Here is a 72,089-nt window from a genome sequence, read left to right as displayed (position 1 = left end):
GTTCAGTTAGATACTGTAGAAACTACTCGGTGTTACTGGTTCATCATTTCAATAAAGATATACAGGGTCTAAAGTTCAAACCAATCCCATTATTTTAATGTTCAGTTTGATACTGTAGAAACTACTCGGTGTTACTGGTTCATCATTTCAATGAAGATATACAGGGTCTAAAGTTCAAACCAATCCCATTATTTTAATGTTCAGTTAGATACTGTAGAAACTACTCGGTGTTACTGGTTCATGATTTCAATAAAGATATACAGGGTCTAAAGTTCAAACCAATCCCATTATTTTAATGTTCAGTTAGATACTGTAGAAACTACTCGGTGTTGCTGGTTCATCAATTCAATAAAGATATACAGGGTCTAAAGTTCAAACCAATTCCATTATTTTAATGTTCAGTTAGATACTGTAGAAACTACTCGGTGTTACTGGTTCATTATTTCAGTGAAGATATACAGGGTCTAAAGTTCAAACCAATCCAATTATTTTAATGTTCAGTTAGATACTGTAGAAACTACTCGGTGTTACTGGTTCATGATTTTAATAAAGATATACAATGTCTAAAGTTCAAACCAATCCCATTATTTTAATGTTCAGTTAGATACTGTAGAAACTACTCGGTGTTGCTGGTCCATGATTTCAATAAAGATATACAGGGTCTAAAGTTCAAACCAATCCCATTATTTTAATGTTCAGTTAGATACTGTAGAAACTACTCGGTGTTGCTGGTTCATCATTTCAATAAAGATATACAGGGTCTAAAGTTCAAACTAATCCCATTATTTTAATGTTCAGTTAGATAATGTAGAAACTACTCGGTGTTACTGGTTCATCATTTCAATAAAGATATACAGGGTCTAAAGTTCAAACCAATCCCATTATTTTAATGTTCAGTTAGATACTGTAGAAACTACTCGGTGTTACTGGTTCATGATTTCAATAAAGATATACAGGGTCTAAAGTTCAAACCAATCCCATTATTTTAATGTTCAGTTAGATACTGTAGAAACTACTCGGTGTTGCTGGTTCATCAATTCAATAAAGACATACAGGGTCTAAAGTTCAAACCAATTCCATTATTTTAATGTTCAGTTAGATACTGTAGAAACTACTCGGTGTTACTGGTTCATTATTTCAGTGAAGATATACAGGGTCTAAAGTTCAAACCAATCCAATTATTTTAATGTTCAGTTAGATACTGTAGAAACTACTCGGTGTTACTGGTTCATGATTTTAATAAAGATATACAATGTCTAAAGTTCAAACCAATCCCATTATTTTAATGTTCAGTTAGATACTGTAGAAACTACTCGGTGTTGCTGGTCCATGATTTCAATAAAGATATACAGGGTCTAAAGTTCAAACCAATCCCATTATTTTAATGTTCAGTTAGATACTGTAGAAACTACTCGGTGTTGCTGGTCCATGATTTCAATAAAGATATACAGGGTCTAAAGTTCAAACCAATCCCATTATTTTAATGTTCAGTTAGATACTGTAGAAACTACTCGGTGTTGCTGGTTCATCATTTCAATAAAGATATACAGGGTCTAAAGTTCAAACCAATCCCATTATTTTAATGTTCAGTTAGATACTGTAGAAACTACTCGGTGTTGCTGGTTCATCATTTCAATAAAGATATACAGGGTCTAAAGTTCAAACTAATCCCATTATTTTAATGTTCAGTTAGATACTGTAGAAACTACTCGGTGTTACTGGTTCATCATTTCAATAAAGATATACAGGGTCTAAAGTTCAAACCAATCCCATTATTTTAATGTTCAGTTAGATACTGTAGAAACTACTCGGTGTTACTGGTTCATCATTTCAATAAAGATATACAGGGTCTAAAGTTCAGACCAATCCCATTACTGTAATGTTCAGTTAGATACTGTAGAAACTACTCGGTGTTACTGGTTCATGATTTCAATAAAGATATACAGGGTCTAAAGTTGAAACCAATCCCATTATTTTAATGTTCAGTTAGATACTGTAGAAACTACTCGGTGTTACTGGTTCATCATTTCAATAAAGATATACAGGGTCTAAAGTTCAAACCAATCCCATTATTTTAATGTTCAGTTAGATACTGTAGAAACTACTCTGTGTTACTGGTTCATCATTTCAATAAAGATATACAGGGTCTAAAGTTCAAACCAATCCCATTACTGTAATGTTCAGTTAGATACTGTAGAAACTACTCGGTGTTACTGGTTCATCATTTCAATAAAGATATACAGGGTCTAAAGTTCAAACCAATCCCATTATTTTAATGTTCAGTTAGATACTGTAGAAACTACTCGATGTTGCTGGTTCATCATTTCAATAAAGATATACAGGGTCTAAAGTTCAAACCAATCCCATTATTTTAATGTTTAGTTAGATACTGTAGAAACTACTCGGTGTTGCTGGTTCATCATTTCAATAAAGATATACAGGGTCTAAAGTTCAAACCAATCCCATTATTTTAATGTTCAGTTAGATAGTGTAGAAACTACTCGGTGTTGCTGGTTCATTATTTCAATAAAGATATACAGGGTCTAAAGTTCAAACTAATCCTATTATTTTAATGTTCAGTTAGATACTGTAGAAACTACTCGGTGTTGCTGGTTCATCATTTCAATAAAGATAAACAGGGTCTAAAGTTCAAACCAATCCCATTACTGTAATGTTCAGTTAGATACTGTAGAAACTACTCGGTGTTGCTGGTTCATCATTTCAATAAAGATATACAGGGTCTAATATGTGAGTACGACATCTGTTTACATAAAGGTTTACACCCTTCATTACAATAATGTTATAAAGGTTTACACCCTTCATTACAATAATGTTATACTGTACATTTTCTCCAGATGTGTACACAACAAGAGCCTGGGACATTCTTCTTCTTCATGTGTCAAATCTGCGGCAGACATCGACGACCATGGGACATTAGGTGTGACAAATAAGAAATGGACGTTCGAAATGTTTGTTTAAATAAAAAGAAAATAAAAATTACTTCACCAAACACACTCATTAACATGAGCATACAGAAAATCGTTTTGTTTTACACTTTATTAAAACTCTGCTAGATTCTTTAAGGTTTTAGGTGTCCCAAACATTGACCAATCAATTGGATACATCTATATTTAGGGGTGGGGTGAGAATTACGAATGTCATAGCTAGTTGTCCCGATGGGGCAACGGTAAGACTTCCGATTTGCAACGCTAAAAACAGTGGTTTGATTTTCGTCGGTGGACACAACAGATAGTCCGATGTGGCTTTGTTATATGAAAACGCATGCGCGCGCGCTAGTATGGTGACAGCCAATGTTACTCTAATCCTGGTAACGTTTATTAACCTTTCAGAAATAAATTTGGACATTGTACGATTTAATTAAAATCGAGAGTTTTTGGATGGCTTAATGTCTTTCGAAACGCTATATAATATAAAAAAATATATTCAAAGTATACTAGAAACCACCGAGAAGAAAATTCTAACTGACGTTTCACACGAGAAGCTAGGAGTTGGTAATGGCATTTCTTCGTCTTAAAGGTTAGTTATTATTAAAAAATTTCTTAAATCTTCAAAGTAACAAGACGCCCAAAGACTACGAGACCAATTCAGAGAATATTTAATTATCTTAGTGCGATCAACAAAATGGACTGTCTGCACTCTGCCCACTAAGTTCCTAAGTTTACCACTGACCTACAGGGGGACTAGTATTCAATAAGTTTTTAATAGAACATGAGCTAAAACAGATACACATAAAAATTTAAATACGTTAAACAATTGTAAATGAATTATTTATTTGTTTGTAAATAAGCACAAAACTAAACAATGGGCTTTCAGTGTCCTGCCTACCAAGAGTATCGAAACTCGGTTTCCAGAGTTATCAGACCACACGCATATCGCTATGTCACTGGGGGCGATATAAATAGATAAAGTATATGTATGTTTGTATATGCATATATAAACTGCGAAAAATACTAAATGTAATAAAACTAAAACTAATACCATTATAATGTTTTGAGTCAACAACTGGGTGTCTTCACTAAAACTAATACCATTATAATGTTTTGAGTCAACAACTGGGTATCTTCACTAAAACTAATACCATTATAATGTTTTGAGTCAACAACTGGGTGTTTTCACTAAAACTAATACCATTATAATGTTTTGAGTCAACAACTGGGTGTTTTCACTAAAACTAATACCATTATAATGTTTTGAGTCAACAACTGGGTGTCTTCACTAAAACTTATACTATTATAATATTTTGATTCAACAATGGTTATCTTCACTAAACTTATACGATTATAATGCTTTGAGTCAACAATGGGTATCTTCACTATTTGTTTGGTTTTTGAATTTCGCGCAAAGCAACAGGAAAGATATCTGCGCTAGCCGTCACTAATTTAGCAGTGTAAGATTAGACGGAAGGCAGATAGTTATCATCACCCACCGCCACCTCTTGGGCTACTTCTTTACCATTCTTTACCAGAATGCTCTAGTTCGTGTTAGTAGTTTATTGAAATGCTACTAGTGACATCTGATATAGTTCCTAATTTAACCAGCAGTTTATTGAAATGCTACTAGTGACATCTGATATAGTTCCTAATTTAACCAGCAGTTTATTGAAATGCTACTAGTGACATCTGATATAGTTCCTAATTTAACCAGCAGTTTATTGAAATGCTACTAGTGACATCTGATATAGTTCCTAATTTAACCAGCAGTTTATTGAAATGCTACTAGTGACATCTGATATAGTTCCTAATTTAACCTACCGACCTTGTAACTTACCACCCACAAAAAAGGTGTTGATTATCACTCCTCTAACACATCCACAGATAAAAATGAGATAAATGTTTTACGGTATCGCAAGGATTAGAATCGGGCTCTCCATCTTCGAAATCCAGAGCTCTTCCATAGGGCCAGCTCCCACCCCTTCACCCTACTTACTATTACACTTCACTCTTTCCAGTGCTATATTTTCGTGCAGTCTACCAGTCGCTCGGCGTTAAGTTTGAAATATTATATCACTGAAAACCAAGTTTCGATACCTCTAGTAGGCCCTTCACTGACAGCCAACTGTTTAGCTTTATGCTTAACCAGAAATAAACATAAAAACAATTCTATGTCTAATTTATACACACACACCGTTTGAAGCGATTACTTTGTTTATTGTTACACAACGTAAGCTTTGAAAGTTGTTATATCATCAAGATAATTCCTGCTTGTCTCAAATAAAACAAAAAAAAGCAAAAGGGTCACATGATCTAACATGATTCAATTTATACTCAAAACTACGAAAATAATAACTATTTTTAAGGTAGAAACGTCTGCTTGTTTTAGAATTTTGTGCACTACACTGCATAAAGTTTAACGTTAACTAGCAATAATATTCATCGGCTAGGTAGACAGGTAGTCAACAACAACAACTGCCACCTATTGGCTGACTCCAATCAAAAAGATAATTTACCAGTTACTATTGTAATGCACCCACGAACTCAATGTTGGAGCGAGATTTCTGTATGTGGTAATGAGATGTAAACCATGGACCCTCAGATCTACAGGTCGGCGATTCTAGGAATTGGGGCACATGTCCCCACAATTGCACCTAACAGAATAATAATCAATCCCTTCCAACGTGGTTAAGGCGCTCGACTCGTAATCTGAGGGTCGCGGGTTCGAATCCCCGTCACATTAAACATGCTCACCCATTCAGCCATGGGAGCGTTATAATGATGACTAGCTGCCTTCCCTCTAGTCTTATACTGCAAAATTAGGGACTGCTAGCGCAGATAACCCTCGTGTAACTTTGCGTGAAATTCAGAAGAAAACAAACTATTATTAGAGTATCAAACCATGCATCATAAGATGAACAGAAAAATATCATATAACTAAATCAATGAATAAAAATGAAGTTCGAGACAGCTACTTTAAAATTAGAGTAAAATAATTAAATAATATAATTAAATTTAAAAATAAATAAATAATCGTCGTTATATTGGCAAGAGAACGTTAATAGATTTATAAATAAAGTAAATTTAAATAAAATCATTTTTCACTTCATATGAAAACATTCACACATAAGAGTAAATACTTAGTACATACTTTTGTTTTTCAGTATCCTAGTGTATTATACCTTTCCTTTTTCCTGTTTTCTCCAGTATTCTAGCAGGGTGATCAAGATGGAATTGAAATTTTGGATTTGTTTAAAGCCAACATACTATCGCTGTATCGGTATAAACAACATTTATATTAACTAACAGATTATAGCCCACTGTCTTATAGCCTAATAAAACGCTAAGAAAGTTCCCGTCTGCTCAAAAAAATGTGTCAAACATGGCTTTCCCGAATAGCACAGAAATAATTATTGTTAACAAACCTGTAAATTGGATTTATAAGTATACTGAAGTTTTGTTTTATTTTAAAAACACCACATGTTCCGACAGAATACTATTATGTGATAAGTAAATGAACAGCTAATTCGTTTAGGTTTTTTTTCATAAAATAGCCTCGAAGTAAAGACAAACGTTCTTTCGAAAGTTATAGTATGTTCCCCAAAATAAAAACCACTTCGTTAAGCCTCTGGTTTGTTAACTTATTATATTAACATGAAATGTTTCCCTAAAAAAGGTTCAGTGTAATGTTTTATAAAGCGTTTTCTCTTTAAAAATAATTCTACCAATCCGAATTATGATCATGATGTGAAAGTAACACCTTACTTTAGAATGTTTATCTTGTTCTGAAACTATTCTTTATATAGAATTATTAGACTTTTTATTCTACGTTCAATAACTTATTGTTATAAAGACTGTGGAATGGACATTCTTATACAATAAACAATGAGGTCTTCATTTCTCGTATAATAATAACGAGATAATAATAATATAATAAAGTGCACGGCTGTTGTTGTTTAATAAATCTTAGAAATGTCGTTTATCAGAATAGTACATATACTGCATATAATAAAGTGCTGTTGTTGTTTTTAGAGGGGGTAAGTTCATACATCATACGCCACCCTAATGCAAGGACGATAATATATAAGTGCACGTGCGCTTGTAACAGCAAACACATAACAATACGACGAGTGAATTTAGTGAGAAATGTTACTAATGAACCATAATCGAAAGCACACTAGTCACTTATCAAGACACACTAGTCACTTATCAAGACACACAAATCACTTATCAAGACACACTAGTCATTTATCAAGACACACTAATCACTTATTAAGAAACACTAGTCACTTACCAAGACACACTAGTCACTTATCAAGACACACAAGTCACTTATCAAGACACACTAGTCATTTATCAAGACACACAAATCACTTATCAAGACACACTAGTCATTTATCAAGACACACTAATCACTTATCAAGAAACACTAGTCACTTATCAAGACACACTAGTCACTTATCAAGACACACTAGTCATTTATCAAGAGAATTAAACTAATATTTTGTCCATAAACCCAGCACTTTTTAAGGTTGTTTTTTTTCATACGAATAATATATCATTTCCGATTTCCAAGATATTACTTTCATAAGGATCAAAGATAATCTCACTACCAAATAATAATCTTTTCTCTCATGGTCTCATCCGTGTAATTTACTTTTATTTTGAACTATTTTTATTTGAATAATTTTTATTCTAACGTTTGATTTTTGTAATTAAGCACAAAGTTACACAATGAGCTATCTGTGCTCTGCCCATCACGGGTATCAAAACCCGGTTTTTAGCGGTGTGAGACTGCAGACATACCTTTCTAGCGTGAATCTTCTCACTTTGTTTGTTCTATCACCTAACGCCTCTCCTCATCTGGACAGTAGAGTCCTCTTGACACTAAGAGTCACCCGCGTTTTAATAGTCTTTCTCAATTTACTATTAGCTGTAGGACAGACATGGACTAGCGGTTACCCATTCGAAGATTAATGGTTTGAGTCTTCTCTCTCCGCTAAATTCGCGATAGGTACTTTGGTGTTATGGGGAACGATAACCACTAAATCCTATAGATACTTTGGTGTTATGGGGAACGATAACCACCAAATCCTATAGGTACTTTGGTATTATGGGGAACGATAACCACCAAATCCTATAGGTACTTTGGTGTTATGAGGAACGATAACCACCAAATCCTATAGGTACTTTGGTGTTATGAGGAACGATAACCACCAAATCCTATAGGTACTTTGGTATTATGGGAAACGATAGCCACCAAATCCTACTATTTGATTTACAACATTGGTCCTTTCGTTCCCCTTTCAACCCTTCCAGCCATAACAAGTATTTGATCTCGTACACAACAGTACCATATGCTAACCGTCACTAAAATCACAACCGAGAATACTACTGTAACTCGTGATCAGTGATGTCGATAACAGTAACTGGACATGACAGGTTAGAAGTGTTGTCTAAAGAGATATAGAATCATCAGCTCTGATGGGCGTGATGATCTGACTGCATTAGAAACGGTGCTTTGAATGTTCTATGGTGTAGAGCCTAACTTCTGACAAGCTTCTGTTACTGGGTCCAGCTTCACTGTGGTGGGCGAAAATACCCTGTCTCACCGCTCATCTATCGTCACTGTTAGCGCCTATCTCTAAGAGGAAAAACAACAACAATAGACGATCAGCGTCTTCTCTGGACGTCAGAGCACATTACAGACAGATTCATAAGGAGTGGATTCACGTCCATTCCGTTCACCAAATAAACTGGACCAGCTGGGAAATGTTTTGTTCATAAGGTGTAGTGAAACATATATTCGATTTAAAAACTAGAAATTCTTATACATTGTGTTGTAACACTACAGAACTTTCTGGTCAATCGGGATGGACATGCTTCTGACGAGAATGGGAACAGCCTGGCGGTTAAAACGCTCGACTCGTAATCCGAGGGTCGAGGGTTCGAATCTCCCTCACACCAAACATACTCACCCTCTTAGCCGTGGAGACGTTTTAATGAGACGGTTAATCTCACTATTAATTGGTAAAATATTAGTTCAAGAAATAGCGATGAATGGTGGTAACTAGCTGCCTTCCCTTAACTAGAGACAGGCCAGTGCTGATAACCCTGAAGTAGATTAATTCAAAATAAATCAAACTAAGATTGACTCATAAAGAAAGATTTCTGAAAAATCATAAGTTGGTAAATGTAAATATTTTGTGTGTTTTTTCTCTGTAATTATACATATAATAGAAAGGAAGGTGTTGAGATGACAGACAAGCAAAAAAAAGACAATAAAATAAATCCCTTTGGTAGACTGCAGTAAACACATACAGTCATGTGGAAAGTTAGGACACATACAGTCATGTGAGAATGTTAGGACACATACAGTCATGTGAGAATGTTAGGACACATACAGTCATGTGAGAAAGTTAGGACACATACAGTCATGTGAAAAAGTTAGGACACATACAGTCATGTGAGAAAGTTTGTATACATACAGTCATGTGAGAAAGTTTGTATACATACGGTCATGTAAAAAAGTTAGGACACATACAATCGTGTGAGTAAGTTAGGACACATACAGTCATGTGAGAAAGTTAGGACACCCTATGAAAGTCTGTGTATTTTTGTAACATTTTTGGATATATAAATATTTAATCTCAATTTTAACAACACTGAGAGATTATAGGATTATGACTAAACAATTAAAACGGAAGAAAACACTTTTCAAGATCTTCTGTAAACGTAATTCTACAAAAATGCATATTCTAACTGAGGGAAAAGTTAGGACACCCCCACATTTATTCCCACTTAAAATGGCTCAACTCACAGACAGGTGTATCACACCAGGTGCACATGATTAGAAGATCGTTACTCAGCATTTTGAATGAGGCTTGCCTTAATTAAACCTCAGACATTTAGTTTGGTGTGCTCCTGATTGTTGAAGTGAGTTTGTTTGTTTTTTGAATTTCGCTCAAAGCTACTCGAGAGCTATCTGCGCTAGCCGTCCCTAATTTAGCAGTGTAAGACTAGAGGGAAGGCAGCTAGTCATCACCGCCCACCGCCAACTCTTGGGCTGCTCTTTTACCAACGAATAGTGGGATTGACGGTAACATTATAACGCCCCCACGGCTGAAAGGGGCGAGCATGTTTGGCGCAACGGGGATGCAAACCTGTGACCCTTAGATTACGATTCGAACGCCTTAACACGCTTGACCATGCCGTGCCGTTGAAGTGAGAGTGAGCACAATGGTGAGAGCAATAGAGCACTTATAAGTCTGGTAAGGGATTTAAAAAGATCCCAAAAGATTTTGAAATCAGCCATTTCACTGTCCGGAAAATAGTCAACAAGGGCTTTCAAAACAACTGCCAACATGCCCAGGTCTGGTCGTCCAAGCAAGTTCACCCGAGCAAGATGCTAAAAAAGGTCTCCAAACACCCTAACATGTCATCACGGGACCTACAGCAGGCTCTGGCTACTTTTGATGTAAAAGTGCATACCTCTACAATCAGAAAGAGACTGCACAAGTTTAACTTGCATGGGAGGTGTACAAGGAGGAAACCTTTGCTCTCTAAGTGAAACATCAAGGCCAGAGTGTAGTTTGCCAGAGAGAATGTACACAAAGACCAGAACTTCTGGAATAATGCTCTTTGGACAGATGAGTCCAAAATTGAATTATTTGGACATTAGAATAGAGGACATGTTTGGCGTAAACCATATACAGCAATACAGGAAAATAACCTCATACCAGCTGAGAAGCATGGAAGTGGAAGTGTCAGGGTTTGGGGCTGCTTTGCTGCAGAATGACCTGGACAGTTCACAATCATAGAATCCACCATGAATTCTACTATGTATCAGAGGGTGCTTGAGGATCATGTGAGAACATCTGTAAGAAAATTAAAGCTGAAGCGGAACTGGACCTTGCAACACGACAATGACCCAAAACATACCAGTAAATCCACTAAGGACTGGCTGAAAACTAAGAAATGGAGAGTCCTGGAATGGCCAAGTCAAAGCCCAGATATTAATACCATCGAGATGCTATGGGATGACTTGAAACGGGCTGTACATGCAAGAAACCCCTCAAACATCTCACAGCTGAAAGAATTCTGCATTAAGGAGTGGCGCAAACTTTCTACAGACCGATGTCAGAGACTGGTAGATAGCTACAAGAAGTATCTCACTGCAGTTATTTAAGCCAAAGGGGGTAACACTAGCTATTAGGGGGTAGGGTGTCCTAACTTTTCCCTCAGTTAGAATATGCATTTTTGTGGAATTACATTTACAGAAGATCTTGAAAAGTCTTTTCTTTAGGTTTAATTGTTTAGTTATATTCCTATAATCTCTCAGTATTGTTAAAAGTGAGATTAAATATCTATATATCCAAAAATGTTACAAAAATACACAGGCTTTCATAGGATGTCCTAACTTTTTCACATGACTGTATTAACACATAACACATATACCACTAAGCTGCATACTTCTAATAAATATTAACAAGTACAATGCATCTATAGAACAGTAAGTTAAAGAATACACAAACAGATAGCATTAAGGAAACATTCAACTCCAAAACAAAGTGTGGTGATAAACAATGAAAGAAATTCCACAAGCGCTGAAACAATGCTAACCGTAGCAGACTAAAATTTTGTTTTAGTTTGCTCTAAATTTCGCGCAAAGCTACACGAGGGCTATCTGCGCTAGCCATTCTTAATTTAGTAGTGTAAGACTAGAGGGAAGGCAACTAGTTATCACCACCTACCGCCAACTCTTGTGTTACTCTTTTACCAACGAATAGTGGAATTGAGCGTAACATTATAACGCCCCCACGACTGAAAGGGCGAGCATGTGATATGACGGGTATTCGAACCCACGATCGTCAAGTTACAAGACGAGTGCCTTGACCACCTGGCCATGCCAAGGCCGAGACCAATATAGTGTTTAGTCATCTGAGAACCAAATTAAAATACAACTAGTTAGGCTGGTATTTAGCAATTAACATCTATAACACAATGCCCTTCCACATACCAATCAAGATAAGATAATGCTGACGGTCACATAGATCCTGAGAATCCTGGCTATTATGTTACGGTGTAAAATGTGTTAAAGTGACCGTTTTACTCTTTCATATTAGTGCAGGGTTTGTCACTGCTGACATAGCATGAATAATGCAATTAATGTATTATTTGCTTAATCGGAATAAATGTGGCATTCAGATAATATCTTGACAATACGTTTGAAACAACGTTATAACAGATATAAACCCGTTTTACCAACAACTGCCTGTTTTTCGTTTTTTTCTGTTTTTTGTACTTTTTACAGTAATTGTATCAAACATAAAAAATAAATCCATCAGTAATATTGATTATATTATGTTATCTAAACGTCTTAAATGAGTCTCATCGGATTCTATCTGTTTTACAAGTATAGTACATTACGCTATAATCCATTATCATTTCCATATATTTCAATACTGGAAAGGTTCTTATAATTGTAAAAGTCTCCTGCTGGTACAGCGGTAAGTCTACGGATTTACAACGCTACAATCAGGGATTCGATTCCCTTCGGTGGACTCAGCAGATAGCCCAATGTTGTTTTGGTATGAGAAAAATACACATATGTAATTACAAATATATATATATATATATATATATATAATAAATGAGAGAGAGTTTTTACGGTTTCAAAGGTAGAGAGATGTTTAAAACTTGACTTATTTTTTTACTCATTTCTAAAAAAACTGTGTTAAAGGTACATCAGAAGGAAATTAGCTTTCATAATTGTTTGTTCACACACCACTTATGTTGTTAGAAAAGACAGTAAAATATTTTAACACTGAATAAAGCAAGAACTAAAGTAAGTAAGAAATATTACTGAATTAATTCTTCAAAAGTATTGGATAAACAGATGGCTCTGTCATTTAGCCTGGATGATGGTACTTAATGTAAAAGAAACCTGGAAAGAGCTTTCCAGAAATCAATTTTTCAGTGAATTGGAACGTAAATGTCCAGCACTATGATAAATGTTCCAATTACTGCTTTTCTGATATTCTATTTTATGCTGTTTTATCTTCGTTGTAAAACACTGATCTCGTCTGTCTATGGTAACTAGCATTAACAGGTTGTACCCTGCGAAGCTTGCATACGCTTTGTAGGAACACATCTAGCGAACACAAAACATTAGTTTTCGTCAACAGAACTGACCAAGACTTTTTTTTTCTGTTTATCTGAAAGATCTAATAAGTAACAAAGCACATAAAACAAAAAACGTCCGGGATGGCCAGGTGGTTAAGGCACTCGCCTCGTGACCCGAGAGTTGGGGATTCGAATCCCCGTCGCATCAAACATGCTCGTCCCTTCAGCCGTTTGGGGTTATAATGTTACAGTCTATCCAACTATTCGTTGGGGCCGGCATGGCCAGGTAGTAAAGACACTCGACTAGTAATATGACGGTCGCAAGTTCGAATCCCCGTCACACCAAACATGTTCGTCCTTTCAACCGTGGGGTGTTATAAAGTGACGGTTAATCCCATTATTCGTTGGTAAAAGGGTAGTCCAAGAGTTGGCGGTGGGTGGTGATGACTCACTGCCTTTCCTCTAGTCTTACACTACAAAATTAGGGACGGCTAGCGCAGGAGCCCTCCTGTAGCTTTTGCGCAAAATTCAAAGCAAAAATATTTTGTTTAAATTTTTAAATAACTGTCATAGAAGTAAAATCTTGTTTTATTGTTACTTAATAGTAGATTAGACTCTTTTGATGTGTTCTAGTTGCAACGCACGTAAATTAACGTATAAATCAAAATTTGTTTGTTTTGAATTTCGCACAAAGCTACTCGAGGGCTATCTGCGCTAGCCGTCCCTAATTTAGCAGTGTAAGACTAGAGGGAAGGCAGCTAGTCATCACCGCCCATCGCCAACTCTTGGGCTGCTCTTTTACCAACGAATAGTGGGATTGATCGTCACATTATAATGCCCACACGGCTGATTGGGCGAGCATGTTTGGTGCGACGGGGATGCAAACCCGCAATCCTCGGATTATGAGTCACACGCCTTAACCGACCTGGCCATGACGGACCAATATAAATCAAAATGTCCGAAAAAAAAATCTCGTCGCTAGGGCCCTCTAGTGGATCGGTATGTCTACGGACTTTCAACACTAGAAATCTAGTTTCAATATTTCTGGATAACTCAGCACAGATAGCCCCTGTGTACCTGTGTGCTTGGTTACGAATAAACTAATAAACTGGTACGTTTATCTATATTATTAACTGATTTCTTTACACCAGCTCTTGGATGTCTGAGAGATAACGTGAAGAACAACAACTCTCTTGTAAAAACTATTTTTAACTTCCTTTCAAGCTTAAAATATTTATTTATTCCATTGTTACGTTTAACTACATTAGATACAGAAAGGGAAAGTTAACCAATAACACTTACTAATAATACTGTCAGTACGTCCACCAACAGTCAAATTAATTCCACTTAGTGACGTCAGTTTGTTTGTTTCTTTTGAATTTCGCGCAAAGCTACACGAGGGCTATCTGCGCTAGCCGTCCCTAATTTTGCAGTGTAAGACTAGAGGAAAAGCAACTAGTCATCACCACCCACCGCCAACTCTTCGGCTACTTTTTTACCAACGAATAGTGGGATTGTCCGTCACTTATAACGCCTCCACGGCTGAAAGGGCGAGCGTGTTTGGTGCGACGGGGATTCGAATCCGCGACCCTCAGATTACGAGTCGAATTCCTTAACCCACCTGGTCATGCCAGGCAGTAACATCAGAATTTGAAAGTTCAACCTTAACACTGCGTAGCTTTATTTCGTGGAACTGGTTTCAAGTTTATAGCGAAGCCTATTCAAATAAATATTTCAGTGGTTCAAGTTGCCATGTTATCATCAAATCCTCTAGTGTAACAGGGGACTCCCATCGCTAGAAACCGGGTTTTGATACCCGTAGTGCGCAGAGCACAGATAGCCCTTTGTGTAGCTTTGTGCTCAGTTTCAATCAATCAAAACCAATGTATGGTATCGAACTCTCGAGCTGAAACATAACGAAGAAAAACAACTTCGAGCAACTACATTTACATAACATCGATTTGATGAACTATATTTCGAGCACACTACTTTGTGTGATAAATTAATGTTTTATAATGCGGTTAAATGGATTCTAATGACTGTATCTTTCAATATGCGTTTATTACTCGCAAGATGTACAGTTTATGAGAGGCGAAGATACCGAGGAAAATGTTAATTTGATAACGTTTTGTCTGCATCCATTTTTTGTCAGCAATTACTAGCCCGAAAATTTTGACATGATGAAAAGATTAACGGACTCCCAATCTTAGAATAGCTCTGATCCTCACAGTCACACAAAAATAGAATCCTTATGAAATCAAGTTAGGCAAAGTTAGGAATCAGAGTAGGTTAGGTGGCCTTAAGTACTTTTAAACTTTAAGACAGTAAAGTCACACAATGTCTGATACTAAAACTCTCTAATCGTTGTACTATGATGTAACATTAAAGTGGTGAAAATTTAAATATAAAAATTACAGTTAATTAGAAGGACAATGAAGATGAGGGAAAATGACGCATTTTTACAGAACAAAGGTTCTCGAAGTGCAAAGAGAAGGTATTCCTAGATAAACATGTATGTTTCCTGATATTTTCAGAACTAATAACTGAATCAGAAAGAGAAAATATTACGTAAATTTAATATTCTTTGCTACTGTTATGAATAAGAACCTCTATAGAATACGGCCACACTTATTTGGTCTAAAGGGAAGACGCCATGAATATGAACAGTATTTAATGGGTAATGTTGGTTTGTAATAGTTTCATTCGTTAAACGGCTGACTAGAAAACAAGTAAAATAAAAATTGTTACTAAAAGGATGTCACAAAATGGTAACTTTTATTTCAGTCTCAGTTGAACATATGTTATTTTGTCTTACATGTAATGATGGACAGATAAAAATGGACGTGAAATAAGACCAATAGTAAGTATATTTTACTGGTTTAATTATCCATATAATATGTATATAAGTTATAAATGTAAATACCTCCAACGCATCAACTCTCAATATTATTATTTTGGTTTCTGATTGTTCAGTTAGCAAGACTTTTTGCCTTGGTTATTGGTTAATTATTACACATTATTAATTATTAAACTTATAATTCCTTATTATACAATACACAAGGTTCTTCTCTCAGTTTCTGTTTTATTTAATACTCAAGGTTCTTCTCTTGGTTTCTGTTTTATTTAATACACAAGGTTCTTCTCTCGGTTTCTGTTTTATTTAATACACAAGGTTCTTCTCTCGGTTTCTGTTTTATTTAATACACAAGGTTCTTCTCTCGGTTTCTGGTGTATTTCATACACAAGGTTCTTCTCTCGGTTTCTGGTGTATTTAATACACAAGGTTCTTCTCTCGGTTTCTGGTGTATTTAATAGACAAGGTTCTTCTCTCGGTTTCTGGTGTATTCAATACACAAGGTTCTTCTCTCGGTTTCTGGTGTATTCAATACACAAGGTTCTTCTCTCGGTTTCTGGTGTATTTAATACACAAGGTTCTTCTCTCGGTTACTGGTTTATTTAATACACAAGGCTTTTCTCTCGGTTTCTGGTTTATTTAATACACAAGGTTCTTCTCTCGGTTTCTGGTGTATTTAATACACAAGGTTCTTCTCTCGGTTACTGGTTTATTTAATACACAAAGTTCTTCTCTCGGTTACTGGTTTATTTAATACACAAGGTTCTTCTCTCGGTTACTGGTTTATTTAATACACAAGGTTCTTCTCTCGGTTACTGGTTGAATACACAAGGTTCTTCTCTCGGTTTCTGTTTTATTTAATACACAAGGTTCTTCTCTCGGTTTCTGTTTTATTTAATACACAAGGTTCTTCTCTCGGTTTCTGTTTTATTTAATACACAAGGTTCTTCGCTTTGTTTCTGGTGTATTTAATACACAAGGTTCTTCTCTCTATTTCTGGTGTATTTCATACACAAGGTTTTTCTCTCGGTTTCTGGTGTATTTAATACACAAGGTTCTTCTCTCTATTTCTGGTGTATTTCATACACAAGGTTCTTCTCTCGGTTCTAGTGTATTTAATACACAAGGTTCTTCTCTCGGTTCTAGTGTATTTAATACACAAGGTTCTTCTCTCGGTTTCTGTTTTATTTAATACACAAGGTTCTTCGCTTTGTTTCTGTTTTATTTAATACACAAGGTTCTTCGCTTTGTTTCTGGTGTATTTCATACACAAGGTTCTTCTCTCGGTTTCTGGTGTATTTCATACACAAGGTTCTTCTCTCGGTTTCTGGTGTATTTCATACACAAGGTTCTTCTCTCGGTTTCTGGTGTATTTAATACACAAGGTTCTTCTCTCGGTTTCTGGTGTATTTAATACACAAGGTTCTTCTCTCGGTTTCTGGTGTATTTAATACACAAGGTTCTTCTCTCGGTTTCTGGTGTATTTAATACACAAGGTTCTTCTCTCGGTTTCTGGTGTATTTAATACACAAGGTTCTTCTCTCGGTTTCTGGTGTATTTAATACACAAGGTTCTTCTCTCGGTTTCTGGTGTATTTAATACACAAAGTTCTTCTCTCGGTTACTGGTTTATTTAATACACAAAGTTCTTCTCTCGGTTACTGGTTTATTTAATACACAAGGTTCTTCTCTCGGTTACTGGTTTATTTAATACACAAGGTTCTTCTCTCGGTTACTGGTTTATTTAATACACAAGGTTCTTCTCTCGTTTCTGGTGTATTTAATGCACAAGGTTCTTCTCTCGGTTTCTGTTTTATTTAATACACAAGGTTCTTCTCTCGGTTTCTGATTACTTAATTAAAAAGTTCTTCTTTTGACTTCTGATTACTTAATCAACAAGGTTTATCTCTTGGTTTCTAATTACTTAATCAACAAGGTTCATCTCTTGGTGTCTGATTATCCAGTAAACAAGGTTCTCCTCTTGGTTTCTGATTACTTAATCAACAAGGTTCATCTCTTGGTTCCTGATTATCCAGTAAACAAGGTTCTCCTCTTGGTTTCTGATTACTTAATCAACAAGGTTCATCTCTTGGTTCCTGATTATCCAATAAACAAGGTTCATTTCTTGGTTCCTGATTATCCAGTAAACAAGGTTCATCTCTTGGTTTCTGATTATCCAGTAAACAAGGTACTTCTCTTGATTTGTTACTAATTAATGGAATATTTTTTTTCCAAAGAAAATTATACAACTCACATTCTGATAATTTTTAATTAATATCTAAAAACAAAATATAGTATAGAATATTATAATGCACTGAGTTCTCTAACACACAGTATACTTAATTATGTAACATTATGTTTGTTACGAAATGACACTGGTAATTAAAGTCCTAACTGATGGCACTGGTGGACCTTACTTAATCTTTAAGAGGATTTTCAAAAAGTAATCCCACAAACCAAATAAGTGTTTTGTAAAAATGGAGAATTACATGATATAAGAACCTGCAAAACAAACAAATCTTGCTTACTCTGATGTAAGTTAATAGATTGTGTTTATTTATCAGTGTAAATAATAGCTGACTGATCATTTCTAACAGTGTTAAACACAAAGTAATCGAAGTTTCATATTTTTATCTACTGCATCTGTTCAAATGTAATCCTCCAAGATTTAATTTGTTTTTTAATTTTTATTAACTTCCACCTCTGTATAGTTCGTCATTGTTATAACTTAGAGATCTAAAAATGCGATGGAATTCTGCCTCGATTCAGCACTTCCGGGCTTTTCACGCACAAAAACAGCACTTAAGTTTAGTTGAACAGTTACAAAAACGTGTAGTTTATCTCTTTGTTTGTGTTAGAATGTTTAAGTTTGTATTCCTATTATATAAACCCTTCCAACAGATGTGTCTAAAACGTTGCAACTTATTATGTAAGCCTGTGCTTCAGGTAATCGAGAAGAAACCTAGACTTTTCTACATCTGAAAAACAAACAAAAAATATCACCACTGAAAAAAATGATGCACTCACATCAACCCTGACCCCGCTGAGTGGAAGAAACTGTCCAGGAGGCCAGTCATTTGGGACAAAACGGTAGAATTCTACATCGTCCTTGTACCATTTCACTGAATACAGAGTGTCTCCATTAAGGTCAAAGCTACATGTAAGCTCTACTTCTTGGCCGACAACAGTCGGTGATGGAACGTCCAACATTACCAGTCGTAGAGGGGTGGTCAACGAAACGGCTGAAAGCAAATATTCAAATATATCAAAAATGTGTCTAACAATATTATTATAACAACAAAGAAACACTAAAATAAATGTTGTTTTCAATCAGAATCAAACGGATACGAGTTTTAAAACAAAATCGAACTTAAAAACAGGAAATATTAACTCTGAAATGCATTCACGGACATTCAAGATATATTTTTGACAAGAGAGGACTTATACTGTAGGCCCGGCATGGTCAGGTGGGTTGAAGCGTTCGATTCGTAATCTAAGGGCCGCGGGTTTGAATCCCGGTCGCACCAAACATGCTCGCCCTTTGAGCCGTGGGGTGTTATAAAGTGACGGTCAATCCCGTTATTTGTTGGTAAAAGAGTAGCTCAAAAGTTGGCGGTGGGTGGTGATGACTAACTGCCTTCCCTCTAGTCTTACACTGCTAAATTAGGGACGGCTAGCGCAGATAGCCCTCGTGTAGCTTTGTGTGAAATTAAAAACAAAGCAAAACAAACTGATATTCTACATCTATATTTATTTAAAAAGTTGAACATTTTTAGTCTGAGAAACAAGAACGTGTTTTCAGGACCGGATTATAAATTATTATCTTATGCTTACCTCATCTATAACTAAATGTTATGGTTTTGGTTTATTTAACGAGATTAATAAAAACGTATATTCCTAATAACGAGAAACCCACTTGAAATAAAAATGTATCTCATAATGGCTGGTATGAGTATTAATACTTTTATTGATAAACAGAGAACAACGTTTCGACCTTCCTAGATCATCTTCAAGTTTACCTGAAACGAAGGTTGAAACGTTGTTCTCTGTTTATCAATAAAAGTGTTAATACCCATACCAGCAGTTATGAGATACAACTTGCATACATATATATCTTGTCAGACTCATCGGTTCCATGTTGGCTTGTGGCCAACACAGGTTTTGATCTTCAGAATGCTTACCTCACAACTTGTACATCAATCAAATAAATCATATATACATAAATCATATACAGATGTCATGTTATCCAGTTGTTATTGGTTGAAAGAGCATTCCATCATATACAGATGACATGTTATCCAGTTGTTATTGGTTGAAAAAGCATTCCGAGTCTTAGAACCTTTTAGACAAATTTATTCTGCTTTCAAATCAAATATTAATAATATTTTATAATATTAATAATCTAACAGCGTAAAATTATTTTTTTATAATACAAATATTGGAAATCAGGAAACATTCTCAATGAATTGTGATAACGAATAACAATTTAAACATGAATGTTGTACAATTCATGTTTTGTAACGAATAACTCGTTTTATACAAAGTTTTAGTATCACCAGACGTTAATCACATATATCAATTATACGTGTATGACGACATCATTTTGTCAATAATTTCACATCAACAGCCTATTTGTTTATTTATTCATATAAACGCGGCCAGCCCGGCATGTCCAGGTGGGTTAAGGCGTGCGACTCGTAATCCGAGGGTCGCGGGTTCGCATCCCCGTCGCAACAAACATGCTCGCCTTTTCAGTCGTGGGTGCGTTATAATATGACGGTCAATTCCACTATTCGTTGATAAAATAGTAGCCCAAGAGTTGGCGGTGGGTGGTGATGATTAGCTGCCTTCCCTCTAGTCTTACACTGCTAAATTACAGACTGCTGGCGCAAATAGCCTCGAGTATCTTTGCGCAAAATTTAAAAACAAAACAAATCAAAAACAAAAATAAATGAGGCCACCAATAGTCATGATGAACAGAGCACAGATAACCCATTATGCAGCTTAATTCCAAACAACCAAGCAATCATACTAAAGGTACGAGTCAGATAATAAGTTTGGATTACAAGACTGGAAATCCACAATTTGAGGAAGATGTTTAAAATACTTTCGAAAAAGTAATCCAAATAATTACCCACGATGCTTCAAATGAATAATACTGTATTCAGCTTTGCACACGGACTTTTAGTAAAACAAACACTAGAATGGTACATCATTGAAAATGAACAGAACGGGATATAAGTTTTAATGTTATTCAGTTGTTGCATATGACACTAGAATGGTACATTATTAAGAATCAAAACAACGTGATAAGTTTTAATGTTATTCAGTTGTTACATCTGACACCAGAATGGTACATTATTAAGAATCAAAACAACGCGATATAAGTTTTAATGTTATTCAGTTGTTACATCTGACACCAGAATGGTACATTATTAAGAATCAAAACAACGGGATATAAGTTTTAATGTTATTCAGTTGTTACATCTGACACAAGAATGGTACATTGTTAAGAATCAAAACAACGCGATATAAGTTTTAATGTTGTTCAGTTGTTACATCTGACACTAGAATGGTACATTATTAAGAATCAAAACAACGTGATAAGTTTTAATGTTATTCAGTTGTTACATCTGACACCAGAATGGTACATTATTAAGAATCAAAACAACGCGATATAAGTTTTAATGTTATTCAGTTGTTACATCTGACACCAGAATGGTACATTATTAAGAATCAAAACAACGGGATATAAGTTTTAATGTTATTCAGTTGTTACATCTGACACTAGAATGGTACATTATTAAGAATCAAAACAACGGGATATAAGTTTTAATGTTATTCAGTTGTTACATCTGACACTAGAATGGTACATTATTAAGAATCAAAACAACGTGATGTAAGTTTTAATCCATCTTCTCCTTACCTTCATCAACCCCTGTTTATTTCATACATGTATTACTAACATGTCACAACCTATAATAAACTCCATGTGTCATTAGATAGCTAGGTAAAAGCTTTAACAAACCAGCTCTTCGTTCCTAGAACCAAATCTTTTATCGGCACAAAAGCGCTAATAGCTTAGCCCGTGTAATGGAATATTAGATAAAAACTCTTATTTCGCTATAAACTTTTGTCTGAATAGTCTAGAAGTATGAAATTGATTTCCCATTTATAGACAAAAAAAACACCAAAGTCCCTCTTGTACATATACGTAAACTGTTTAAGAACAACAAACATATGGGGAAGAGATTACAACCAATTTGAAAGGGCACCGGTGAATGAAGTCTATGTGCACGTGGACGTTCTAGAAAATCAATCTCATGCCGGTCTTTTTGTTTAATCTTTTTTCCTTCACAGTTTTGGCTTGATTCACGTGGGAAGGTAATTCATCATGGACTTTTTTTAACAAAATAATATCCAAGCTTCAATCAAGTAAATTGAGGGACGTACAGACGGACATAACTTCACAACTAAAGATGTGTTTTTACCGTCAAACATTTTACTTTCACACGTTTATTACCAGTTTCTGTTGTATTTGATCAAAAATTTCTTAGACTTAAAGTGAATTTATTTTAAGATCCAGCTTGTGAGACTTAAGGTAAAAAGTGTAATTTGAAGGGTTTAAATTAGCATACGTTTTATTCAAAAGGCATGTGAACTAAGCTTCACTTTTAATAAGCTGGATTATTTCATTCTTTAGTCTTAAACTTAGTTTCTTAATAAAAGTGAAGGACGGTAACATGAAGCTACACGAATAGAATGTTTAAAACGCGTGAAAATGTTTATATATATTTATTGGTTGTTGTTGCTTTTAGCGCTGGGTCGCGTGCTTTGTATTCACCGCAGAGATTCGAACTATAGGTTACAGTTTGTTTAGTTGGTTTGAATTTCACGCAAAGCTACACGAGGGCTATTTGCGCTAGCCGTCCCTAATTTAGCAGTGTCAGACTAGAGAAAAGACAGCTAGTCATCACCACCCACCGCCAACTCTTGGGCTACTCTTTTACTAACGAATAGTGGGATTGACCGTCACATTATAACGCCCTCACGTCTTAAAAAGCGAGCACGTTTGGTGTGACAGGGATTCGAACCCGCGACCCTTGGAAAACAAGTTGAATGCCTTAACCACCCAGCCATTCCGGGCCTCGATTTGTTTTGAATTTCGCACAAAGCTACATGAGGGCTATCTGCGCTCTGCCCACTAAGGGTATCGAAACTATGTTTCTAGCGTTGTAAATGTGCAAACATGCCGCTGTGCCACTAGGGAGCATCTTAGTTATCAATCGTATTAAACATATTCATTTTGTGTGAGACAAGAATGCCTAGCAAGAAAAAAATTGCAAATTTCGATATTTTTTTATACTTACGGTTTTTCCCCAATGTTTATTTCAAAGTTCGAACTTACCATCAGTAGAGAACATAAATATACCCGAATTTCGAAATGCTTGGCCAAACTGTTCTTCACTAAAGTGTACACCGAATTACAATAACAGACGCTGCCAGCCACGAACCCATCGGCGAATGCTGTGTTAATCGTAAAATTAAAGGTCCATAAAACTTGAACACAGAAGAAATGATAGAGAAACAAGTAAAGACGTAATATAAAAATCAATGTAAGTAATTTGAAAAACACTGGATGACTATTGAAGAAAATACAGATGCTATTAGCGGCAAAAAATATTGAAACACCAATTCCGTATTATAAGGTCGTTAGTAGATTTTTAATCGTTTGTTTTACTACTGGAAAATAATGTACTTTGCCTAAAACAGTAATGTTACTTCAATAAAACTACGCTTTGTTTTAACACGGTAAATTAACTGGTTAAAATATATTTTGTTTAATGCTCTAAAGTTATCTAAATGTTTGTTTGTTTTTTGAATTTCGCGCAAAGCTACTCGAAGGCTATCTGCGCTAGCCGTCCCTAATTTAGCAGTGTAAGACTAGATGGAAGGCAGCTAGTCATCACTAGCTTCGCCAACTCTTGGGCTACTCTTTTACCAACGAATAGTGGGATTGACCGTCACGTAATAAAGCCCCCACGGCTGACAGAACGAGTATGTTTGGTGTGACGGGGATTCTAACCCGTGACCCTCAGATTAGGAATCGAATGCCTCAACCCACCTGGCCATGCCGGGCCAGTTATCTAAATAAAACACGATGTAACCTTCAAAAAATGATTTTTTCCCAGAAATTCTGTTTGTTTATTTGTTATTATAATGGATCCAAGCTGTAACTTTAATGCTATAACTGATTTTTAATAATAACTATTCATTATTATTAATGTGATTTTTAATAATAACTATTCATTATTATTAACGACGCATTCGGTAATTTTCAATTTCGTTTGCTTAAACCACAAAACATGACGCTGACTAAAGCAGCTGTAACCTGAGATTAAGCACGTACTAATGACTTACCACTGAGTCGTTGAAAGTGTCTCAGAACTTCGTCTCTTGAGCAGACCACAGGAAACCAAATCTCTACGTAATTCTAGACCCACTGTACAAGTGTGTGAGTTTAGGTTTTCGATAAAGTAGCCATATTGATAATAAATCTTCCAGTTCGTCAGTTCATTTTAACTTCGTATCAACGTATAGTTGGATTGATCGTAACATTATAACGCCCCCACAGTTGAAAGGATGAGCATGTTTGGTGTGACCGGAATTCGAACCCGCCACCCTCAAATTCGAGTCGAGCACCTTGTTATTTAGCTGTATGTGTATGTGTATGTTATTTCTTATAGCAAAGCCTCATCGGGCTATGTGCTGACTTCACCAAGGGGAAATCGAACTCCCTGATTTTAACGTTGTAAATCCGAAGACTTACCACTGTCCCACCTGACGGACTATTTTAGTTACTTTGTACAAAATAAACAATATATCCATGTCTTAAATAATATAAACTACTGTGTTTGTGCCTTTATTTATTTATTTCTCAATTGAAATAACCACCCACGAAAATTGGTATATCTTTCCTTATTACTTGAAGGAAGAGACTGTCCAGCAAATGTCTTTGTTGCTACTATTTAAACAGTTGCTCCCAGAAAGCAGTAGCCACTGTCTTGCGCATCACGTGTTTTTCATAGCCCCATATATCAGACAGAGTAATTTTTTTTATAATAAAATTAATGTCGCACGTCCATAACTACGTTTTGACGCGTGATATTTCATTTAATGCGTAATGCGGTTTTCCTTGTCGCTTTTCCTTGAATTTTTTATTCGACAACTAGACTTGTCCATTACTAACCGTGCCATTCGAATGACCATTACAACAGACACATTGCAGCCAACCAAAGAACTACAAACCAGAACAACTCTCGTAAAACTTTGTATTAAAATACCGTTTACTGTTCATTTACGAAACTCGATTGGAATGCACGGCTCGTAATCATTTAAACATCCAACAATTTGTTTACTGTCTCATGTACGAAGGGAAATTACCTCTTTTAAGTAAGTCTAACTCTTGGCATATCAGGATAGATGTGAGATAAACTGCGTTCTCTATAATGGATAATTCAAGGTAAAATCATTCTAATCTTTCATAACATACGTCCATTTTCTTTCTCAAGCATCACAGAAACGACCCTATACTTCAATGTCATGGTCTCTGAATATATTTCTTGAGCAAAATACTAGATTGCGTGATTAAAATTCGTTAGCAATATATTTGGTTTTTCCCAGGTAATATGTTATTTTACGTAAACAAAAAACACATAAATTAAAGCAGCAAGTAATACCTCAAAATGAAAAAAAACAAACTCAAATATATATCGTGAAGATTTGACTTTTGAATTTGTTTACCAATAATTTTCCCAATGAAACTGCTCTGAAATTAAAATGTCAAAGCCGATAGAGAGATAAACAAGAGCAGCTGATGGCCAGGTACTTTTTAGCTTTAAAATTAAATTAAAAAAACAATATTTTAAGAATATATGGAGTAAACGTTTTGAAACAACTGAAAAACACTTTCGGTTAAATGGTCCTGCGTGGTCAGGTGGTTGGCGCGCTCGACTCGTAATCCAAGGGTCACTGATTCGAATCCTAATCACACCAAACATGCTCAACCTTTCAGCCGTAGGAGCGTTATAACATGCCAGTCAATCTCACTATTCGTTGGTAAAAGAATAAATAGCCCAAGTGTTAGCGGTGGGTGGTGATGACTAGCTGTATGAACCTACTTGTTACTAGAATGGGCGTGGCGCGCTCGACTCGTAATCCGGGGGTCGCGGGTCCGAATCCTAATCACACCAAACATGCTCAACCTTTCAGCCGTAGGAGCGTTATAACATGCCAGTCAATCTCACTATTCGTTGGTAAAAGAATAAATAGCCCAAGTGTTAGCGGTGGGTGGTGATGACTAGCTGTATCAACCTACTTGTTACTAGAATGGGCATGGCGCGCTCGACTCGTAATCCGGGGGTCGCGGGTCCGAATCCTAGTCACACCAAACATGCTCGCCCTTTCATTCGTGAAGGCGTTATAATGTGACGGTTATTTGCGCTATTCGTTGGTAAAAGATTAGCCCAAGGGTTGGGGTGGGCGGTGATGACTAGCTGCCTTCCCTCTAGTCTTAGACTGCTAAATTAGGGAGGGCTAACGCAGATAGCTTTCGTGTACCTTTTCGTCATCAAAGGGTTGTTCAATTTTGTTTATATATTTCATAAGTAAGAGTGCATTGTGATAGAACGAGCTTAACAGCTTGAAAACTAATTTTCAGGCTAAAACTGGCCTTGTATATCAAAACGTGTTTACACTTATACGACGTTAAAAATACATTTTAACCGTTTCGGTCAAAAGCTGAACGCTATCTTTGTTTAACTATACACTAGATATCTTCTTAAGTACTACCTCATGTTATTAGGGCCCTGTATCCATCAATGCTATGAACTCACATGCAATATTGATATAAAGAGTTTAGAAAAATAAATCTAAGTCGGTAATTTTACGATTAAAGCTCTAATATTGAAAACATCTTTAAAGCTTATTGATGGAAAGAGTACTTTTACCTAAGTGTATTCACTGACCTGATCAGAAAACATGGTATAGACAGTAATGTGCAAAAGTGTTACGTCAAAGTAAAAAAAAGTTAGATTTTAGGCTACTTTCAAAAACAGTGGAAGATAAATAACAGGCGCAACATCAAACGTTTATTAATCTCGTATTTAGTGTATTTGCTGGAGTTCAGCAAACAGTTAATATTTTATGTGTCCCCCTTTCGCTTTAATAACTGTAAACAGTCTTTCAACTTTTGTTGCAACATATTTAATCAAAGTTTCCTTTAGAATTTTACTTCAAATGTCTTTACTATACTCCATAAACTTCCTTGAAAGTAACTTTTAATTTGTCAAGTTTTGGTCTAGCAAATCCCAGATCTGTTCAACCGGGCTGAGATCGGGACTCTGACATTGAATGACTTCAGCAGCTTCTTTCTTTGCTAAGTAATTTATTCACCAGTTTTAGGAGTATTTGATGTGATTATCTTTATGGTAGTAGAATACTTCACCACTTATGCGTAAATCATTGGATATATCATGACGGATCAGTATCTGATGGTACTGGTCCATTATTTCATCCATTTATTTTGCAAATATCTCATGTCACCCTAGCACAAAATACCCCTAAACATCACACTGATCAACCATGATTCATGGTAAGTGCTATGCGTTGAGGTATTTTTCACCTTTTTTCCACCGTACAACCTGTGCTTGAACCAAATATTTCAAACTAGAAGTCAGCCATCCATAACACTCTTTTCAGTCATTAGCAGTCCAGTTTTTGTACGTTTTAGCAAATTTCAGTCTATCGAAAATATTTTCAGATCGAAGTAAAGTTTCTTTAACTGCTACACGACCAAATATTCCATTTTAATTGAATATATTTGATACTGTAGATATGGACACTTTTCTGTCATTTGGTACATGGTTGTTTATCTCATGCTTGAGATCATTGGCGGTCTTCCTTCTATCTCAAAGACTGCATAGACTAAAATACTTAAAATCAGTATCATTGAGATTAGATGTTCTACCCTTCCTTTCCTATTTTCAGATTTACTTGTCTCGGTCTCACGATATAGGGTGTACTTCACAATGTTTGGGGAGTATTTCAAGTGTGCAGTAATTTGTCGGATAGTCCAACCAGCATTGCGTAAAACCTCAAGCAAACTCTCTGCTCTACTGACAAATCTCTAATAAAAACAATGTTTAACACTATGTATTAAGTTTTGTTATCATGCTACGCCCCAAAAGCTTAAAGTTTATTTGTGAAGTGATATTAAATTGATTTCTTCGAGCATATACCGGTGTCATATGCTAGCTTATTTCTAAACAGTTAAGACATTTCATGAGGTACCATGACATTTATTTCAAACCTAAATTTCATCAGTATGTTCATACAAACGGAACCCTTGTGACATGTCCTTGGTACGAGTATATGGAAATTCTAAAGAATTATAAGTATTCTTAACCCGGATCATTCAGTTCTCAACTGAGATCAGTGAACCATTACTTCAGTGTTGAAATTTGCATTCTCTACATGGAAATTCTAAAGAATTATAAGTATTCTTACCCCGGATCATTCAGTTCTCAACAGAGGTCAGTGAACCATTACTTCAGTGTTAACATTTGCATTCTCTAATGGCATGGAAAAAATAGTTCCATAAAATGGAAGGAATTACAACATATTGTCCTAACACTTTTACCCAGCACCGTAAGTTACATCAATCCTTTTCTAATAATTGAATCAAACATTATATCTCTGTTACTATAACAGATAAATATTAACAATGTATGGTGCAGTTTTCTTTCTTCTCTATTATGTAATGAGGACTTTTAAAGTTCACGATAATATTTCATTTTTTCATGCATACAAATGTATGAAGGTTTAAAAGTAGGACACTGGTCAAAAAGTGGCTAAGTTCTTTTCACTCCAATTATCAATAGTTCTGAATTATTCCCCTATAGTATTACATATGCCTTCTTATTAGAACAGTTGCTTTTAATAGAACACACTGTATATGTAGCGAAATTTACAACTGGGAAGTCAGCTAATACTTTGAGATTATAATAACCCTTATATTTTGAGTGGAAGTATCAACAGTAATGTACCCTGAGAAAACTAGTCTCATAGAACTAGTCTCTAGCAAAACTAGTCTCATAGAACTAGTCTCTACCAAAACTAATCTCATAGAACTAGTATCTACCAAAACTAGTCTCATATGAACTAGTCTCTACCAAACCTAGTCTCATATGAACTAGTCTCTACCAAACCTAGTCTCATATGAACTAGTCTCTACCAAACCTAGTCTCATATGAACTAGTCTCATATCTCATAGAACTAGTTTCTACCAAACCTAGTCTCATATGAACTAGTCTCATATCTCATAGAACTAGTTTCTACCAAAACTAGTCTCATATGAACTAGTCTCTACCAAAACTAGTCTCATATGAACTAGTCTCTACCAAAACTAGTTTCATATGAACTAGTCTCATATCTCATAGAACTAGTCTCTACCAAACCTAGTCTCACATGAACTAGTCTCATATCTCATAGAACTAGTCTCTACCAAAACTAGTCTCATATGAACTTCGTACATTTTTTTTCTAAATCCGGAAAGAAATCTTTACCTTGATAATAGCATAAGTACCCTGGAACATTATATTGTGTTGAATAGGAAAATATTTCCTGTACACTTATCCAGTGGATTCCAACCTGATTAGTCAAATGAAAAATCAGTAAACCTGAACACTTTTAGATACCTTTTTCCTTTTACACTATTTTGATTTCTATTGTGTTTACTTTCTATCTCTACTCTTACCTCATTCTAGATCAATAATATTCAGTTCAACATTGAAAACATTTTCTGTCAAACCTCCTGTTATTTTGCCTGACTGTTCCAGTGAAACAGTGATATAAGAACCACCCTGTAACACCATAACATGGATAATGAGAACGTTTTGATTGTATAATTATCCAGTGAATCATAATCGAAGCACTTAATCTGCGAATGCTATTCTAAGATTATCATCTGGTTAACGGGAATACTGACTATACAATAATTTATTTGATTTCTATGTTTAATACAGGTTCGTAGCATCCAGACTTTAGATCATAACAAATGCGATTGTTTTTATTCTTAAATCTCGTAATATTACTATTGTTGTTTTTTTTACAACAATCTAAGGTGAATATATTTCTCACCGGTAGGTATAAGATTTATTATTTATAGAAATAATGATTTTAATTTTTGTAAGTTCTTACACTTTTATGATATTGATAACCTGGCAAAATAATTAGCATAAGAAGCCATGATTATTGCTACATGTGTATTTAAAAGTGTACATACGTTTCTGCACGAACCTAAACTGTCGAGACAAATTGCGAGCCACTAATAGCTCCCAGGTTGTGCTCCACGGTGGTGTGAACCGAGTCGTATGTTGGGAAGTAGCAATATATGTGAGAGACAAAGATATTTAATAATACGTTGTGTGAGACAAGACGACAGTTCTTGTGCGAGACAACATTTAGGTTATATACAACCGTAGCAAAAACTTTATTCGTTTAAACCTAACAGGAACAGTGGAATCTATAGTTTGTTTTGTTTTTCATTGTTTTAGTAAATTACTAGGTACCTTCGACTCTCTTACTTCCGGTTATTCTACTGAACTGGTTACTTGAGCAACATTTTCTGTCTCTTTGTTTCTTTTTTAACAATACACGTTTTCCCACGTGTAGTCGTTCCTGTTGTTTTACGTCATCAGAATATAGTAATTAATTAATTTATTAATCAAACATCGTTATTAGTATAATTCAAGCCTTATTGTCTTTTCGATAGTTTGTTTTTTAATATCGCTCAAAGCTACACGAGGGCTATTTGCGCTAGCCGTCCATAATTTAGTAGTGAGAGACTAGAGGGAAGGCAGCTAGTTATCACCACCCACCGCAAACTATTGTTCTACTATTTTACCAACGAATAGTGGGATTTATCTTCAGATTATAACGCCCCCACGGCTGAAAGGGAGAGCATGTTTGTTGTGAGGGGGATTCGAAACCATTACTCTCGGATTACGAGTCGAGTGCCTTCACCACCTGGCCATGCTGGGCCCTTTTTTATAGTTGCAAGGTTTTTTATAGTAACTTAGGTTTGTTTCTACTTCATAGTGCTTTTTGAAATTATTAGCTGTTTTTAAAACACCCCATATTTAATCTTGAAGTTCGCAAAACGCTACACGAGGGATATCTACGTTAGCCGTCTCTGATTTAGTAGTGTAAGACTAGAGCAAAGGTAGCTAGTCAGTACCATCAACCGCCAACTCTTTGGCTACTCTTTTACCAACGAATAGTGGGCTTGACCGTTACATTATAACCCCCACACACGACTGAAAAGGCGAGCATGTTATGGGAGATTCGAAACCGCGACCGAGTAAGAGTCATGCCGAACCTTAATAGTTAGAGATTACTATAATATAACCAAACTTAAATTAGGATTCTTCTAATATTTCACTCTCAGTGTTCAACTGTCAAACATTAATAAAGGGGGATTCTCCGCTTTATAGGTAAATAATAATAGTTATACTACATACATATGTGTATATTTATATATGTGACTGTGTGTGTGTGTGTGTGTGTGTGTGTAATATGAGTAATGACGTAAAAATAATATGACGAAATAAATTAATCGTAATTTTTTGTCGCTATGACCAACTGTTTCATAAGTTTGTATTAAGAAGGTTCTGAAATTTACCCAACTGTTTGTTTTGAATTTTTCGCAAAGCTACAGGGGAATTATCTGCATTAGCCGTCCATAATGTAGCACTGTAAAAAGAGGGGGAAGACAGCTAGTCATCACCGTCCACCGCCAACTTTTGGGCTACCCTTTTACCAAAGAATAGTGATTGAGCGTGACTTATAACTTCCACATGACTGAAAGGGCGAGTATTCTGGTGGAGCGGAGACTCGAACCCGCGACCCTCAGATTACGAATCGAGCGCCCTGACCACCTGGTCATGCCAGGCCTTTCCTCAGTGAAATGAAATTCCACTAAAACATTCTGCCTGAAGTTTGAATTCTGGCTCGATGTAACTTGAGATAGTTTTAGATAGACTCTGAGATATAATTCAAACTACAGGGGTAGTTGTTAAAATTTCTGTTTCAATAATTAGATTCCTACAATGCCCGTATTAAAGTGTTAATTTTTAAAGTTACAACATCTAGGTTTTATTTTAAAATATATCATAAGTATCAAACCGAGATGTCTCATTTGGGTAGACAATGATTTCACCATCCGAGGATAGCATGGAACGTATACAATTATAGAATCTTCGGGAAAAGATGCCTTAGTATTAATTGCATTTATACATCGGAATACCAAACTTACATTATTGATTTTAGTGTCAAGAAATAGACGAGACATGCAAGGTTTTGACTGTTACCCCTTAGAAGAAATTATAGCTGATGTGACCAGCGTCATTCAATAAACATCAATTGAATTTACAAAAACCAGCAAAACAAAACGTCTACAAACGTCTGCAAATGGTTTTCGATTGTGATAATTCAGATAGTACAAATATTTTTCCATTACTTAAATGTTTCTATTCACGTATGTTCTCTTGCACAAAAAATCAATACCGTCACTAAGGTATTTCAGCAGAATGAATGAAATTAACACAAGACTTTCTATATTATCTTTAAATCTGGCGACTTAAGGCAGATCCAACGCGTAGCTTTTACTCTTTACTGGTCAGAAGTTCAAAAAAATGATAAGTTTATATGGGACTTCATGGTAGAAAGGTTTCTCAGTGCTGTGTGTATACTCGGATATCTAAACGACATTGGCTTGACTGGTATATCTGGTCGATAGTGAATCCTGCGGTTTCAGACTCTGTCTTAAGTTGACGCACATGATTAATGTCGTTTCTCCTGAATCTGCGTGACCTTGTTGGGCTTCCCTAGCTCTGGCTACCAACTAGAAAAACTAGGTTTCGCAGACTAAGCACGTACCATCAGCTACTAGGCCCTGTTGTCTTGATGGATCGCCTAGCGACAGTCCATTTGTCTCGGCGTAACTTAGTAATTCGGGGCAAGTTCCGAGTTGGCTACAGTTAGAAAACTGAGAAGGCGAATTTCTTATGATTGACAGAAAGTCCAGAAACTCGAAAATAAAAAAAAAAAATATTTTGACTTTGATCTTTAGCTGAAAGGATACGTGGCGCGAGACCTAGACGTGGGGATTATTGGTGAATAATGATAACCACTTTTGTTTTGTAAAAAAGAAATATGTTTATAAGTCTGATATTTGTTTTTGTTTTTGATCAGTATTTATTTAAATTTCAAACTAGAAGGTTAATCGGAATCAAACCAAAGTTAGCGTACCGGAACGCTGTTCCGGAACAGAAATATACGTAACTTTACAGTTTGTTGCAGTATATAGACTGGTGTAATCGAAGGTTTAGTTACGGAGTCAGTTCTTTCCGAAATAAATGGCCCGTCATGACCAGGTGGTTAAAGCACTCAACTCGTAATCTGAGGGTCGCGGGTTCGAATCCCAGTCACACCAAACATGCTCATCCTTTCAGCCGTGGAGGCGTTATAGTGTAACAGTCAATCCCACTATTCGTTGATTATGAAGTTTGTGGTGGGTGTTATTCACTAGTTGCCTTCCCTTTAGTCATATACTGCTAAATTAGGAACGGCTAGCGCAAATAGCACTCATGTAGCTTTGCGCGAAAATTCAAAAGAAACCGAAATAAATATCCCCAAGGGACAATGAAATTTGTAATATTGCATTATATTGGTAGGCTTCACTTAATCTTCATTGGCTATAAACAACTTACGCCTCGTTTTTCAAATTTACCCACGTGTAAATACAACAATAGAAATATAGCTGTTCTTTTACCTGCCTTCTTTTGTCATATTTTGACCGTACAGAGAGTATTTGACAAAGAAAATATTCACGTAATTATCAGTAGAGCTCTACTGATATTACTTCTGCAGACCTGAATATATACTGAATTTTACAGTTCTTTATCTACTTGTAAACGAACACATGTTCTATGTGAAAAGTGTTTAGAAAAGAAAATTTACCGCCTCCTGTTATCCCGAAATCCAGAACAGCTACAGTAGGTTAAAAATTACATGATTTGCTGCGCATGCGAACTCTGGACATTAATATTTCAAAATGTTCTACCTTTTCTCAACGGCTACTACTTCCGTTATACATTTTATGCCCCAGTTGTTACGTCATTAATGTCTTCCGTATTGTGTAGGTAGTAAACGCTCTCTTGTACACGTTTATTTATATGTTGTATAAACCACCTATATATAATAATTCAGCGGTATGTGGCCGCAATTGGAAGACAAAGTTCGTCTAATGATGTGTTTAGACCCTATATTATCTAAATTGTAGATACTTACCTACCCATCGAGGTGTAGTGCTGCCATAGATAGATGTATAGGTGGAGGTATATAACAAAGTATTTCAGTCTGGAAGAAGAATATTCATACATGAACAATGTGAAGCCAAAAAGGATGAATAACAGAACAATATAACATTTTGAAGAAGGAAGTTTTCAGTCAAGCGTTTAGGACAATGAGGAAAACCACTCCAAAACTCAAATCGTGTAAATGGCCTCATACGCAAAGTCGAAGCAGTGGTTACGAGAGAGAACCTTCCAACCCAAAACTTCAGTAAAATGAGACAGTTAACATTTTCTCTGACGAGAAAATAAGGAATAATTTTATGATGATAAAAGGTTCATAAGTCAAGTATCTCCAAGGCTCCACTCACATCTCGAAATAAATTACTGTTTTCATGAGAAAGACGGTGGGAAAAAAACATTCAACCATATAATTAACAAGTCACCCGAGGAATCTTTTTTAAAGTCCTTGTTAAGCATCATCTTCGAAACTGAAGAGCACGTACAATAGGAAGATTAGTAATGCACGTGCGGTAAGACTGGCCATTCGCAAAGTCTTCTTAGAGCGAAAATAACTCCAAAACGACCAGAAATATTTAAATATTTTATTACAGTGGACGTTAAGAAAGTAGTTGTAACAGCAGCAGGAGAAACTGAGAAATTGTTTTTATCAACCAAGATAACATCTCGTTCAAGGTTTTCCTTACTGATATTCTATCAATTCAGCCGTGTTCGCGAGAACGGTAAGCAATACAAAGTATTATACGCTGAATGATAGCCTATACTCTGTTGTGTATTGTATCCACCAAGTACCAAAGCCATGCAATTCGAAACACCCGACTGAAACCTCATAATATGGAAAAATGGTTAAGGTAGGTCTGATTAAACCATTTCAAATTGAAATAAAGGAGACACCCATAAAAAAATGTAAAAAAAGCCAGGTTACTTTAAAATGTAAACCAACTAAAGTAAGTGTGTTAAACAAGAAACCAAAGCTACATTAAAATGTACACTCCCTAAAGCGAGTGTATTAAACAAGAAAAGAAACCCAAGCTACATTAAAATGTACACTCCCTAAAGCGAGTGTGTTAAACAAGAAAAGAAACCCAAGCTACATTAAAATGTACACTCCCTAAAGCGAGTGTGTTAAACAAGAAACAGTTGATTCCTTTGTTATTGTAACTGGCACAATCACTAATATTAATATAAAATTGCGACACAATTTTCCCATGTTTTCATATCTACTATACCTTTTTGTACATTACATCTTTATAAATATGCTCTTTGTCTGTAGTGCTCACCAGTGTAACAGTGATAGAGTATATCACGGGACTTGCAATGCTAGAAACCGGGTTTCGACACCCGTGGTGATTAGAGCATAGGTAGCTCATTGTGTAGCTTTGTGCTTAATTAGAGAGAGAAATATACACATTTTATTTAGTTACCCCAGCGGTACAGCCGCATTTCTGCGGAATTACAAAGCTTAAAACAGAGTTTCGATACCCGTGGTGGGCAGAGCTTTTCTTTTAACTCCAAACAAACCTTTTCTATATCGCATTCTAATGATTGATTTGTTTTTGTTTGTTTTTTCTAACTTGACTGTTTATGCACGTATAAACTGTTTCACTTATAATCAGTGCCTTTTTGTTTTGATTGACGTTTTAAAATAAATTATGAATCACATTCCATCCAAAGAAAAATATGAACTCGAGTATTCAAAGGGAATTAATAATTCGTAGTGTCATACTATTGGGATTTTCTCTCATTTTAGGCTTTGAACATAACCCTAGCCCCTTGAACTATCAGTTTTAACTCGGTGGGAGTGGACAATAATCTACCATTGACATTAATAGAAATATTAATATATACTCTCTCACGCTCAGTTTATTATATACTAGTAGACATTTATTTCGTAGGTGAGTTATCCTTTATTTACAATATGTTTCAACAATAATAAAAAACAACAATAAATTTTCCACACTATTATTGTTGTTTTCTTTTGATCCAACAAGGCTATGTTTATACAGTTCTTAACGTAAATATGTGTATATGTTTTGGGAACATTGTTGAAGTTACCACATTTATGTATTTAACTAACTGTATATGGTTTATAAACATTGTTTGAGTTACTACATTTGTGTGTTTAAATAGACGCGTGTGGTTTGAAAAGAATATTAAAAATTTTTTATAGTATCTTAATTAAATATTCATGTATCTTTATAAAGTATTTAATATATATAAGAGTTATTGGCATATTTATTAAAATAAATCACGAGTGATTTAACACGTAGAATTTCTTATCTTATTATTAAAATAACAGTTGTTTAACTTTATATTCAGGTAGGATGGACTTTATCAAAATCAACACAAACAATTTTCATCGTCTACAGATAAATGTATTTGAATTCAATCTTTGGAAATATGGTTAGTGTTCATTTAAATAACTCAAAGTTTGTAGCTGCTTCTAACGCTCGACGCCTATAGTAATCCTTACAGATAACACCATGTAACACAAATTTTGCACCTCTGTTATTTCTTATAGTATGTGTTATTTCTTAATTATTTATGTTGTAAAAGTACAGCAAATGGTCATTATTCACTTCAAACTTTGCTTTTGTGTACTGGATAATAAAATTTAGAAATTAACCCATTTTCTATGTAAAAACGGGCAAATTTGTACATTTTCATTTACATAAGGTTTAAATAAAACAACAAATGAATCAAGATTTACATGTATTTATACTAAAGTTACACAAAATTGTTTAGAAGTGAGTAGTTTTTCGAGATTTGCGACTGTAATGTAAATAACTTTCATCTATCAGCCCCAAATATAGTCTCCCATCATGTTTTCGTTATACTCTCCTAGGTCACAAAAGCAAAGTTTGAAGAGAAATATAGGTCTTTATCGTTTACTTTAGGCATAAGCAATTGGGAAATAACACTTTCTGTCCACAAACAAGAAACAGTAAAATTTTGTGTTACAAAGTGTAACATATGTTTTTAATTGAAGCAGGCAAATCTGGAAAAAAAAAATCTTAAAAATATATCGCATGATTATTTTTTAAAAAAATTATTGGGAAACAAAATATCACTCTGTGAATTAACACAAATATTGTAATACTAATCGTGTTCCCTCGAAACAGTCTTCTGTGAACAACAAAAATTGTGACTTCTAAGACACGCAAAATGGCGCGGCATGGCCAAGCGTGTTAAAGTGTGCGTCTCGTAATCTGAGGGTCACGGGTTCGCATCCCCGTCGCGCCAAACATGCTCGCCCTCCCAGCCGTGGGGGCGTTATAATGTGACGGTCAATCCCACTATTCGTTGATAAAAAGAGCAGCCCAAGAGTTGGCGGTGGGTGGTGATGACTAGCTGCCTTCCCTCTAGTCTTACACTGCTAAATTAGGGACGGCTAGCACAGATAGCCCTCGAGTAGCTTTGTGCGAAATTCCAAAACAAACAAATAAACAAAAGACACGCAAAATAACGTTCGTTTTTCAATTCCAATTTTTATTTATTTCATTAAACTGTTATGTCATGAAGTCATATTTTTATGACGAATTCAGTTTTGTAAAAATGGTTCTTCACCTCGCTTTGATTCAAAATAATTTTCGTTCAGTGTTTAACCTTTAATATATATTATTAAACTAGATGGAGCACCAGTCCCTTGGACGGAAGTTATGCAAATTCATGATTAATGAAATCTCAGGACATGAAAAGTTGTTTCCCTTATATGCGTTATACAAAACGCATATAAAAATATATATACATGTTTTTTATATATATATTTTATAAATATACAAAACGCCCATAGAAACTCCAAAACACAAAACGTGAAACTGCAAATTTGTCTGTATCTCTGCTAGAAGCCAATAAATAAGTAAAAAACGCCCATTCAAACCGCAAAACACAAAATTCAAAACCGAAAGTTTGTATGTACAGCCCACATGGACTTAATAATCCTTCATACCAATTTTTGGAGAAGATCCATCCACACCCTGCGAATTAGTTACATGGACATACAACAAACAGTACTATTATATTTATATAGACAAGTAGTTACATGGACATACAACAAACAGTACTATTATATTTATATAGACAAGTAGTTACATGGACATACAACAAACAGTACTATTATATTTATATAGACGAGTAGTTACATGGACATACAACAAACAGTACTATTATATTTATATAGACGAGTAGTTACATGGACATACAACAAACAGTACTATTATATTTATATAGACGAGTAGTTACATGGACATGCAACAAACAGTACTATTATATTTATATAGGCAAGTAGTTACATGGACATACAACAAACAGTACTATTATATTTATATAGGCAAGTAGTTACATGGACATACAACAAACAGTACTATTATATTTATATAGGCAAGTAGTTACATGGACATACAACAAACAGTACTGTTATATTTATATACATGCCTTAATATCGTTTACAATTCAACATAAAAATTGTACAACGTACATAAATCAAAACTTTGTTCTCTTTAGCCCACAATTATTGTGTTGTTTCTAATATAAGTTTATGCTCTAACATCATATTTGTGTTTTCATAATATAGTTTATGGAATATCTTTGAATCACACATTAACTATCCATCTGCTCCTTATTGGCTCTGCGTTAAATATGCAGGCTTACAACGCTATTAAAACAACAACAAAGTTCCCTGCCAATGGTGAGCACAACACAGATGGCCTACTGTGTAATTATAAGCTTAGTTACAAACAAACGAAACAACTAGCTATTCTTTTTAAAGAAACATGAATAATATTTTTGGCCAAGTTTGCATCAATGAACAATGAGTGGCATTGGATCATATTGAACAATGAGTGGTATTGAATCATATACCAGAACCTCTCTTATAAATCCTTTTTGCAAACTCTTCCCTCAAACTATAGGGTTAAGTAGAATTATTTCATTCCTATGAATTATAAAACGCACTAGATACCAGTCTCAAATTAGCTAACATTAGTAGCTTCAAAATACGCAGCAAACGTGACACTCAAATTATTTATAACGTTTGAACTGGCGTTTATCACCATAAAACATCTTTCCTTATAGCGCACCTAACGGCAAATCAGTATTTTTTACCTTTAATCTCAATTCGGAAACGTAACGATGGAGTATCTGCTGTGTTAACCGAGGGGACACAAACCACGGATCTTGACAACTTACCGTTGGCACGACAGGTTCTTCTTTACAGATATTCATTCAGTTTCCTAAATGGTGCTAATGCATTGTGTGTTTTCAATTGTTCTTTTCTTACAATATGTTATGTGAAGAAGTTTAAATGCACACAGAAACTACTCATAACTATTTCATTTGAGAATTTCTTACATTTAAAATCAAAATAAGACATGTTCGAGCAGGTTTCTACAGAAAACTTTGGAGAATGACACGTTATATTTTCTACATGTTGGAACCTAGAAAAAGTGAGAATTGTTGGAGTGCATTTGGAATTCAAACAAAGAAAACACAAACGACGTACCCCGCAGGTCAGGAAGGTCATTTGGCACTTTAATATCAAATCTGACATATGAAACAACGAAAAAACCAGCAAATAAGTCGTTCTCGGGTTTAATAGTTTTCTCAGCAGCATTCAAAAACTGTCAAATTTTGTTCCAGTAATATTCCTGTTACTGTTCTTAGTGTGTGTTTACTTACAGCAAAGCCACATCGGGTTATCTGCTGTGTCCACCGAATAGGAGTCGAACCCCTGATTTTAGCGTAGTAAATCCGTAGACATGCCGCTGCGGGGGTCTTTTCTTTTAACCATCAGTGTCTTTATAAAATTCACATTTACGAAACTATAATTTTATTTTAAAATTTGAAGTTTTGGGTTCTAACCACCGTGCGTTATAATCTTTCCAAATTCTAATAACCACTTTAAGTTCACTGGTGTTTTCTCCAATTCGACCTGTAACCAACTTGAAATAATTCACCATCTGTGTCTTTTTCTTTTCTTACTAAGCCTTCATCTCGCAAATCGTCCCCCAGCCCCAGAGGCACAGCGTATATATTTGCGGACTCACACTGCTAAAAATCGGGTTTCGATATGGTGGGCAAAGCACAAATAGCCCGTTGTGTAGCTTTGTATTTAATTCTAAATATTCAATCAATCGTCTCGCAAATCCCCAGAGGGACGGCGATATATCTGCGGACTTGTGCAGCTTGAAATCTGCTTTCCATACCCTTGATGAGTGGAGCTTTGTGGTTGACTACAAACAGACTAACTAACTCGTTTCGCAAACTAGCTCGAATATCATCACCAAATATGGTCACCATTTCAGGTATGGCGACTTATAATGCGACGGTCAGTCCAACTATTTCCTTAGAGCAGCCTAAAGTTCATGATTTCTGTCATCCTCTTAACCAGTTATCCTCTAATTCACTACTTCTAAATTATGGATCGCTTGCACAGGTGGTCCTGGTGGCGAAGCTTAGTCGAATTGTTTTGTTTCTTTTCTTTTCTTAAGCCTAAATATATTTTAAGAGTCTTACGAGTGTCTCGTGATATACAAAATCTAGACGTACATGTATATTTATAGACATTAACGTTTGTACTTTGCAGCAGCTGATGTCGAATTCATGTCTACTGGATACAATTTATAAAAAAAAAAAAAGATTTCTCCAGAATTAAATATAGGTTTCACAGACATTATAAATGTTCATGTATATAAAACTTTTCTTTCGGCTGAGATCGTTACAAAAAAAGAAACTACAATGATTTACCGAAACGTTTTCACTGAGGTGTATGATTACTCACGCATTTGAAAAGCTTATATTCCAAACCGTTCAACAGGTTCGAATCGTCACACAAGTATATCTCTTTTAACTGCTTAAAGTCACGATATCATCGTCTAACAGCTCTTTTAAGGTCGCAGGTCAAACGTTTCGTACGAACAACCTTTCATAAGGTGTTTTCCATTGGAACAAGAGTTCTAGTGAACCGTGCTGTAAGATGGGGCTTTATCGGATTATCAGAGTCAATCCGATTAATAGTTATTTTCTTCTTTTTTTCGCTATGAAATAGATTCATCCTGTCCACGTCTTATAGACTATCAGTTTTGGTTTAGGCAATACCAGCCTTTTAACCTAGTGAAAAGGAAACTCTAGAACTAACAAACAAACTACATTCCTAGACAATAATAAGAATGTTGGAAATTATCAGAACTCAGACTGCAAACAAAATCCTGGACGAACTGTAAGTGAAATCAGTGTCAAAATCCCTGTATATATCAAGAAGCCGCGTGTTACTACAACCATTTAGTTACACAATTATATTTTTATCGTTTCGCAACACAAACATCACTGTATGGCATCTTGTGGTACAAATATTATCACCATGGAGTAAAATCGACAGTTACAACAAAAGTCTCACTGTGTAGCAAGAACACACTTTCAGCACAAATATCACTGTAGAACAAGAAACACACCTTCATTACAAACATCACTGAAGAGCAAGAAACACACCTGCCAGTACAAACATCACTGTAGAACAAGGAAGCCATTTTTAATCCAAAGTGTCACTGAATAACTTGGTTTGGTTTATTTTGAATTTTGCGCAAAGCTACACGAAGGCTATCTGCGCTAGCTGTACCTAATTTAGCATTGTAAGACTAGAGGTAAGGCAGCTAGTCATTACCACCCACTGCAAACTCTTGGGCCACTCTTTTATCAACGAATAATGTAATAGACCGTCATTTTATAACGCCCCCACAGCTGAAATGGCGAGCACGTTTGGTGTGACGGGGATTCGAACCCGCGACCCTCGGATTACGAGTTGAGTGCCTCAACAATCTGTACATGGCAGGCCTAAAATGCGTGTTTGTGTGTGATTTTCTTATAGCAAAGCCACGTTGAGCTCTCTGCTGAGCCCACCGAGGGAATCGAACCCCTGATTTTAGCTTTGTAAATCCGCAGACTAACCCCTGTACTAGCGGGAGGCGTATAACTAGGATAAACACCTATCACCACAAACATCGTTGTGTAACAAGAAACACACCTTCAGCACAAACATCACTGTAGAACAAGAAACACACCTGTCAGTACAAACATCACTGAAGAGCAAGAAACACACCTGTCAGTAAAAACATCACTGAAGAGCAAGAAACACATCTGTCAGTAAAAACATCACTGAAGAACAAGAAACACACCTGTCAGTAAAAACATCACTGAAAAACAAGAAACACACCTTCAGTACAAACATCACTGAAGAGCAAGAAACACACCTTCAGTACAAACATCACTGAAGAGCAAGAAATACACCTGTCAGTACAAACATCACTGAAGAGCAAGAAATACACCTGTCAGTACAAACATCACTGAAGAGCAAGAAATACACCTGTCAGTACAAACATCACTGAAGAGCAAGAAATACACCTGTCAGTACAAACATCACTGAAGAGCAAGAAATACACCTGTCAGTACAAACATCACTGAAGAGCAAGAAATACACCTGTCAGTACAAACATCACTGAAGAGCAAGAAATACACCTGTCAGTACAAACATCACTGAAGAACAAGAAACACACCTGTAGAACAAGGAAGCCATTTTTAATCCAAAGTGTCACTGAATAACTTGGTTTGGTTTATTTTCAATTTTGCGCAAAGCTACACGAAGGCTATCTGCGCTAGCTGTACCTAATTTAGCATTGTAAAACTAGAGGTAAGGCAGCTAGTCATTACCACCCACTGCAAACTCTTGGGCCACTCTTTTATCAACGAATAATGTAATAGACCGTCATTTTATAACGCCCCCACAGCTGAAATGGCGAGCACGTTTGGTGTGACGGGGATTCGAACCCGCGACCCTCGGATTACGAGTCGAGTGCCTCAACAATCTGATCATGGCGGGCCTAAAATGCGTGTTTGTGTGTGCTTTTCTTATAGCAAAGCCACGTTGAGCTCTCTGCTGAGCCCACCGAGGGAATCGAACCCCTGATTTTAGCTTTGTAAATCCGTAGACTAACCCCTGTACTAGCGGAAGGCGTATAACTAGGATAAACACCTATCACCACAAACATCGTTGTGTAACAAGAAACACACTTTCAGCACAAACATCACTGTAGAACAAGAAACACCTGTCAGTACAAACATCACTGTAGAACAAGAAACACACCTGTCAGTACAAACATCACTGAAGAGCAAGAAACACACCTGTCAGTACAAACATCACTGAAGAGCAAGAAACACACTTTCAGCACAAATATCACTGTAGAACAAGAAACACACCTTCAGTACAAACATCATTGTAGAACAAGAAACACACCTTCAGTACAAACATCACTGAAGAGCAAGAAACACACCTTCAGTACAAACATCACTGAAGAGCAAGAAATACACCTTCAGTACAAACATCACTGAAGAGCAAGAAATACACCTTCAGTACAAACATCACTGTAGAACAAGAAACACACCTTCAGTACAAACATCACTGTAGAACAAGAAACACACCTTCAGTACAAACATCACTGAAGAGCAAGAAACACACCTTCAGTACAAACATCACTGAAGAGCAAGAAACACACCTTCAGTACAAACATCACTGAAGAGCAAGAAACACACCTGTCAGTACAAACATCACTGAAGAGCAAGAAACACACCTTCAGTACAAACATCACTGAAGAACAAGAAACACACCTTCAGTACAAACATCACTGAAGAGCAAGAAACACACCTTCAGTACAAACATCACTGAAGAGCAAGAAACACACCTTCAGTACAAACATCACTGAAGAGCAAGAAACACACCTTCAGTACAAACATCACTGTAGAACAAGAAACACACCTTCAGTACAAACATCACTGTAGAACAAGAAACACACCTTCAGTACAAACATCACTGAAGAGCAAGAAATACACCTGTCAGTACAAACATCACTGAAGAGCAAGAAATACACCTGTCAGTACAAACATCACTGAAGAGCAAGAAATACACCTGTCAGTACAAACATCACTGAAGAGCAAGAAATACACCTGTCAGTACAAACATCACTGAAGAGCAAGAAATACACCTGTCAGTACAAACATCACTGAAGAGCAAGAAATACACCTGTCAGTACAAACATCACTGAAGAGCAAGAAATACACCTGTCAGTACAAACATCACTGAAGAGCAAGAAATACACCTGTCAGTACAAACATCACTGAAGAGCAAGAAATACACCTGTCAGTACAAACATCACTGAAGAGCAAGAAATACACCTGCCAGTACAAACATCACTGAAGAGCAAGAAACACACCTGCCAGTACAAACATCACTGAAGAGCAAGAAACACACCTGCTAGTACAAACATCACTGTAGAACAAGGAAGCCATTTTTAATCCAAAGTGTCACTGAATAACTTGGTTTGGATTATTTTGAATTTTGCGCAAAGCTACACGAAGGCTATCTGCGCTAGCTGTACCTAATTTAGCATTGTAAGACTAGAGGTAAGGCAGCTAGTCATTACCACCCACTGCAAACTCTTGGGCCACTCTTTTATCAACGAATAATGTAATAGACCGTCATTTTATAACGCCCCCACAGCTGAAATGGCGAGCACGTTTGGTGTGACGGGGATTCGAACCCGCGACCCTCGGATTACGAGTCGAGTGCCTCAACAATCTGGACATGGCGGGCCTAAAATGCGTGTTTGTGTGTGCTTTTCTTATAGCAAAATTACTTCGAGCTCTCTGCTGAGCCCACCGAGGGAATCGAACCCCTGATTTTAGCTTTGTAAATCCGTAGACTAACCCCTGTACTAGCGGGAGGCGTATAACTAGGATAAACACCTATCACCACAAACATCATTGTGTAACAAGAAACACACCTGTCAGTACAGTCATCACCATATAGCAAGAAATACACTTATCAACACAAACATCACTGTATAACAAAAAATGCACCTGTCAGTACAAACATCACTGTTTATCAAGAAACACTATGTAACATAATTTTTACTTGTTCTTGTTCCTGGACAGAAAGTGTTATTTCCCAATTGCTTATGCCTAAAGTAAATGGAAAAGACCTATTTTTCTCTTCAAATATTTGCTTTTGTGATCTAGGAGAGTATAACGAAAACATGATGGGAGAATATATCTGGGGCTGATAGATGAAAGTTATTTACATTACAGTCGCAAATTTCGAAATTACTCACTTCTAAACATTTTTGTATAACTTTAGTATAAATACATGTAAATCTTGATTCATATGTTGTTTTATTCAGACCTTATGCAAATGTAGGAACAAAATGTGTGCTACACTGTGTAATTAACACTAATATTTTATCATATCTTTATCAACAGTAAAAATACAGAAAAAAATTCAGCTTAAGAATAAACGGTACTGTTTCCACTTTAAAGTTAACTTTAATTTGATAATTATTCAACTTTTTCCAATGCATAATTGCGTTTCTTCTTCAATTAATTAACATTCATAAATTCATTTAATAACTGATAGTAACTGTTACGCTGCACGAGCTCTTCGCTAGTAATAGATTCGTTATTTCTTACGAATAACTGAAGATGGTTTTAAAATCAATTGAACTCAGCAGAAACTCGTTTCGTCTCTTCTGTAAACATTTCAGAAAAGCATCTATCATCTTTCTAGTCACTGTTAACTTGGAAATATTTCATAATATAAAACAAGGAGTTACTGTATTCATCCATTACTAACGTTCGTGTTTAAAGGCGCTTCTCATTCAGTTTTTACTTTTCTATCATATGCATTTTTGAAAATGTATTTTATGATATCAATCGCCTTATGATGTAGATACGTCTTTATTTTATCCTAACAGCTGGATCTTTAGCCTCATGATGTGGATACGTCTTTATTTTATTCTAACAGCTGGATCTTTAGCCTTATGATGTAGATACGTCTTTATTTTATCCTAACAGCTGGATCTTTAGCCTTATGATGTGGATACGTCTTTATTTTATCCTAACAGCTGGATCTTTAGCCTTATGATGTAGATACGTCTTTATTTTATCCTAACAGATCTTTAGAAGATGCTACTTGCTTAATAACAGCCACTTTAATTCATCATTGGACGTAACCACGTTGAAAACAGTAATGATACGTAATATATACCACATAAGACCAGACAAGCCTTTAATAATTTGTTTTTTATCGATAAAAAAATGAGTTTTTTGTTCTAAGCTCTATGTTTAGAATTCTTTTGCTTAGGAACAAGATAAGTAAAGCAAAGTTATATCAAAAAATCTAATATCGAGTGATGACAGTTTGATCTCTATGGTAAAGTCACACACTGTTTTTCTCGAGTGATGACAGTTTGATCTCTATGGTAAAGTCACACACTGTTTTTCTCGAGTGATGCCAGTTTGATCTCAGTGGTAAAGTCACACACTGTTTTTCTCGAGTGATGCCAGTTTGATCTCTATGGTAAAGTCACACACTGTTTTTCTCGAGTGATGCCAGTTTGATCTCTATGGTAAAGTCACACACTGTTTTTCTCGAGTGATGACAGTTTGATCTCTATGGTAAAGTCACACACTGTTTTTCTCGAGTGATGACAGTTTGATCTCTATGGTAAAGTCACACACTGTTTTTCTCGAGTGATGCCAGTTTGATCTCTATGGTAAAGTAACACACTGTTTTTCTCGAGTGATGCCAGTTTGATCTCTATGGTAAAGTCACACACTTTTTTTCTCGAGTGATGACAGTTTGATCTCTATGGTAAAGTCACACACTTTTTTTCTCGAGTGATAACAGTTTGATCTCTGTGGTAAAGTCATATATCAAATAAGAGTTCTTTATGGTGATAGATGGCACTCGATTATTACAATCAACTCCAAAAAGACGTCCAATATCAAATAAGAGTTCTTTATGGTGATAGATGGCACTCGATTGATACAATCAACTCCAAATGTTTTCCTTGTTTGGTAGCACTATGGCATTTCAGTAATACGAATATAATTATATTTTTATTAATATCTAATTTGTTAACTGTAGGCTTTATAGTTAATTTTTCTTTAATGTCAGATTAATATTGACGTCTGGAACAGAGATACGTCTATTTGAGTTAATTATTAATGTTGTTAACAAAAGAGCAGTTACGTAGATCAAACTTGATTATTCTTACAAGTGTCAGAACGTTTTTCGGAAACGTCTACAGGTTTCAGAAACGGAATCTTCAGATAAATATCAAGTGTTCTTACATGCGTTAGAAGCACTGTTCTTTTCCATATCTGTCTCCAGTGTTCATACAAGTGTCAGAAGCAGTTTTCCACATCATTCTAAATAGTTTTAGATTTCACGAGCAGGCTAAATTGTTTTTGCATGCGTGGGAAGAAACATTTTCAAGGTCCCTCTGAAGCATTCCTAAATGTACATGAAGCACAGTTTTCCAAATCTGTCCATGTTGTTCTTGTAAGCTCCAGAAACAAGCCACACTTTCCAAATAACTATAAAGTGTTCTAAAATGTTGAGAAACATTAGTAAAATACATAGTTTTCTGATATCAGTTCAAAGTGTTTTTACATTGGTCAGATACATAGTTTTCTGATATCAGTTCAAAGTGTTATTACATTAGTCAGACACATAATTTTTTATATCAGTTTAAAGTGTTTTACATTAGTCAAATACATAGTTTCTGATATCAGTTCAAAGTGTTATTACATTAGTCAGACACATAGTTTCTGATATCAGTTTAAAGTGTTTTTACATTAGTCAGACACATAGTTTTCTGATATCAGTTCAAAGTGTTTTTACATTAGTCAGATACATAGTTTTCTGATATCAGTTCAAAGTGTTTTTACATTAGTCAGATACATAGTTTTCTGATATCAGTTCAAAGTGTTTTTACATTAGTCAGATACATAGTTTTCTGATATCAGTTCAAAGTGTTTTACATTAGTCAGATACATAGTTTTCTGATATCAGTTCAAAGTGTTTTACATTAGTCAGATACATAGTTTTCTGATATCAGTTCAAAGTGTTTTACATTAGTCAGATACATAGTTTTCTGATATCAGTTCAAAGTGTTTTACATTAGTCAGATACATAGTTTTCTGATATCAGTTCAAAGTGTTTTTACATTAGTCAGATACATAGTTTTCTGATATCAGTTCAAAGTGTTTTTACATTAGTCAGATACATAGTTTTCTGATATCAGTTCAAAGTGTTTTTACATTAGTCAGATACATAGTTTTCTGATATCAGTTCAAAGTGTTTTTACATTAGTCAGATACATAGTTTTCTGATATCAGTTCAAAGTGTTTTTACATTAGTCAGACACATAGTTTCTGATATCAGTTCAAAGTGTTTTACATTAGTCAGACACATAGTTTCTGATATCAGTTCAAAGTGTTTTACATTAGTCAGACACATAGTTTCTGATATCAGTTCAAAGTGTTATTACATTAGTCAGACACATAGTTTCTGATATCAGTTTAAAGTGTTTTTACATTAGTCAGACACATAGTTTCTGATATCAGTTTAAAGTGTTTTTACATTAGTCAGATACATAGTTTCTGATATCAGTTCAAATTGTTTTTACATTAGTCAGATACATAGTTTCTGATATCAGTTCAAAGTGTTTTACATTAGTCAGATACATAGTTTCTGATATCAGTTCAAAGTGTTTTTACATTAGTCAGATACATAGTTTCTGATATCAGTTCAAAGTGTTTTTACATTAGTCAGATACATAGTTTTCTGATATCAGTTCAAAGTGTTTTTACATTAGTCAGATACATAGTTTTCTGATATCAGTTCAAAGTGTTTTTACATTAGTCAGATACATAGTTTTCTGATATCAGTTCAAAGTGTTTTTACATTAGTCAGATACATAGTTTTCTGATATCAGTTCAAAGTGTTTTTACATTAGCCAGATACATAGTTTTCTGATATCAGTTCAAAGTGTTTTTACATTAGTCAGATACATAGTTTTCTGATATCAGTTCAAAGTGTTTTTACATTAGTCAGATACATAGTTTCTGATATCAGTTCAAAGTGTTTTTACATTAGTCAGATACATAGTTTTCTGATATCAGTTCAAAGTGTTTTTACATTAGTCAGATACATAGTTTCTGATATCAGTTCAAAGTGTTTTACATTAGTCAGACACATAGTTTCTGATATCAGTTTAAAGTGTTTTACATTAGTCAAATACATAATTTTTTATATCAGTTCAAAGTGTTTTACATTAGTCAAATACATAGTTTCTGATATCAGTTCAAAGTGTTTTTACATTAGTCAGATACATAGTTTCTGATATCAGTTCAAATTGTTTTTACATTAGTCAGATACATAGTTTCTGATATCAGTTCAAAGTGTTTTACATTAGTCAGATACATAGTTTTCTGATATCAGTTCAAAGTGTTTTACATTAGTCAGATACATAGTTTTCTGATATCAGTTCAAAGTGTTTTACATTAGTCAGATACATAGTTTTCTGATATCAGTTCAAAGTGTTTTACATTAGTCAGATACATAGTTTTCTGATATCAGTTCAAAGTGTTTTTACATTAGTCAGATACATAGTTTTCTGATATCAGTTCAAAGTGTTTTTACATTAGTCAGATACATAGTTTTCTGATATCAGTTCAAAGTGTTTTTACATTAGTCAGATACATAGTTTTCTGATATCAGTTCAAAGTGTTTTTACATTAGTCAGATACATAGTTTTCTGATATCAGTTCAAAGTGTTTTTACATTAGTCAGACACATAGTTTCTGATATCAGTTTAAAGTGTTTTACATTAGTCAGACACATAGTTTCTGATATCAGTTTAAAGTGTTTTACATTAGTCAAATACATAGTTTCTGATATCAGTTCAAAGTGTTATTACATTAGTCAGACACATAATTTTTTATATCAGTTTAAAGTGTTTTACATTAGTCAAATACATAGTTTCTGATATCAGTTCAAAGTGTTATTACATTAGTCAGACACATAGTTTCTGATATCAGTTTAAAGTGTTTTTACATTAGTCAGACACATAGTTTCTGATATCAGTTTAAAGTGTTTTTACATTAGTCAGACACATAGTTTCTGATATCAGTTTAAAGTGTTTTTACATTAGTCAGATACATAGTTTCTGATATCAGTTCAAAGTGTTTTTACATTAGTCAGATACATAGTTTCTGATATCAGTTCAAAGCGTTTTTACATTAGTCAGATACATAGTTTCTGATATCAGTTCAAAGCGTTTTTACATTAGTTAGATACATAGTTTCTGATATCAGTTCAAAGCGTTTTTACATTAGTTAGATACATAGTTTCTGATATCAGTTTAAAGTGTTTTTACATTAGTTAGATACATAGTTTCTGATATCAGTTCAAAGTGTTTTTACATTAGTCAGACACATAGTTTCTGATATCAGTTCAAAGTGTTTTTACATTAGTCAGGGGCATTGTTTTCCAGATATCAGTCTCAGTCCCAAACGATTTATGAGCTCGAGCAATATATTTTTCAAAAAATAGTTTTATATATCGATCTAAAGTGTTCTTACATCTATTAGAAACTCGTTTTTCTCAGATATTACTATCAATTGTTCTTACATATGTTAGAAGTTCATTTTCGAGATATCGATTTAATATGTTCTTATGTGTTTTAAAAGCCCATTTTTTCTGATATTCTAAAGTGTTCTTACATGATTCAGAAGTATAGTTTTAAGTCAATGTAGAAACTGTTTTGCATTTATCAGAACTGCAGTTCTCCATGTCAATCAAAAGTACACCTACGTACATATTAGAAGCAAATGTTCTTAGCCAATCTATAATATTTTTAATGCACAGATATACAGACCACATAAAATATCTGTACGCAAATAAAAAATACATTATCTCTATCAAATCCGAATATAACAAACGTAGAATATCTACGATCCTCCATATCAAGTTAGATTATTCTTTCGTGTGTCAGAGACGCAGTTATTCGAATACTATTTATTCACATCAGATTAAGCTATTCTACTGTTTGTTTGATTTGAGTATTGGCACAAATCTAGTCAAGGGTTATCCATGTTGGTCGGCCTTAATCTTAGACTAACAGACTAGCAGGAAGACAGTTAACATATCCATCGCAAAGTCCTTAGCTATTCAAATGGAATAACACTCTCGTAACGAATCTACAACATCCAAAGGCAACATATTCCAGAGACAAACCATCCTGTCTTAGTTAAAGATGAGTTCTATCTTGCTAAGATTTATCTTTGTGTTCCCTAGTCCTACCATTCTCCACGTTAAGTAAGAAAGTGATGATGTATAAACACGCCTTACAATCTCAAACACCTCATACAGATGCTCTGTAGCTATTCATTTCATAAAGCACAAAATATAGTCTTTAAAAAAAGAAACGCAAAAGGCAAAATTTGAGACAAATTGTTAACAAGTTTATTCCGGGTAGTTCTGTGTGACATGTGTGAAACTTTGCACATTCACTGCTGAACATCCAAAGTCTGCAAAGGCGAAGTCCACGCTCACTAGGTGAAGTTTGTAACTACCCCTAGGTCGTTAGGCCAATCTCAACAAAACACTATTGGAATGATAGTTTAGAAAAAGCAGCATGTTAATGGGGTCTCATAACACCTTACGCCCCTTATTATTAATGTTGTATATTGAGAAGTTATTATCTTTGAAGTAAGTTTATATTAACTACACTCATAGATGGCGCTACGACCACAAAACAAATCAAATATACATTTAAGTTTTCTATGACACGACATACAGTACAGATGAAGGATACACAAATGCCTTATATGTCTCAGCAAGTACACTAGCACTCTCTATGAGAGAGTGCAATGAAACAGCAGACATAACTATTCCAATAATACATAAATTCAGCTTAAGTTTTTACTCCAATAGTTACCACAAGGTTGATATGAAAAGCCGTTTCATTAGTTATATTATCTTCCTACTTTGAACTGTGACTTTACAACTTCATCAAATAATACACTTCTGCGGCCGATGACCATCAACTAATTAATAAGATGAAACATTGTGGAAAAACATTAAGAGCTCTGTGTTGAAAAAGGGTAACTACTTTGACCACTACCTCTTCCTACAAAGTCACCTTGTCCATCACACATTACATCCCATGTTTTAAGTATATACAAAGTGATTCGTAATCAATATTTCTGTAAGTACAACCTAAAATTCAGTTCGTCTTAACAGCACAGTGCTTTGATGGCTTTATACTAAGTATTATCTCCAATCTGTGTATATTAATTTTATATTTGAGCAAAACGCATTACATATAAAAAAAATCTTGCAATTGCATTGCTTTCAATTAGGTACCTAAAAATATATCAAAATAACAATAATTAGCCCCCAGTGGCTCAGTGGTATGTCTGCGGACTTACAACGCTAAAAACCGGGTTTAGATACCCGTGGTGGGCAGAGCATAGATAGCCCATTGTGTAGCTTTGTGCTTAATTCAAAACAACAACAACAACGACAGTAGTTAATCTAAAGAGTTAAAGTAGGTTTTACAAAAAAACATTCAATGTATCCCCAAAATGATGAAAATGACACTTGAAACATACCACTGTACATAAAGCTTCATATTTCTTTTTTTGTAAGCGCATAATAATTATAAACTTAGAGACTATTATACATCTTTGTTCTTTCTGGTCATACTTTCTTTCTAAACAGTTACAGTAAACGTTTAGTTTTATTTTTAAATAAAACAAAAAACACTGCAATACCCATAATACTTTGAAAATAATTCTTCGATGGAGTCAAAAAGTCAAAAACTAAAATGTTTTCACTAACCTCTTATGAGCAAAATCAAAAGTAAATGAACATCCAGGGAGTGGGTAGGTTGTTTGTGAAAGTTGAACAGCCGCCAAAATTCCATGCCGCAAATTCCAAATCAGCCAGGCGAGTAGGCTTTTCGTTGCTATGTGACGAAATATCAGAACATCAGCTAATCAATATGGAGGAAAGAAATTTCGAGATATATTTTTTACCTGTTGGAAAACGACAAAAAATGATCGTATTAAAATTCTATCTAATTGATATTATAATTATTCTCATATTGTTCAATCAAAACAAGATGGTTATGAATATTATATTACTAATAAAATTATAAACGTTAATAACATATAATTGAAATGTTTCATTCGCATCAAGAAAAAAAGAAATACTGCGATATCTATCTCATTACGCTGAATTAGTAGTAACAGTATTTGTTAAAACCTACAGATGTGTAGTAATGATATTCATTAAAACCTAAGAAACTGCAGTAAAGGTAATAATTGAAACCTAAACAAAATGTAGTACTGCTGAAAACCTAACTTGGTGTAGTAATAGTACTGCTGAAAACCTAACTTGGTGTAGTAATAGTACTGCTGAAAACCTAAATTGGTGTAGTAATAGTACTCCTGAAATCCTAAATTAGTAAAGTAATAGTCCTGTTGAAAACAAATTCGTGTAGTAATAGTACTGCTGAAAACCTAACTTGGTGTAGTAATAGTGCTGATCAAAATCTAAATTCGTATAGTAATAGTACTCCTGAAAACCTAAATTAGTGTAATAGTAGTACTGTTGAAAACCTAAATTAGTGTAGTAGTATTACTGTTGAAAACCTAATTAGTGTAGTAATAGTATGTTGAAAATATAAATTGGTGAAGTAATAGTACTGCTGAAAACCTAATCTAGTGTAGTAGTAATCTTGAAAACATACATTTGTGTAGTAATGGTACTGTTGAAAATCTAAATTGGTGTAGTAATACTAGTGTTGAAAACCTAAATTTGTGTAGTAATAGTACCCGCTGAAAACCTAAATTGGTGTAGTAATAGTACTGGTGAAAACCTAAATTGGTGTGGTAATAGTAATGTTGAAAACCTAAATTAGTGTAGTGGTAATACTGTTGAAAACCTGAATTGTGGTAGTAATAGTACTGTTGAAAATCTAAATTAGTGTAGTAATAGTACTGGTGAAAACCTAAGTTGGTGTGGTAATAGTACTGTTGAAAACCTAAATTAGTGTAGTGGTAATACTACTATTGAAAACCTAAATTGTGGTTGTAATAGTACTATTGAAAACCTAAATTGTGGTAGTAATAGTGCTATTGAAAATTTAAATTAGTGTAGTGGTAATACTGTTGAAAACCTAAGTTGGTGTAGTAATAGTACTGGTGAAAACCTAAGTTGATATGGTAATAGTACTGCTGAAAACCTAAATTAGTGTAGTAATGGTACTGTTGAAAACATTAATTAGTGTAGTAATAGTACTGTTGAAAACCTAATTTGGTGTAGTAGTAGAACTGTTGAAAACCTAATTTGGTGTAGTAGTAGAACTGTTGAAAACCTAATTTGGTGTAGTAGTAGAACTGTTGAAAAGCTAAGTTGGTGTAGTAATAGTACTGCTGAAAACCCAAGTTGATATGGTAATAGTACTGCTGAAAACCCAAGTTGATATGGTAATAGTACTGCTGAAAACCTAAATTAGTGTAGTAATGGTACTGTTGAAAACATTAATTAGTGTAGTAATAGTACTGTTGAAAACCTAATTTGGTGTAGTAGTAGAACTGTTGAAAGCCTAAATTGGTGTGGTAATAGTACTGCTGAAAACCTAAATTAGTGTAGTAATAGTACTGTTGAAAACATTAATTAGTGTAGTAATAGTACTGTTGAAAACCTAATTTGGTGTAGTAGTAGAACTGTTGAAAGCCTAAATTGGTGTGGTAATAGTACTGCTGAAAACCTAAATTAGTGTAGTAATAGTATTGTTGAAAACATTAATTAGTGTAGTAATAGTACTGTTGAAAATCTAAATTGGTGTAGTAGTAGAACTGTTGAAAAGCTAAATTACCTAGACAGTAGTATTGATAAAAATCGTTGAAAACCACAAGTGACTAGGATTAGAAGTTTACATGTTTATAGGACGTAGTTGTTTTACTGAAAAACAGTAAAACACAAAAGCTTAACAAGCAATGCGTTGATAATTAGTTTGCTGAGTAGATACACATGAGAAAAGTGTAAAATTAAGTAATAGGTGGATAATTTTCAAGTAGAGAATTTTATACACAAGTAGGATACGATATTGATATTAATAAATCTACACGTTTCTATGTTAGTTAAATATTAAAAATCACCACACAAGTCTACGTGATGGACGTATGCAGTGGCTCGTTGATTATACGGTTGAATCAAGGAAGATTGCATGATGGACTTACGTCTACCGAGCACACCAAATTGTCAGTTTCTCTGTTCACACTGAAACATAATTTTAACAGCACAGGATGTCTGGAAGAGTCGCCCACTGAGTTTGAGAAAATACTAAAGAGTGCACAGTTTGATATATGGTAGTTTGGATATTTGTTCACATTCATTACTATTTTAGAAACTTAATATTGAGTTCGATAAAACTTTAATCTTCACTAGGCTTTAATGTGAGAATGATAAGAAATCCAAATGACTTCATTTTCTTAAATTATTTTTTGTGAACAAAAAAGAAACCAAAAAGCTTTATTTAACATTAAAAAATGGCATTTCACTGTTTGTAATAGTAGTTAGTATTTGTGTTTATAATCAAAGCGTATTCAAAACATTAGGTTCTAGTTTTCATCTGTCATGGAGTCGAGTATATTTTTACAAGTCATAAAAACTTGTAAATAGTAAAAAAATTGTCCTTTTGTTCTGGTATGTGGAAGTGATGTACAAACATGAATATAAAGTAATATAATAGCTTCAGGTTTATTTTTCTTCTTATATCTAGGTCTAATATATACGTAATAACTTTAAGAGAAGAGGTAAAACTCATTTGATTGTTCTGTTGTCATTATCGACAGAATCGTTTAGTAATTTATGTTTTTATATATTTTGAAAGATATAAAGTGGCTCAATTCCTGTTATCGAAACTGCAATAAGAGATTTGTTACGTATTACTAACGAAAAGAACCGTTCAATAGTACGTCAAGCTATTTCCAGTTTTGTGAAGAAACAAATTGTTTGGTGTTGTTATCAAAATCATGCTCTCAAACACTGAAGTTTTTCAGTCAGTTTCTATACAAATTCTTGAATTTTAAGTTTTCTTTACAGCCACTATGTTTATAATAAATAATAATTTCATTTACGATGATGAAAATATAGCCTACAAAAATTCGTTAGATACTGAATAACATAGATTCTAAAAGCGAATAAAACTAGACAAGAGAACTTAGTTTGTTGAACTTTATATGTATCAACATATCTCTGAAATGTTCAAAGCCAGTGCTACAGTAGATATACTAGAGTAGATATACCATTATGTGGGAAATGATCCAAATGTTCATTAGGCGAAAGACAAACATTAAAAAAATTGAAACTCACTTGAACAAATAAAACCCTTATGCTACAAACCCAGTTAATTATTCTGTCTGCAGGATAATATCGAATTTTTTAGCAATTACTAGTAATAATTAGTTTCAGCTCCTACCCTATGGCAACGTGTATGTACTTATGAACAAAGAATCAGATACCTATCTAGACAAAGAGCCGCTTAAGACTACAAGGAATTAATTAAAAACGTAGAATTCAAAACTCGGGCACTTTTAATACAAACGCAGTAAGTTATTGTTGTTCTATACAACAAAATACAGCTGTACCCTTATTCTTGAACTAAGGTACATCTGTTATGATGAAATAGATGATTTATTTACTGCTTTTTCTGTATTAAAAAAAAGGAAAAACGCGGGGGCGCTTCCATACTTGTTGTGTCTATAAAACAGAATATTCGAAACTAGCTTCAGACAAACATATTTGAATATTTTGCGTATAATAAAGAAGCTAGCAAATACACATATTTTCCTTGTAATATTATGTATATATGTACTGATTTCAGGTACAAAAAATTAAAGTCCATTTCTTTCATAAATAAACACTATAATATATAATCTACAAAAAATATAGACACTCCTTAGAATTCGTTTCTAAACTAAAACGAAAATTATTCCATAAGACATGAATAACTCATTTTTTTAACTGAGCATTTTCGTTTACTTAAAATAACTCGTTCCCTGATTTGAGTGTATTTGTAGTTGTGTTTGTTTTGGAACTTCGCACAAAGCTACTCGAGGGCTATCTGTGCTAGCCGTCCCTAATTTAGCAGTGTAAGACTAGAGGGAAGGCAGCTAGTCATCACCACCCACCGCCAACTCTTGGGCTACTCTTTTACCAACGAAAAGTGGGATTGACCGTCACATTATAACGCCCCCACGGCTGGGAGGGCGAGCATGTTTGGCGCGACGGGGATGCGAACCCGCGACCCTCAGATTACGAAGCGCACGCCTTAACGCGCTAGGCCATGCCGGGCCCTGTAGTTGTGTTATTCACGAAACCTGAGTTGGTGTTTTCTATGCGTTACCTTAGATTACTTGTGTTAACTAGTTAGTTAGAGACATTTGATAAAGCGATGTTTTCAAGCGAACCCTATACTATCATTCATGCTGCTATTTGTTATAGTACGAAATCATGCCATTTGATTTGTTTCATTTGTGGTTAAGCGCAAAGATACACAACTGGTTAGCGATGCTGTGGCCCCACAGTGGCACAGCGGAATGTCTGCAGACTCGTACCGCTAAAAATCAGGTTTCGATACCCATGGTAGGCAGAGCACAGATAACCCATTGTGTAGCTTTGTGCTTAATTCTAAGCAAACAAAATTTGTGCTGTGCCCAATCAAAGTACAGATTTTAGCGTCATAAGTCTTTAGACTCGACGCTGGTTTCCCTACACATAATTTCGCTACATTGAAGTTTACTGTAAGTGAACCATAAAAGAAAAAACTGCAATTAATCTTTAGTTTGGCGCTGGCTTTGAAAACACCACATTTCCTGATTACTCATATCCTTCCGAAACACTATCACGAACCACCTCACTGACAGATAACAATGAATTTGTTTAGAACAATATTCTCTTACATTAATGTTTATCAGTTTTTCTTTTATCTTTTCTTCCTTCCTCTTTTAATTAATGAATCTCAGCAGTTCTTAGTAAAGGTATGGATTTTTTTCTTAAAGCAATTCATCCATATACACCCACAGTTAATTTAAATATACCATGTTAAATTAACCATGCTTACTCACAGTTCAATACTTAATCGTCTAAGAACTGTAGATGACTTGTATGTTATTATCTTTTGTCAAGTCATTTCATTAGTCGGACTTCCTTTCCTCGAACTTAAGTAAACATTATTGTACAGTGCTTATTGGATTATGACATTTCGTCATGATGATCACTTTCTTGTTAGACAAACACGTGGCGGGTCTTCCTATTTCAAAATTTTTCTGAGAAACTCCGTAATTTCATGTTTCGAAGATTTATGTGTACATAAATTCAAAAGGATATTTATTTAGAATAGACATTTTGTCAGACTGTGTGTGTTGTCACGTAGTTCACTCTATATCTGGTTCAGATAAACAATCTTGGTCAGTCCCACAATGTAGTCTACACCTTAAACTACTTATTAAACCACTTTCCCAACTGAGCTATGAATCACGTACTTGTAGAAAAAATGTAAATTAGAAAAAAATATTCGATCTTATAATAGTGATACTCCGGCAGCTGTGGTGAAAATGTGTCTCTATTGGAACCACTGTCATGTCACGTTCCTCACTCCAAAGATTCGTAAAATAATAAAACGAAAATAAACGTTTCTAAGTGGCACCAGTGTATTGAACAATAATAACAAGAGAAGTAAGTAAAGTTCGTTATTAACAACGAGAACTACACCTAAAGTTCGTTATTAACAACGAGAATTACACCTAAAGTTCGTTATTAACAACGAGAATTACACCTAAAGTTCGTTATTAACAACGAGAATTACACCTAAAGTTCGTTATTAACAACGAGAATTACACCTAAAGTTCGTTATTAACAACAAGAGCTACACCTAAAGTTCGTTATTAACAACAAGAGCTACACCTAAAGTTCGTTATTAACAACAAGAGCTACACCTAAAGTTCGTTATTAACAACAAGAGCTACACCTAAAGTTCGTTATTGACAACAAGAGCTACACCTAAAGTGTGTTATTAACAACAAGAATTACACCTCAAGTTTGTTATTAACAAGAGCTACACCTAAAGTTTGTTATTAACAACGAGAAATATACCTAAAGTTCTTTATTATTAACAACGAGAAATATACCTAAAGTTCTTTATTATTAACAACGAGAAATATACCTAAAGTTCGTTATTAACAACGAGAAATATACCTAAAGTTCGTTATTAACAACGAGAATTACACCTAAAGTTCGTTATTAACAACGAGAATTACACCTAAAGTTCTTTATTATTAACAACGAGAAATATACCTAAAGTTCTTTATTATTAACAACGAGAAATATACCTAAAGTTCTTTATTATTAACAACGAGAAATATACCTAAAGTTCTTTATTATTAACAACGAGAAATATACCTAAAGTTCGTTATTAACAACGAGAAATATACCTAAAGTTCGTTATTGACAACGAGAATTATACCTAAAGTTCGTTATTAACAACGAGAATTATACCTAAAGTTCGTTATTAACAACGAGAATTATACCTAAAGTTCGTTATTAACAACGAGAATTATACCTAAAGTTCGTTATTAACAACGAGAATTATACCTAAAGTTCGTTATTAACAACGAGAATTATACCTAAAGTTCGTTATTAACAACGAGAACTACACCCAAAGTTCGTTATTAACAACGAGAACTACACCCAAAGTTCGTTATTAACAACGAGAACTACACCCAAAGTTCGTTATTAACAACGAGAACTACACCCAAAGTTTGTTCTTAACAACAAGAACTACACCTAAAGTTTGTTCTTAACAACAAGAACTACACCTCAAGTTTGTTATTAACAACAAGAACTACACCTCAAGTTTGTTATTAACAACAAGAACTACACCTCAAGTTTGTTATTAACAACAAGAACTACACCTCAAGTTTGTTATTAACAACAAGAACTACACCTCAAGTTTGTTATTAACAACAAGAACTACACCTAAAGTTTGTTCTTAACAACAAGAACTACACCTCAAGTTTGTTATTAACAACAAGAACTACACCTCAAGTTTGTTATTAACAACAAGAACTACACCTCAAGTTTGTTATTAACAACAAGAACTACACCTCAAGTTTGTTATTAACAACAAGAACTACACCTCAAGTTTGTTATTAACAACAAGAACTACACCTCAAGTTTGTTATTAACAACAAGAATTACACCTCAAGTTTGTTATTAACAACAAGAATTACACCTCAAGTTTGTTATTAACAACAAGAATTACACCTCAAGTTTGTTATTAACAACAAGAATTACACCTCAAGTTTGTTATTAACAACAAGAATTACACCTCAAGTTTGTTATTAACAACAAGAATTACACCTGAAGTTTGTTATTAACAACGAGAATTATGCCTAAAGCTTGTTACTAACAACAAGAGCTACACCTAAAGTTTGTTATTAAGAACGAGAATTATGCCTAAAGTTTGTTATTAACAAGAACTATACTTCAATTTTGTTATTAACAACAAGAGCTACACCTAATGATTGTTATTAACAACAAGAATTATACCTAAAGTGTGTTATTAACAATGAAAATTATACCTAAAGTGTGTTATTAACAATGAAAATTTTACCTAAAGTGTGTTATTAACAATGAAAATTATACCTAAAGCTTGTTACTAACATCAAGAGCTACACCTAAAATTTCTTATTAACAACAAAAACTACACCTAACGTTTGTTATTAACAACAAGAGCTACACCTAACGTTTGTTATTAACAACAAGAGTTACACCTAACGTTTGTTATTAACAACAAGAGTTACACCTAACGTTTATTATTAACAACAAGAGTTACACCTAACGTTTATTATTAACATCGATAATTATATCTAAAATTTGTTACTAAGAACAAAAGCTACGCCTAAAGTTTGTTATTAACAACAAGAGCTACACCTAAAGTTTTTAATTAACAAGAACTACACCTAAAGATTTTTATTATCGACAAGAACTATTTCTCAAGTTTGTTACTAACAACAAAAGCCACACCTAAAGTTTGTTATTAACAACAAGAATTATGCCTAAGTTTAGTGTCTTGAACAACAAATTAATTACACAAAGTTTGATACCTTAAGCAGTAGTTTAAGAGTTGATGTATTTTTTATTCAACTTAACTGAATGGTACGAATTTTACTTTCACGGTTTTATCATCTTAATGAGTAGAGAGACAAAAGCTTTCCAGCAACGTTAAGTAACACGGAAGAATATTTTATTGATGTTGTAGCATGAATCGTATTAGCGCAAATTACAGAGCAAACCTCGTAGCAACGTCGGCTAAAAACCATTAATGGAGAAGATGTGTTAGCACATCAGAAGATCACTGAAGTTCGCAATGTGGCTCTTTGAATGTAGAGAAGCTGACCAGCGGTAAATTTTCATTTACGACAAGTATCAAGCTAAAAACAACCTAAACAGTAGATACATAACTGATCCCTTACTTGTTTGATTGGTCTTAAAAACCTGAACAAAAGATATATGAATGTTCTTCAGAGTTTTCAATACTACACGCAAGAGATAAAAAAAAACACAATAAAAGATAATTAACTGTTGGATGTTATATTAATCGTAAAGATTTACAATATTAATTGGTATTAGTAAATAGAAGTCTCTTCTGTAAAGAAAGTAACATACAATCTTAGGCTAAAAGGTCATAAAATATCTTTGATATAAGGTTATATCGTAAAAGAAACCTCCAAAAAACAGGACTGTCGAATTTAAGACAATATAGCATACAAGAAAATGTTACAGATAACAAAAGGTGTAAAACAAAGCAGTTGTTTTAACGTTGGAAAAAAACAACTATATTAAACAGATTGAAATAATGGCATTTGCTTTATCAAAACTCTGGTTGCAATGACTACTGTATACCTCTGTTATAATTCACTTCAGAGGAAAACATAGCGATCTGAGCTTTTCTTTCAAGCTCGATATTAATATGTTTCTAGCCCGATGCTAGTGTTATACTCGGAGCCGACATTTCTCAATTGTAAACGTGTTAACCCTTTTGTACCAATTTAAGTTTTATTCCACATATATTATAATAACAAACCAACGTTGGTTCTAAAACCTGTCGCTGTCATTGTTAAATATACAAATACCTTAAAAATCCTGTAGTCGATTATAATGAAGAGTTTCTCCTATCTACATAAAAGTGACTATAATAATGTATTAGATAAAGAAGAGTTTCTCCTCTCTACACAATGGTGACTATAATAATGTATTAGATAACGATGAGTTTCTCATCTCTACACCAGGGTGACTATAATAATGTATTAGATAACGATGAGTTTCTCATCTCTACACCAGGGTGACTATAATAATTAATTAGATAACGATGAGTTTCTCATCTCTACACCAGGGTGACTATAATAATGAATTAGATAACGATGAGTTTCTCATCTCTACACCAGGGTGACTATAGTAATGTATTAGATAACGATAAGTTTATCATCTCTACACCAGGGTGACTATAATAATGTATTAGATAACGATAAGTTTTTTTCTCTCTACACAAAGGTGACTATAATAATGTATTAGATAACGATGAGTTTCTCATCTCTACACAAGGGTGACTATAACAATGAATTTAATAACGATGAGTTTCTCATCTCTACACCAGGGTGACTATAATAATGTATTAGATAACGATGAGTTTCTCATCTCTACACCAGGGTGACTATAATAATGTATTCAACAACGATGAGTTTGTCCTCTCTACACATATGTGACTATAATAATATATTAGATAACGATAAGTTTCTTATCTCTACACCAGAGTGAATATAATAATGTATTAGATAACGATGAATTTTATCTCTCTGCACCAGGGTGACTATAATAATATATTAGATAACGATCAGTTTCTTATCTCTACACCAGGGTGACTATAATAATGTATTAGATAACGATGAGTTTCTGATCTCTACACAAGGGTGACTATAATAATGTATTCAACAACGATGAGTTTGTCCTCTCTACACAAATGTGACTATAATAATATATTAGATAACTATAAAATTCTCATCTCTACACCAGGGTGACTATAATAATGTATTAAATAACGATGAGTTTTTTCTCTCTACACAAAGGTGACTATAATAATGTATTAGATAACGATGAGATTTTTCTCTCGACACAAAGGTGACTATAATAATATATTAGATAACGATGTCTTTCTCATCTCTACACCAGGGTGACTATAATAATATATTAGATAACGATAAGTTTCTCATCTCTACACCAGGGTGACTATAATAATGTATTAGATAACGATGAGTTTCTCATCTCTACACCAGGGTGACTATAATAATGTATTCAACAACGATGAGTTTGTCCTCTCTACACAAATGTGACTATAATAATATATTAGATAACTATAAAATTCTCATCTCTACACAAAGGTGACTATAATAATGTATTAAATAACGATGAGTTTTTTCTCTCTACACAAAGGTGACTATAATAATGTATTAGATAACGATGAGATTTTTCTCTCGACACAAAGGTGACTATAATAATGTATTAGATAACGATGAGATTTTTCTCTCGACACAAAGGTGACTATAATAATGTATTAGATAACGATGAGATTTTTCTCTCGACAAAAAGGTGACTATAATAATATATTAGATAACGATGTGTTTCTCATCTCTACACCAGGGTGACTATAATAATGTATTAGATAACGATGTGTGTCTCATCTCTACACCAGGGTGACTATAATAATGTATTAGATAACGATGAGATTTTTCTATCGACACAAAGGTGACTATAATAATGTATTAGATAACGTTAAGTTTCTCATCTCTACACCAGGGTGACTATAATAATGTATTAGATAACGATGAGTTTTTTCTCTCTAAACACAGGTGACTATAATAATCTATTAGATAACGATGAGTTTGTCCTCTCTACACAAAGATGACTATAATAATATATTAGATAACGATAAATTTCTCATCTTTACACCAGGGTGACTATAATAATGTATTAGATAACGACGAGTTTCTCATCTCTACAACAGGGTGACTATAATAATGTATAAGATAAAGATGAGTTTCTCCTCTCTACACAAAGGTGACTATAATAATATATTAGATAACGATGTCTTTCTCATCTCTACACCAGGGTGACTATAATAATATATTAGATAACGATAAGTTTCTTATCTCTACACCAGGGTGACTATAATATTGTATTCAGTAACGATAAGTTTTATTCTCTCTACACAACGGTGACTATAATAATGTATTAAATAACGATGAGTTTTTTCTCTCTACACAAAGGTGACTAGAATAATGTATTAGATAACGATGAGTTTCTCATCTCTACACCAGGATGCCTATAATAATATATTAGATAACGATGTGTTTCTTATCTCTACACCAGGGTGACTATAATAATGTATTAGATAACGATGAGTTTTTTCTCTCTACACAAAGGTGACTATAATAATGTATTAGATAACGATGAGATTATTCTCTCGACACAAAGGTGACTATAATAATGTATTAGATAACGATGAGTTTTTTCTCTGTATACAAAAGGTGACTATAATAATATATTAGATAAGGATGTGTTTCTGATCTCTGCACCAGGGTGACTATAATAATGTATTAGATAACGATGAGTTTCTCATCTCTACACCAGGGTGACTATAATAATGTATTAGATAACGATGTGTTTCTCATCTCTACACCAGGGTGACTATAATAATGTATTAGATAACGATGTGTTTCTCATCTCTACACCAGGGTGACTATAATAATATATGAGATAACGATGAGTTTTTTCTCTCTACACAAATGTGACTATAATAATATATTAGATAACGATAAAATTCTCATCTCTACACCAGGGTGACTATAATATTGTATTCGATAACGATGTTTGTCTCAACTCTTCACCAGGGTGACTATAATAATGTATTAGATAACGATGTGTGTCTCAACTCTACACCAGGGTGACTATAATAATGTATTAGATAACGATGAGATTTTTCTCTCGACACAAAGGTGACTATAATAATATGTTAGATAACGATGTGTTTCTCATCTCTACACCAGGGTGACTATAATAATGTATTAGATAACGATGAGTTTTTTCTCTCTAAACAAAGGTGACTATAATAATCTATTAGATAACGATGAGTTTGTCCTCTCTACACAAAGGTGACTATAATAATGTATTAGATAACGATGTGTGTCTCATCTCTACACCAGGGTGACTATAATAATGTATTCAACAACAATGAGTTTGTCCTCTCTACACAAATGTGACTGTAATAATATATTAGATAACTATAAAATTCTCATCTCTACACAAGGGTGACTATAATAATGTATTAAATAACGATGAGTTTTTTCTCTCTACACAAAGGTGACTATAATAATGTATTAGATAACGATGTGTGTCTCATCTCTACACCAGGGTGACTATAATAATGTATTCAACAACAATGAGTTTGTCCTCTCTACACAAATGTGACTGTAATAATATATTAGATAACTATAAAATTCTCATCTCTACACCAGGGTGACTATAATAATATATTAGATAACGATCAGTTTCTTATCTCTACACCAGGGTGACTATAATAATGTATTAAATAACGATGAGTTTTTTCTCTCGACACAAAGGTGACTATAATAATGTATTAGATAACGATGAGATTTTTCTCTCGACACAAAGGTGACTATAATAATGTATTAGATAACGATGTGTGTCTCATCTCTACACCAGGGTGACTATAATAATGTATTAGATAACGATGAGATTTTTCTATCGACACAAAGGTGACTATAATAATGTATTAGATAACGTTAAATGTCTCATCTCTACACTAGGGTGACTATAATAATGTATTAGATAACGATGAGTTTTTTCTCTCTAAACACAGGTGACTATAATAATCTATTAGATAACGATGAGTTTGTCCTCTCTACACAAAGGTGACTATAATAATATATTAGATAACGATAAGTTTCTTATCTCTACACCAGGGTGACTATAATAATATATTAGATAACGATAAAATTCTCATCTCTACACCAGGGTGACTATAATAATGTATTAGATAACGTTGAGTTTCTGATCTCTACACAAGGGTGACTATAATAATGTATTCAACAACGATGAGTTTGTCCTCTCTACACAAATGTGACTATAATAATATATTAGATAACGATAAAATTCTCATCTCTACCCAAATGTGACTATAATAATATATTAGATAACGATAAAATTCTCATCTCTACACCAGGGTGACTATAATAATGTATTAAATAACGATGAGTTTTTTCACTCTACACAAAGGTGACTATAATAATGTATTAGATAACGATGAGATTATTCTCTCGACACAAAGGTGACTATAATAATGTATTAGATAACGATGAGTTTTTTCTCTGTATACAAAAGGTGACTATAATAATATATTAGATAACGATGTGTTTCTGATCTCTGCACCAGGGTTACTATAATAATGTATTAGATAACGATGAGTTTCTCATCTCTACACCAGGGTAACTATAATAATGTATTAGATAACGATGTGTTTCTCATCTCTACACCAGGGTGACTATAATAATGTATTAGATAACGATGTGCTTCTCATCTCTACACCAGGGTGACTATAATAATGTATTAGATAACGATAAGTTTTTTCTCTCTACAAAAAGGTGACTATAATAATATATTAGATAACGATGAGTTTTTTCTCTCTACACAAATGTGACTATAATAATATTTTAGATAACGATGAGTTTTTTCTCTCTACACAAATGTGACTGTAATAATATATTAGATAACGATAAAATTCTCATCTCTACACCAGGGTGACTATAATATTGTATTCGATAACGATGTTTGTCTCAACTCTTCACCAGTGTGACTATAATAATGTATTAGATAACGATGTGTGTCTCAACTCTACACCAGGGTGACTATAATAATGTATTAAATAACGATGAGTTTTTCTCTCTAGACAAAACTGACTATAATGATGTATTAGATAACGATGAGATTTTTCTCTCGACACAAAGGTGACTATAATAATATGTTAGATAACGATGTGTTTGTCATCTTTACACCAGGGTGACTATAATAATGTATTAGATAACGATGAGTTTTTTCTCTCTAAACAATGGTGACTATAATAATCTATTAAATAACGATGAGTTTGTCCTCTCTACACAAAGGTGACTATAATAATGTATTAGATAACGATGTGTGTCTCATCTCTACACCAGGGTGACTATAATAATGTATTAAATAACGATGAGATTTTTCTATCGACACAAAGGTGACTATAATAATGAATTAGATAACGATAAGTTTCTCATCTCTACACCAGGGTGACTATAATAATGTATTAGATTAGATGAGTTTTTTCTATCTAAACAAAGGTGACTATAATAATCTATTAGATAACGATGAGTTTGTCCTCTCTACACAAAGGTGACTATAATAATATATTAGATAACGATAAATTTCTCATCTCTACACCAGGGTGACTATAATAATCTATTAAATAACGATGAGTTTTTTCTCTCTACACAAAGGTGACTATAATAATGTATTAGATATCGATGAGATTTTTCTGTCGACACAAAGGTCACTATAATAATGTATTAGATAACGATGAGATTTTTCTCTCGACACAAAGGTGACTATAATAATGTATTAGATAACGATGAGATTTTTCTCTCGACACAAAGGTGACTATAATAATGTATTAGATAACGATGAGATTTTTCTCTCGACACAAAGGTGACTATAATAATGTATTAGATAACGATGAGATTTTTCTCTCGACACAAAGGTGACTATAATAATATATTAGATAACGATGTGTTTCTCATCTCTACACCAGGGTGACTATAATAATGTATTACATAACGATGTGTGTCTACACCAGGGTGACTATAATAATGTATTAGATAACGATGAGATTTTTCTATCGACACAAAGGTGACTATAATAATGTATTAGATAACGTTAAATGTCTCATCTCTACACTAGGGTGACTATAATAATGTATTAGATAACGATGAGTTTTTTCTCTCTAAACACAGGTGACTATAATAATCTATTAGATAACGATGAGTTTGTCCTCTCTACACAAAGATGACTATAATAATATATTAGATAACGATAAATTTCTCATCTTTACACCAGGGTGACTATAATAATGTATTAGATAACGACGAGTTTCTCATCTCTACAACAGGGTGACTATAATAATGTATAAGATAAAGATTAGTTTGTCCTCTCTACACAAAGGTGACTATAATAATATATTAGATAACGATGTCTTTCTCATCTCTACACCAGGGTGACTATAATAATATATTAGATAACGATAAGTTTCTTATCTCTACACCAGGGTGACTATAATAATATATTAGATAACGATAAAATTCTCATCTCTACACCAGGGTGACTATAATATTGTATTAAATAACGATCAGTGTCTTATCTCTACACCAGGGTGACTATAATAATGTATTAGATAACGATGAGTTTCTGATCTCTACACAAGGGTGACTAAAATAATGTATTCAACAACGATGAGTTTGTCCTCTCTACACAAATGTGACTATAATAATATATTAGATAACGATAAAATTCTCATCTCTACACAAATGTGACTATAATAATATATTAGATAACGATAAAATTCTCATCTCTACACCAGGGTGACTATAATAATGTATTAAATAACGATGAGTTTTTTCTCTCTACACAAAGGTGAGTATAATAATGTATTAGATAACGATGAGATTATTCTCTCGACACAAAGGTGACTATAATAATGTATTAGATAACGATGAGTTTTTTCTCTGTATACAAAAGGTGACTATAATAATATATTAGATAACGATGTGTTTCTGATCTCTGCACCAGGGTTACTATAATAATGTATTAGATAACGATGAGTTTCTCATCTCTACACCAGGGTGACTATAATAATGTATTAGATAACGATGTGTTTCTCATCTCTACACCAGGGTGACTATAATAATGTATTAGATAACGATGTGTTTCTCATCTCTACACCAGGGTGACTATAATAATGTATTAGATAACGATAAGTTTTTTCTCTCTACAAAAAAGTGACTATAATAATATATTAGATAACGATGAGTTTTTTCTCTCTACACAAATGTGACTATAATAATATATTAGATAACGATGAGTTTTTTCTCTCTACACAAATATGACTGTAATAATATATTAGATAACGATAAAATTCTCATCTCTACACCAGGGTGACTATAATATTGTATTCGATAACGATGTTTGTCTCAACTCTTCACCAGTGTGACTATAATAATGTATTAGATAACGATGTGTGTCTCAACTCTACACCAGGGTGACTATAATAATGTATTAAATAACGATGAGTTTTTCTCTCTAGACAAAACTGACTATAATGATGTATTAGATAACGATGAGATTTTTCTCTCGACACAAAGGTGACTATAATAATATGTTAGATAACGATGTGTTTCTCATCTCTACACCAGGGTGACTATAATAATGTATTAGATAACGATGAGTTTTTTCTCTCTAAACAAAGGTGACTATAATGATCTATTAAATAACGATGAGTTTGTCCTCTCTACACAAAGGTGACTATAATAATATATTAGATAACGATAAATTTCTCATCTCTACACCAGGGTGACTATAATAATGTATTAGATAACGATGAGTTTTTTCTCTCTACACAAAGGTAACTATGATAATGTATTAGATAACGATCAGTTTCTTATCTCTACACCAGGGTGACTATAATAATGTATTAGATAACGATGAGTTTCTGATCTCTACACAAGGGTGACTATAATAATGTATTCAACAACGATGAGTTTGTCCTCTCTACACATATGTGACTATAATAATATATTAGATAACGATAAAATTCTCATCTTAACACCAGGTTGACTATAATAATGTATTAAATAACGATGAGTTTTTTCTCTCTACACAAAGGTGACTATAATAATGTATTAGATAACGATGAGATTATTCTCTCGACACAAAGATGACTATAATAATGTATTAGATAACGATGAGATTATTCTCTCGACACAAAGGTGACTATAATAATGTATTAGATAACGATGAGTTTTTTCTCTGTATACAAAAGGTGACTATAATAATATATTAGATAACGATGTGTTTCTGATCTCTGCACCAGGGTGACTATAATAATGTATTAGATAACGATGAGTTTCTCATCTCTACACCAGGGTGACTATAATAATGTATTAGATAACGATGTGTTTCTCATCTCTACACCAGGGTGACTATAATAATGTATTAGATAACGATGTGTTTCTCATCTCTACACCAGGGTGACTATAATAATGTATTAGATAACGATAAGTTTTTTCTCTCTACAAAAAGGTGACTATAATAATATATTAGATAACGATGAGGTTTTTCTCTCTACACAAATTTGACTATAATAATATATTAGATAACGATAAAATTCTCATCTCTACACCAGGGTGACTATAATATTGTATTCGATAACGATGTTTGTCTCAACTCTTTACCAGGGTGACTATAATAATGTATTAGATAACGATGTGAGTCTCAACTCTACACCAGGGTGACTATAATAATGTATTAAATAACGATGAGTTTTTCTCTCTAGACAAAACTGACTATAATGATGTATTAGATAACGATGAGTTTTTCTCTCTAGACAAAGGTGACTCTAATAATATATTAGATAACGATAAAATTCTCATCTCTACACCAGGGTGACTATAATAATGTATTAAATAACGATGAGTTTTTTCTCTCTACATAAAGGTGACTATAATAATGTATTAGATAACGATGAGATTATTCTCTCGACACAAAGGTGACTATAATAATGTATTAGATAACGATGAGATTATTCTCTCGACACAAAGGTGACTATAATAATGTATTAGATAACGATGAGTTTTTTCTCTGTATACAAAAGGTGACTATAATAATATATTAGATAACGATGTGTTTCTGATCTCTGCACCAGGGTGACTATAATAATGTATTAGATAACGATGAGTTTCTCATCTCTACACCAGGGTGACTATAATAATGTATTAGATAACGATGTGTTTCTCATCTCTACACCAGGGTGACTATAATAATGTATTAGATAACGATGTGTTTCTCATCTCTACACCAGGGTGACTATAATAATGTATTAGATAACGATAAGTTTTTTCTCTCTACAAAAAGGTGACTATAATAATATATTAGATAACGATGAGTTTTTTCTCTCTACACAAATGTGACTATGATAATATATTAGATAACGATGAGGTTTTTCTCTCTACGCAAATGTGACTATAATAATATATTAGATAACGATAAAATTCTCATCTCTATACCAGGGTGACTATAATATTGTATTCGATAACGATGTTTGTCTCAACTCTTCACCAGGGTGACTATAATAATGTATTAGATAACGATGTGAATCTCAACTCTACACCAGGGTGACTATAATAATGTATTAAATAACGATGAGTTTTTCTCTCTAGACAAAACTGACTATAATGATGTATTAGATAACGATGAGTTTTTCTCTCTACACAAAGGTGACTCTAATAATATATTAGATAACGATGTGTTTCTCATCTCTACACCAGGGTGCTATAATAATGTATTATATAACGAGAAGTTTTTTCTCTCTACAAAAAGGTGACTATAATAATA

The 72,089-nt window shown here is 34.1% G+C and overlaps 1 protein-coding gene across 5 annotated transcripts; it reads right to left on the bottom strand.

Annotated features, from left to right (window-relative positions):
- Positions 1-15,832: 15,832 nt before the first annotated feature.
- On the bottom strand, positions 15,833-53,290 carry LOC143237338 (uncharacterized). Of its 5 annotated transcripts, none has more exons than XM_076476503.1 (3): positions 53,097-53,290; positions 18,957-19,171; positions 15,833-17,953 (listed from the first exon to the last, which is right to left on the bottom strand). In XM_076476503.1, the coding sequence occupies exons 1-3, from the start codon at positions 53,179-53,181 to the stop codon at positions 17,930-17,932; spliced, it is 324 nt and encodes a 107-aa protein (XP_076332618.1). In that variant the 5' UTR covers positions 53,182-53,290; the 3' UTR covers positions 15,833-17,929. The 5 variants fall into 5 exon arrangements, with proteins under 5 accessions (XP_076332618.1, XP_076332613.1, XP_076332606.1 ...); XM_076476498.1 differs by lacking the exon at positions 15,833-17,953 and adding an exon at positions 17,955-18,025; XM_076476491.1 differs by lacking the exon at positions 15,833-17,953 and adding an exon at positions 17,965-18,061.
- Positions 53,291-72,089: the final 18,799 nt, after the last annotated feature.

Source organism: Tachypleus tridentatus, chromosome 2 (assembly GCF_004210375.1).
Source record: "Tachypleus tridentatus isolate NWPU-2018 chromosome 2, ASM421037v1, whole genome shotgun sequence".
In the NCBI taxonomy this organism is placed as follows: domain Eukaryota; kingdom Metazoa; phylum Arthropoda; class Merostomata; order Xiphosura; family Limulidae; genus Tachypleus; species Tachypleus tridentatus.
Note: the sequence above shows the minus strand (reverse complement) of the source record. Positions and strands in the feature narration are given on the sequence as shown.

Excerpts from the sequence above, each read along its gene's own strand:
- LOC143237338 (XM_076476483.1), bottom strand. The coding sequence starts at position 53,181 with ATGGAATTTTGGCGGCTGTTCAACTTTCACAAACAACCTACCCACTCC. Across the intron at positions 19,172-53,096 it reads TTTGATTTTGCTCATAAGAG|CCGTTTCGTTGACCACCCCT; the intron begins GTTAGTGAAAAC and ends ATTTGCTTTCAG.